General features: G+C 42.8%; 3 protein-coding genes, 1 long non-coding RNA gene, 1 other non-coding gene and 1 pseudogene across 5 annotated transcripts; 5 read left to right on the top strand and 1 right to left on the bottom strand.

The window, feature by feature from the left end:
- Positions 1 to 15,941: 15,941 nt before the first annotated feature.
- LOC136493726 (multiple organellar RNA editing factor 3, mitochondrial-like) lies at positions 15,942 to 18,724 on the top strand. The gene is made up of 4 exons (XM_066489860.1): positions 15,942 to 16,402; positions 17,847 to 17,944; positions 18,042 to 18,107; positions 18,297 to 18,724. The coding sequence occupies exons 1-4, from the start codon at positions 16,041 to 16,043 to the stop codon at positions 18,512 to 18,514; spliced, it is 744 nt and encodes a 247-aa protein (XP_066345957.1). The 5' UTR covers positions 15,942 to 16,040; the 3' UTR covers positions 18,515 to 18,724.
- Positions 18,725 to 20,087: 1,363 nt separating this feature from the next.
- LOC136493781 (uncharacterized) lies at positions 20,088 to 24,120 on the top strand. Its single transcript, XR_010768440.1, has 4 exons — positions 20,088 to 21,644; positions 23,031 to 23,100; positions 23,268 to 23,596; positions 23,670 to 24,120. It is a non-coding gene; the product is annotated as an uncharacterized lncRNA (long non-coding RNA).
- A 12,074-nt stretch (positions 24,121 to 36,194) lies between these two features.
- On the top strand, positions 36,195 to 44,649 carry LOC136491461 (probable LRR receptor-like serine/threonine-protein kinase At1g56130). Its single transcript, XM_066487769.1, has 24 exons — positions 36,195 to 36,441; positions 37,062 to 37,251; positions 37,529 to 37,600; positions 38,034 to 38,105; positions 38,191 to 38,262; positions 38,401 to 38,472; positions 38,901 to 38,972; positions 39,049 to 39,120; positions 39,370 to 39,441; positions 39,528 to 39,599; positions 39,703 to 39,777; positions 39,900 to 39,971; positions 40,061 to 40,126; positions 40,212 to 40,277; positions 40,868 to 40,900; positions 41,002 to 41,066; positions 41,168 to 41,553; positions 41,648 to 41,846; positions 42,112 to 42,273; positions 42,365 to 42,483; positions 42,825 to 43,035; positions 43,118 to 43,349; positions 43,436 to 43,586; positions 44,030 to 44,649. Exons 1-24 carry the CDS (start codon positions 36,303 to 36,305, stop codon positions 44,378 to 44,380), a joined length of 3,093 nt encoding a protein of 1,030 aa, XP_066343866.1. The 5' UTR covers positions 36,195 to 36,302; the 3' UTR covers positions 44,381 to 44,649.
- A 6,300-nt stretch (positions 44,650 to 50,949) lies between these two features.
- LOC136492348 (putative F-box protein At3g16210) lies at positions 50,950 to 53,543 on the top strand. The gene is made up of 5 exons (XM_066488399.1): positions 50,950 to 50,995; positions 51,112 to 51,235; positions 51,363 to 52,090; positions 52,468 to 52,513; positions 53,454 to 53,543. Exons 3-5 carry the CDS (start codon positions 51,378 to 51,380, stop codon positions 53,541 to 53,543), a joined length of 849 nt encoding a protein of 282 aa, XP_066344496.1. The 5' UTR covers positions 50,950 to 50,995; positions 51,112 to 51,235; positions 51,363 to 51,377.
- Positions 53,543 to 54,204, top strand: LOC136492347 (uncharacterized; annotated as a pseudogene).
- A 3,859-nt stretch (positions 54,205 to 58,063) lies between these two features.
- LOC136495104 (small nucleolar RNA R71) lies at positions 58,064 to 58,172 on the bottom strand. Its single transcript, XR_010768885.1, has one exon. It is a non-coding gene; the product is annotated as a small nucleolar RNA R71 (small nucleolar RNA).
- Positions 58,173 to 71,513: the final 13,341 nt, after the last annotated feature.

Here is a 71,513-nt window from a genome sequence, read left to right as displayed (position 1 = left end):
CTACCATTCAAGAGCTCATATAGTGTCTTCTCTTTCAATGGATGACAATAGAGGCGGTTGCTACAATAGCAAGCCATGTTGATAGCTTCGACCCAAAAAGATTGACTCACATTGTACTCACTAAGCATAGACCTTGCCATATCAATGAGTGTTCTATTCTTTCTCTCAATAAGGCCATTTGATTGAGGTGTGTACTTGGCCGAGAATTGATGTCTAATTCCAAATTCATCATATAACTCATCAATTCTAGTGTTCTTCAACTCACTACCATTGTCACTTCTAACTCTCTTGGTGGTTGTTTCAAACTCATTGTTAATGCCTTTGACAAATGATTTGAATGTTGTAAATACATCACTTTTGTCCACTAGAAAGAATACCTATGTGTATCTAGTGTAGTCATCCACTATCACAAAGCCATATTTGTTACCACCAATGCTAGTGTATTGTGTTGGCCCAAACAAATCCATGTGCAATAACTCAAATGCTTTGCTAGTGCTCATCATGCTTTTCTTAGGATGGGTGTTTCCAACTTGTTTACCGGATTGACAAGAGCTACAAAGTTTATCCTTCTCAAACACAACATCTTTCAAGCCTCTAACCAAGTCATGCTTAACCAATCTATTCAATTATTTCATTCCAACATGACCAAGCCTTCTATGCCATAACCAACCCATGCTAGACTTAGTGAACAAGCATATAGATAATTTAGCTTCACTAGCATTGAAATCAACCAAGTATAGATTCTCATATCTAAAACCTTTAAAGATCAAGTTAGAGCCATCTACACTTATGATCTCTATATCATCTGCCCCAAATATGCATTTGAACCCAAGATCACACAATTGAGCCACGGATAGCAAATTGAAGTTCAAGCTCTCTACTAGCAACACATTGGATATGCTCATGTCATTGGATATTGCAATCTTACCAAGCCCTTTGACCTTGCCTTTGCCATTGTTACCAAATGTGATACTATCATAACCATCATTGCCATTGGTGTTGATTGAGTTGAACATTCTTGCATCACCGGTCATGTATTGAGTGCACCCACTATCAAGAACTCAATGCCTTCCTTCAACTTTGTAATTGACCTACAAAAGAAGATCAATTCTTTTTAGGTACCCAAACTTGCTTGGGTCCTTGAATGTTAGTCACTAAGCTCTTTGGTACCCAAATGGCTTTCTTCTTTGAGCCCATCCATGGTTTACCAATAAACTTAGCCTTCACACCATTTGTACCCTTAGTAAGCATATAGCATGAATCAAGCTTTATGAAGGATACATTAGCATTTTTGCTCTTGTTTTTGCATTCATGCTCCTTATGATCCACTTGCTTGCAACTAGTGCAAAACCGACCATTGTTCTTCACAAAATTAGTCTTGTGAGGAGCAAAGGCTGCTTTGCCTTTCTTGGGGGTATAGCCCAATCCCTCTTTATAGAGAGAAGCTCTTTGGCTACCCAAGCACATAAGCAAGCGGTCCTCACCACCATAAGCTTTAGCCAAGGTGTGAGTGAGATTGTTGACCTCCTTCTTGAGGTTCTCATTCTCAACTACTAGTGAGGCATCACAAGTGAGACCATCACTACTAGATGAGGTAGAAGTGGAAGTGCTACAAGAAGGGTTAGTAGGAACAACAATGATAGACATAGATAGTGATTTATCAATTATATCACAAGTTAAACCTACATTGCAAGTTTCAACATGCTTCTTTTTATTTTGCTCATCAAGCAAAGAGGAATAAGCCTTTTCAAGCTTTTTGTGAGCTTTGCCAAGCTTCTTATTGGCTTCCACTAGCCTCTCATGAGATGCATTGAGCTCATTAAAGGCTTGCTTAAGGTCTTTTAGTTCCTTACGCAAGCTTTTGCATTCTCTTCTCTTGATGTCAAAGTGTTCCTTAGCATCATCTAGCATGTCAAATAGTTCATCCTTAGTAGGTTCATCATTATCACTATCACTATCATGGTCATTTTTATTTTCATTTTCATCATCATGCTCTTCATCACTTTCATCATCATAAGATTGTACCTTAGTGGCCTTAGCCATGAAGCATGATGAAGATTCGAAGAGAGAAGATTTCTCATTGATAGCAATGCTTGCAAGAACCTTCTTCTTGGTGGCCTTGTTATCATCACTATCATCATCATCACTTGAGGAAGCATCACTATCCCAAGTGACTACATATGAACCACCCTTCTTCTTCTTGAATGCCATCTTGTCCTTCTTCTCTTTCTTTTCCTTCTTGTTCTTCTTGTTGTCATCATCATTGTCGCTATTGTATGGGCATTGAGCAACAAGATGATCTTTGCTTCCACACTTGAAGCACCTTCTTGACTCTTCTTTGTTCTTGGATGAAGACTTCTTTCTTCTAGCCCGGTAGCCCTTTTTCATCATGAACTTGCCAAACTTCTTGACAAAGAGAGCCATCTTCTCATCATCATCATCATCCCAAGATTCATCTTCTTCACTTGATGTTTCTTGTTTAGCTTTGCCCTTGGATGAAGTGGCTTTGAATGCCATGCTCTTCTTCTTGTCATCCTTCTTCTCATCTTTCTTTTCCTTCTTTTCTTCCTTCTCATCTTCATCCCTATATGTGTCATTGGTCATAATGTCTCCCAACACTTGGTTTGGTGTCATGGTGTCCAAACCACTCCTTACTAGAATAGTGACCAATGTGCCAAATCTTGAAGATAAGCATCTCAAGCACTTATGGGAGAAGTCCTTGTCCTTCACCTCTTCTCCAAGTGCTTTGAGATCATTGATAAGCACTTGAAGCCTATGAAACATCTTTGGCACACTCTCATCCTCCTTCATCTTGAAGCTTGCAAACTTCTCTTTGAGGATGTATGCCTTAGCACCCTTTATGGCTTGAATGCCCTCAAATGATTCTTCCAACTTCTTCCAAGCTTCATGTGCCATCTCAATATTCTTGATTTGCTCAAATGTTCTTTCATCAATTGCATCATGAATAGCACTTAGAGCAATGTCATTGTTTTGGAGAAGCACTTCTTCAGCCGTGGTCATCTTTGGATCACCAATCTCAATTTTGGTTTCTATCACCTTCCACACCTTTCTATTGATTGACTTGATGTGTGTGGTCATCTTTGACTTCCAATAAGGATAATTTCTGCCATCAAATTGGGGTGGCTTCTTGGTGTTATTGATTTGAGCTATTTTTACACCGAAGGTTGTTAAGCCTCAAATCACGGTGACCTCGGCTCTGATACCACTTGAAAGGTCCTAATGGCTAGAGAGGGGGTGAATAGCCTAATAAAATTTCTACAACAACATTTAACAAAGTAGTTAGACAATTATGAGGTGAAGCAAGTATTGCGCTAGCCTACTCAAAATGCAAGCCACCTACCACAATTCTAATTTAGATAGTATCTATTCACACAATAGCTATGATACTACTCTATGTTAGTGTGCTCTCAAAGGCTAACTAAAGAGCCACACCAACCAACCAAGCAAGCTCTCACAACTAGCTATACTAAAGAGCTTGATAACTAGTTTGTGGTAATGTAATGAGAGTGATCAAGAAGGTTATACCACCATATAGATGAAGGAACCAATCAATCATAAGGATGAATAATAATAAAGACCGATCACCTTAGAATCAATGATGAACATAATGATTTTTACCGAGGTTCACTTGCTTGCCGGCAAGCTAGTCCTCGTTGTGGTGATTCACTCACTTGGAGGTTTACGCGCTAATTGGCTTCACACGCCAAACCCTCAATAGGGTGCCTCACAACCAACACAAGCTGAGGATCACACAAGCCATGAGCAATCCACTAGAGTACCTTTTGGCTCTCCACCGGGGAAAGGTCAAGAACCCCTCACAATCACCATGATCGGAGCCGGAGACAATCACCAACCTCTGCTCGATGATCTTCACTGCTCCAAGCCATCTAGGTGGTGGCAACCACCAAGAGTAACAAGCGAAACACAAACACCAAGTGCCTCTAGATGCAAACACTCAAGCAATGCACTTGGATTCTCTCCCAATCTCACAAAGATGATGAATCAGTGATGGAGATGAGTGGGAGGACTTTGGCTAAGCTCACAAGGTTACTATGTCAATGAAAATTGCCAAAGGTATGAGCTTCAACCAGCCATGGGGCTTAAATAGAAGTCCCCATGAAATAGAGCCGTTGTACCCCTTCACTGGGCACAACACGGGCTGACCGGACGCTCTGGTCATGTTGACCGGACGCTTCGGTCATGTTGACCGGACGACAGCCACGTGTCTCGACTTCAATGGTCACTTGAGTTGACCGAACGCTACGCTATAACTGACCGGATGCTGAGCCACCAGCGTCCGGTCGTTTCCAGTAAGGTTCCAGAAATGCAATTCGCCCACCGGACGCGTCCGGTCAAGCACGACCGAACCCTTCCATCGTTCGGTCAGAGACCCTAGCCTCTGAGCGCTGCCCGACAATAGGACCGGACACACCTCGCCAGCGTCCGGTCGTCTGACCGATGCCAGCATCTTCGCTGTAACAACTGACCAGACGCGTTGGTTCCTCTAGGACCAGCGTCCGGTCACCTTGTGACCAGCGAGACTAACTCATTTTCACTTCTAACTTCTTCATCCTTGCTCAAATGTGTCAACCACCAAGTGTATCACCTTGTGCACATATGTTAGCATATTTTCACAAACATTTTCAAGGGTGTTAGCATTCCACTAGATCCTAAATGCATATGCAATGAGTTAGAGCATCTAGTGGCACTTTGATAACCGCATTTCGATATGAGTTTCACCCCTCTTAATAGTACGGCTATTAAACCTAAATGTGATCACACTCTCTAAGTGTTTTGATCACCAAAAACAAAATAGCTCCTATGGTTTATACCTTTGCCTTGAGCTTTTTGTTTTTCCCTTTCTTCTTTCCAAGTCCAAGCACTTGATCATCACCATGGTATCATCATCATCATGCTATGATCTTCATTTGCTTCATTTCTTGGAATGTGCTACTTATCTCATGATCACTTGATAAACTAGGTTAGCACTTAGGGTTTCATCAATTCACCAAAACCAAACTAGAGCTTTCACCGGTTGGCTCAATTTGGACTTTTGGCTTCACCGCCATTGAGCCAACGCTATTTAGAGTAGTTGGGATGGATACATCTAGGCCTCAGCACTTTGACGGCACTAACTTCCCCTACTATAAAGCTAGAATGACTTATCACCTTGAGGTGGTAGATTTGGGTGTTTGGAGAGTCACTCATGACAGGATAAAACCCATTAAGAATCCCGATAAACCCACAAAGAGTGAAGAAAAAGAAATTCATTTCAATGCTATAGCTAAAAATTGCTTATTTGAATCTTTTAGCATGGATGTGTTTAACAAAGTGTTCACTTTAAATACAGCACATGAAATTTGGTTAAAACTCCAAGAGCTCCATGATGGCACAACTAATGTCCATGAGCAAAAACATTGTCTAGCTAAACAAAATTATGATTCCTTTAAAATAAATGATGATGAGCTTGTTCGTGATATGTATTCTCATTTGAATCTAATTATCAATGAGCTCCATTCAATAGGATTAACGAAGTTAGATGATGTGGACATCATGAGGAAGATCATCTCCGTGCTACCACAAGACAAATATGCAAGCATCATCACCATCCTTCACAGCATGAAGGACTTGAGCACCATGACCCTAGCCATAGTCATTGGCAAGATAGTGGCATTTGAAATGTCATGGAAGATGGGTTAAAAAGAAGCCTCTTCATCAAGCAAAGGCAAAGCTCTCACATGTAGTGAGAAAAAGAAGATGAAGCACAAGCAAGTTGAGACAAGCTCAAGCTCAAGCTCCTCAAGTGAAGATGAAGAAGAAGATGAGGATGATGATGATGATGAATCAAGTGATGATGATCAATCTTTCTCCTCCACCTCTGACCTTGATGAATAATCTATCAAGCTTATCAACAAGGTGGAGAAGATGATCCAAAAACTCAATGTCAAGGGTGTGCCCATCCAAATTCAAGATTTTATCTTCACCAATCAAAGAAATGAGTAAAGAAAGAAAGGATGCTATGGATGCGGCGAGTTGGTGCACTTTATGGAAGTTTGTCCAAACAAGACCATACCCAAGACAAAGAAGAAGGCGTGCAAGGACAAAGCCCTCACATCAATAAGGTCATGGGATGATTCTTCAAGTGAAGAAGAAGACCATCATAAGAGGCGAGGATACAAGCACTCATCATCAAGCACCTCACGTGTGTGCCTTATGGCACGAGGTAACAAAAAGCCTATGCCTAGTGATAGAGACAATAATAGTGATAGTGATGATGAACTACCTTCTTATGATGAAATTGTGTAAGAAAATCTTAACTTTGCTAAAGTTTGCACTAGTCAACAAAAGAAGCTTAAAAAATTAAAAGAAAAACTAGATAGCTCACAACAAGCTTATGCTAGTTTGCTTGAACAATATGAAACTTCTGCCAATCTTAATATGGACCTATCTACTAAAATTGAGCAACTTGAGACTAGTGCAAACAAAAATAATTGCACAATCAATGATGAGCAACTTGTAAAGAAAAATGAAAAATTAAAAAAAAGTTAGCTAACTCACAAGATGCTTATAAAAGTTTGCTTGCTAAAATGGAAACTATGAGCAAACATTGTGATGAGCTAACTAATAAAGTTGTTAATCTTGAAGCCATTGGTTCTACCCCATGGAGGCACCTAAAAAGAAAAGTTCTATCTTTGACATGCCTAAAGAATACCTCAACTTCTTGCAATGATTTATGTTTAGACTCATCCTTGTGCAACCAAGTTTGTGTTGAGAAAGTTGTTGTAGATACATGCACACAAGAGGTCGCAATGGAGAATGAGCAACTCAAGCAAGAAGTGGCTCGCCTTACCAAGGACTTGACTTAAGTAAAAGGCAAAATAGAGCAAGCCCAACTTCATCAAGATAACACCATCAAGGGAGTAAAGAAGCTTGATGAAGGACAAACCGTGGTTTGCTACGTATGCCACAAGGAAGGCCACAAGTCCTATGAGTGCAAGGTGAAGAATGGGGGAGGAGCTAAGAAGAAAGAGAAAAACAAAAAGGAAACAAGTAAGCCCTCCAACACCTACACCAACAAGGTGGACAAAAAAGCCTCCATGCCTTATCTCTTGAAGAAGAAGAAAAATGACAAGGTGGTGGCCATCAAGGTGAACAAGCAAGCCAACAATGGGGACAAACGCATTTGGGTGCCAAAGGAGATCATTTCCAGCATGAAGAGCACCAAGAAGGTTTGGATCCCAAAAGGGAAGTGAGAAGTCCGATGGACTTCGGGGAATTTGGAGACTTGGTATAGTTTTGGGTGCATTTCATGGGGTGCATCACATTGGATCATGTCAATTGTCAAGTGTGTTAGTGAACACTATGGACCCAAATTCCCCTCCTCATGTTAGGTAACTAGATTTAATTTCTTGTAATCTCAATTAGCATCTAGTTTCTTTTCATGCCTAGGTTTACATTTGCATGCTTAAATATTTTGTCTTGCATACACTAGGTATATCTTATGGTAGGCTTGCTCGGTTTCACTCTTAACCCTTAGAGCAAACCTACATTGTTTTAAATTATTTAGGAGCATGACACATAGCTTGTTTTATAATTGTTCATCTAATATGTGCCAAAGTCTAAATTATAGATAATTTCTTCCGAATATCACTTTCTAAAATGATTCTCACATTCATGTGATGTCATCTTTCAAGTGGTATTTTTTATTCTAAAATCAATGTGCATGTCTTCTACAAGTATTCCATACTTGTGTGCATAAATTTAGGGGGAGGTTACTTTACAAGTTGGATGCTTTGAGACTAACACCTTTAAAGCTTATCATGTGTGTAGTAGTCTCATAGCAAGGAAAATGCAGTCCTCGGAGTTAAGCATCATACTTCAAATATCCACCATTTATTGCAAGTGGTATAAATCAAATTAGTTTCCACATGTGGTATTTCTAAACCGATATCATCATGTTGATTTCACTTTGGTATTTATATGCTTTCTCCATGTATTATATAGATTAAACTCCCTTGAGCATTAATTTACCAATTATGCATAAACTACATTCTCCATCATATGTATGCATATATTTAGGGGGAGCTTAGTCTATGTAATGTGAAAGTCAAATTTTGTGACCTATTCCACTCCACATACAAAGGATCACAAAGTTACCTTTGTGCTACTAATGTCTTCCTTTTTGGTGTTTCATTCCAAAGGGGGAGAATTTATAGGACCAAAAGCAAGCCCAATCATAATAATTTACAAGTGGTAATGGTAATAATTTACAAGTGGTAATGGTCCAAGAAAGGGAGGATGGTGGATTATTGTAACACCCTAAAATTAGCTACTTTCTAAAAAGAGTAAAACGATTTCTGTTAATTGTTTTGTGCTCATAAAAACATAGGTAAAAGAAAACTTTCTTTAAATTAAATCCAACATAAGGGTAGCAACTTGTTTGCGCATACATGCAGTTGCATTGGTACTTTTGTGATGAGTGGTTTGGATGCCGTTGCATTGGTACTTTTGTGATGAGTGATTTGGAAAATAAATTCAAATCTCAATCTTCAAAATATTATTTTCAAGTAGTGGTTTAAAAAGAAATTGAAAACTTGCAAAAACAAAAGTTAGATAAGATGTTTTGTTTTCAAAATCCACAGGCTTGGAAAAAGTTTTGAGACGCGTTAGAACGATGCCTCTCTTTTCGAGAATCTTTCCGACCTTTTTCGGGATTAAATTCCTATTTCTTGGAGCTTTATCTTTTTCCTTGATCAATGCAAAAGTCTTTTCTAGGAGCTAAACTAGTTTGGTTGTGTTTCTTATCCTTCCATCTATCCCTAGGAATTTTTCTAGAATTTTTTGGAGCTCAGAGATATTTTTCGTAGCCTAAATAGTAATCCCAGATTTTCTGTAATTATTTTAATTCCGAAAATCAATAATTAATAAATATCTTCACTTTCCAAAATCTCCAAACCCTACGTATATATATATATATGCTGGCGTAGGCCTCGACACGAGGATTCCAGAAGTACACCCTGTTTTTTGAGCTGCCACTCATAGCCCCGCAGATCGGACGCCGAAGTTCGGCACAGCTAGGTTTCCGGTGAACTCTTCGGCGAGCTTTTCCGGCCTAACCATCGCGTTCCGGTGAAAACCACCACCACCACAAGGTAGATCTCGTCGTCCTCTACACCGTCATGCTTTTCGTTTTGCGAATCCATCACCGTTTAACTGTTTCCCGTTCGTTTTTCTTTCTCCGACAAGCTTCACCATGGCTTTCTCTGTTTCAGGCCATCTCCGGCCATGGCCACGGCCCTCCTCGCCTAGGGCCTAGCACCGCCGCCCTTGGCCCTCACCCGCGCGCCTCCAATCGACTCGGTCAGGCGAGCCGCTCCCCTTCCCCGCACCCCCAGCCCTTTCGGTCGCGTGCTCCAGCGTGTAGGGAGCAGGCTGTGCCTGCAGTGGCCGGCAGCCACCGTCTGAAGCCGGCCCCGTTCCAGCCGCGTGGGCCCCTGCACCGTGCGGTCCTGTGCCGCCGCTGGCCAGCTAGGTCCGGCCGTCCCCGGTCCCTTCCTCCTGTGCGCTGTGCAATAGCAGTCAGCCATTGCCACGTTCGTGAGTAAGAAGAAGGCAAGGAAGAAGATGATGCAAATTACAGAATTGCCACTGGTTCGTTTAATCTCCGTCGTTTCTTCGTTTTAATTCCGTTTCAGTTCGTTCCAGTTGCGTTAGTTTTGTGTCGTCGAGATCTACGTAGTAGAGTTACTAGTTTATATGTCACATGTTTATGAAATTATTTTATTAAAATATTAATTATGTCTATAATTAATTAATCGCTGATTAATTAAAGTCGATTTAGGTTTTTGATTTCGATTCGATTGCGCGAGTTTCATCACAATGTGTGGTACATGTTAGCAGCGATGTTTAACATGTCTCACGTCTTGGAATTTTATAAGTTAAATATTAATTTGATTGAGGATTATTCAATAACTTTTTAATTAAAAAGCAATTTAAGTTCTAATTCTGTTTTACACCGTTCAAGTTGCGTTTGGTTCGTGCTGACGTGAACTATATGTTAGGGGCAATGTTTTTCATGTCACATGTTTTCCATATATAGCTAAATTTTAAATTGATTAGTATATTTGCACACTAGTTTGGAATTAAAAGCAATATAGGTGCTTAACTTTGATGATTTATACCTAAAAGTTAATATGATTATTTGTTAACTTAAAAGTGTTTCTAGAATATAATTTGATTAGCTGAACAAGATACATATGTGATAAGTACGAGTAGATGCAGTCACATGCTTAATTCCTTTGCGAAGATAAAGTTTAATTGTTATGTGATAACATTTATAAATAATACATGATTAGCTTTAACTCGACTTTTAAAACTAAATATGTTGTGATTAATCTAAATCAATATTGCTCATATAGTTTTTCTTAGCTAATCTAAAACAAGCTCGTAGTTGTTTCTTTTATAATATAATATAAATCTTTTGATAGTGGTTTTCTTTTAACCGTAGCTCCTTCTTAGTGTCTCTTGTGTTCTCATAACCGTAGCATCGAGCCATTCTTGTTATGTCACTTTTGTTTTGGCGTGTTCTATACCGTGGCGTTAGTGGTTCTCATGTTACTCAAATATGTTTTGGCAGTTAAAAAGTTAATTGTATTAATACTATCACTTGCATCGTTTTCGGAATATAAAGTCAATATAGGTTTTATACTATGCTCTTTCTTAAGCAATGAATCAAGTTGATTAATGAAAATATTCACATGTGTTTCTACAGTTAAAATAAGTTAAATTGATAGGTTTTATTTTCCATTGCACTGAAAATCCTTCGATAGTCGCTTTTTCGTTGAATCGCATATAGCGTGTCTTTTGCGTTTGTGTGTTCGTAGCGATACGCCGTTTTCCTTATTTTATTGGTTGGTGTACTGTTCTCATATATTCTTGTTTATATGCCATGTATGGATGTTTGTGTGGTGATATATGGTTCAATCAATCGGTGAGGTTTACGTGGTGATTAAGAAGCAGTTCTCTGAAGACTAGAAGCTGAGAATTGGAAACAGAAGATTGAAAGTGGAATACTGAAGGCTTTTAAGCATATTGCTTTGGGGGAAAAGCAAGTTAAGGCAAGTATAGCATGGGACATCCTTGTTACCTATTCACATTTAAACACTTAATTCATATTGCATGTGTCTACCTTGTTGCCAAATAGGATATCCTAGATATTTGATAACTTGTACCTTGATACCCTTGGGATATTGCATGGGATAGTTTTTGCTAGTGCTTAATCAAAACCATGATCTTGTAACTTGATTAATGATATATGCAATAAACATTAAAACATGACTTTTTAGTAACATGGAAACATGGGGCTGGAGTGTTTATATGCTTCAGATTCCTCTCCCTAAGGACTTATCTGTAAGCGATCATCCGGGACTTACAATACAGCTATGAGGGCCATATGGCTCTGGCTTTAGCTCAGTATGAGGATCTTTTCTAGCTTGTTAGTGGTTACCTTTAAGGCGTAGGGTATGTTTCCTTTGCTGCTGGGAAGTGTGTACCGTGCTGCGATGCCCACGCGTGCTACTCCTAGAGATGGGCCACATACGCCTAGAGGCCCTAACTTGTTAGACGAATTCTTTGAAAGGCTTCATAGTGAACCCTGCCGACCTTCCTTGAAAGTGGGTCAAGAGATTAGCTACCTCGGGCGAAAGAGTAAATCACGACTCACAGTGAACATGTACAACCTCTGCAGAGTGTAAAACTGTTATAATAGCCGTGCTCACGGACACGAGCGGCCTTAGACCCTTATGGAATAGAGATGATCACAAATGGATAATTATACTAATGATCAATTGTTTATGCTATACATTATCATGATTACCTGATCATGTGTTTATGGGAATGATAAATCCTTTGCTATTCAATTGCTTAAAAAGATGACCTATTAAAGCTAATCGCAGTTAAACCAGTGTCAGCCCTTTTGAGCCTCATGAACCCCATGATATAATTGTTAAGTACAACATGTACTTACGCTTGTTTTATTTTTCTATACATTGGATAAAAATCCTGGATGGGTACCAGATTGCTGGTTTGGAGGAGTTAGGCTTATGGTCAACCAGTCAGTCGTCCCTGTGGATTTAGAGTCTTCGCCAGAAGATCAGAGTCAACTTTCCACTGTCTTTACTCTGAGGTTATTTTTCTTTTACTAATACGTTATGTAATAAGTATTGTCTCTTGATATTACCCTGATTTGTGGCTATATGTGAGATTTGACTTCCTAGGCTCACATATAGTGTGTATCTGGTTTTGTCTTTAAAACCGGGTGCTACAATTATGGAGTTAGGGGGAGGCTTAAATCCATAATGCCACATAGAGACATTTGCAAGGGCAAGATAAGTTTCTAAAGATGTTTACATGTGGTATATTTTAGCATCTTACAACCTTGCCCTTTGCAATGCATCCTAGCAAGTCAATAGTTTTTAAATTCCAAAATAAGCAAGACCCTAGAAGCACAAGAGAAGACCCAAGATATCCAGCAAAGTCTAAGCATAAAGATAGAAACCAAGTCTGATGCAAGATCGTGAAGAAATGAGCTTCACAGGGGTGACCGGACGTGGCCCTTATAGCGACCGGACGCGTCCGATCAAGATGCTCGGCAAGGGCAGGTGTCAGCAGCAGTGACCGAACGCTAAGGATTCAAGTGACCGGACGCGACGATGACACTGTTCACTGTCGCGACAATAGCTCAGCACTGACGTAGGTCAGCGTGCCTTGCAAGACTGCATAAAGATCCTCGGTGATCTAGGAAATCTGCTCAGATATGCTAGATTACAATGATATTTGTACCTTCCTATCTTATAAACCGATCATGATAGAAACAACCGATCTGTAACCCTACCCCTCAGGCTATATAAGGCGGGTAGGAACCCCTTTGTTTTCATTGAATCATACGCAATACAATTCACAAAGACACAAGACGTAGGGTATTACGTCAAGCCGATGGCCCGAACCTGTCTAATCGTTGTCTCTTTGCGTTCTGTGTCATGATCTGGTTTCCTCACGCACACCTCCACCGACTCATCTACTACCGTGGGCATACTACTCGGTAGACTGTCGATCAGATTTCGACGATAGGCTTAGACACCTAAAAGACGTACAAAATGACAATGATCAAGTAGAGGAAGAATTATAATGGCAAATTTTAGAATAAGTGAATTGTAATGGTAGATCTTTAAAGTTGAAGAATTATAATGGCAAAGATCAAAAAACCCTTTTCTAATTTAGAATATAAGTCAGTTATATGTAAATTTTTAAAAAATAAAACATTTTTATTATTAAAAAACAAATTCAGCTTTGAAACAAATCAATTTGGTGAATCATTCTGATATTGATAGTTTTTTATGGTAAAATATTTCGTGTAACCGAAATAGTATAAAAGTTCGATGTCCAAAAATTAAATAAACCTTTTGAAATAGAAAATAATAGACTTGTCGCATTCATACAGTGTACTGAACCAATATGGGTGTGTTTGTTCCCTGGCCTACGCTCTAGCCAGACTTCCATAATACAACTTGGGCTTGTTTGGTTCCCTGTTTGGCCTGATAGCCAAGCTTCCACAAGCCCATTTCGTACGGATTTAGTGGCTTGCTGGAAACACGCGAATCGGGCGTTCTCGCGGAGCTTGGCTTGGCCAGGGGTGAGTGGCTGTTCCCATCACCTTCGGTCTTCTTCCCTCCCTCCAGCTTTGGTCCTCCTCCTCTAGAAAATCTGGCCGGCGAGCCCTCCTCCCCCTCCTCCTCCTTTACCCCATCGGCTAGCGAGCCTCCTCCTCCTCATCCTCCTCCACTGCACTGGGCGGCGAGCATGCTCCTCATCCTCCAGATATGGCCGAACGTGCCCTGTTGCTGCTCCTCCACTCCACCCCACCGGCCGGTGGCGCCATGCGCGCGCACCAACTTCCTATCGACGTCGACCCGTCCGCCGCCGCCTCCCAATCGTTCCTCTCCACGGCGCTCGTCGAGAAGCTACACTGGTTCGACCTGGTGTCTGTGCAGGCCACACAGCTACAGAGGGAGGCGGTGGCGGAATTCACGGCAGCCACCTCGGCCGCGATGCCGCCGTCGGGCGCGCAGTGGGGCGACGCAACCTGCCTAGCGCCCCTGTCACCGCGCTCTGCGTAGTAGAGCTCGTAGCTCAGGTGTGTAGTAGCCCAGGTGGTGTTGCCATGCTTGTTCATTGACGGAGGTGGTGTCGTGCGGCCGCCAGCTCGTGCGGAGGAGATCCCGTGGTAGCCGGTGGAGGAGGACGAATCGTCGCTTGTTACCTTGCTCGCTGAGGTGCCTTGCTTTGTGTAGATGCCCACCACCTGTTCGACCTAAGTCCTCGGAGAGGTAAACTTACCGGTTGGTAGAAGAGGTGATGCTATGCAAACTAAACTAAACAAGCAAATACATTGATTCCTAGCTAGGCTTAGGTACTACAGTCTACAGGCAACCAAACATTTGGTGCTTGCATTGGCTAAAGCTAGATAGAACTAGCATGTCTTAGTTTTGGTAGCCAGACTTATCGAGGAAGTGAGCCAAACACACCTAGGGCTGGATATTGAGCTAGTTCGGCTCGGTCCAGCTCAAGTTGGCTCGTTAGGCTAACGAACCAGCTCGGCTCGGCTCTTTAATATTACGAGCTAGAGGGACAGCTCGGCTCGGCTCGTTACCGAGCTCGAGCTGGCTCGTTTAGCTCGCGAGCTACTATAAAAAAAATAGGACACACATGTTTATAATGTTTTGCTACATTAATTACAGAAGGTGATGTCCATCATTATGCAACCATACATAATTGATACATGCTACATAGTTGGTCCATCTATGATTATATAGTTCCAGCATACTAACTAGTTGCTTGCCACCACAAACTTAGAAAAGTCCATAGATTCAATATCAGCAGCATCATCTTCTCCCTGTAAAACAATCCATAAAATCAACATTTAAGTACCACAACCATTATAAAATTAAAATTCACGTGAAACAGCTGAAAATAAGAATTATGTACCAATAGAATAGGTGTACGCTTCTAGGCCAGTATCATTATTTTCTGAATTCATGGTCGTGGGGTGATAGGCCCCAACTCGTTTCAGCTCGTAAACAGTTCGCGAGCTGGCTCATTAAAATAGCGATTTAGATTTTCAGCTCCACTCGTGAAAAAATTAAAATAAGCCGAGTCAAGCCAAACTGAGCCGACCACAAATCGAGCGAGTTGACGAGCCACGAGTATTTTGGCCGACCCTAAACACACACTATACCTCTTCAAGGACCTGGGCAATGAAGCCACCATCTGCGAACTTCGCAACTGGAAATACTACACGACGTAACATGCGAATAGTACTGCCACCTGGAAGGTGGAAATGAAAACTGAGCGCAATCAACAAACAGCAAAAGTATTTGGCATCCCTCAGGACGATGGGGAGCACATTGACTGCTTTTGACTGAGCAGAGCGGCAGTCGGCACACGTCATTGAACTCCGGAATCTGGGCCTTACGGTTACGAGTTGCCAGTCCGTGAACGCGGAAGCGGAACGCCTGATGTGTACCGATCACAGTTCACAATTCACAATTCACAAACTTGCATTGCCCCGAATGTTACAACTTCAGTTAGAAAACCTATAGATGGAGGTTGAGGGATACAGTGGACGGACCAACAAGGCCTCGGAGAGTGCGCGAACGGAGGAGACATGATGTCATGGTCTGGAGCGCGCCATTGATCACGCCGCGCCGAGAGAGACACGGACACGGCTGCTACGTGCGCTCTGCTGCTGCTGCGGGCTGCCTGCGGGAACCGCTACTTCAGGAGGCCACTCAAAGGGAAAGACCGGCCCAACTGTTTTGTTGGCCCAGCCCATCCAGCCCACCTGGTATTTTATCGCTCCATTCCTTCCGCATCCCACTCCGGGTCTCTCTCACGCCCCCGCCGCCTCCTCCCAGTGCCCCGCCGCCGTCTCCATCGGAGCTCCCTACCGAGTGCCCCGAACCATGGCGGCTGCATCAGCCACCCGCCGCGGCCTCTCCGCGCTCCTCCTCTCCTCCTCCCGCGCGCTCCCCCGCCGCCTGGGCCCCCTCGCCGCCGCGGCTGCTTCAGCCCACATCGCCCCGTGGCCGTGGGCCCTTCTCGCGTCGCGCGGAGCCAGGACCGCGTCGTCCGGCGGGTCCGGGTACTCGCCGCTGAACGACCCGTCCCCGAACTGGAGCAACCGCCCGCCCAAGGAGACGATCCTTCTCGACGGCTGTGACTACGAGCACTGGCTCATCGTCATGGAGTTCCCCACCGACCCCAAGCCCTCCGAGGAGGAGATGGTCGCGGCCTACGTCAAGACCCTCGCGGCCGTCCTCGGAAGGTATGCGCCGCGCGTGTGTGTATGCGCATTTGTTGCGTGTTGTTGGAGCAATCACGTTGAGCTAATTGAATCGTAAATGTGCACTTTGTTGCAACTGTTCGTGACCTGACCAACACATTAGGCCGGTAAAAACCCAACACATTAGGCCGGTAAAAAACCCAGTACAATTGAACGTGCTACTACTAATTGAATGTTCTAGTAGTTCGTTTACATTGGTAGGGACTCGGAGCTTATCGGTTAGTTTCTTCTCGGTTTCTCCATCCTATATACTATCATGATGTGAGGTTCGTGCCTGCAACCTTACAGGAACACCTTGTGCCTTGCTGTTAAAAGCATTTGACTCGCCTTTTGGGCTAGGCACACCGCCTCGTCAACTTTGTAGCTTCGTGCCCTTACCTGCATGCCTACATGCCACATTGGGGCCCAGGCATGCGGGCTCATGTGCATTTGTCTGCACAGGATGCCCCTAGGAATGGTGCCTTATGCGCATTTGACTGAAATGGATGGCCCTAGGCCATATGCCAGCTCATGTGCATTTGACTGCACTGGATGGCCCTAGGCATGCCGGCTTATGCACATTTGACTGAAAGGGATGGCCCTAGACATTTGATTGCACTGTTCGACATAGTAGACTATAGACCATTGTCAAGGCAGGTTCCATCTTCACTGGGCTATAAGTTCTTCAACGCGTTGAATGGCACAAAGAGTATAATGAGGATCATTTTCTATGTTGGCTTCTATTAATAGAAATTCAGTAAAAATTCCATATTATCGATTTACCTGGCATTGACATCTGAGTTATTTAAGATGCAGTGAATTTAAATTATCACGTTTTATCCCGGAACTGTATCTGAATTGTCTGATTCATACTTGATCTGTTATCACCTCTGGTCTTTTGCATGACTTTATTGTAATTACTCAAGAATGGATCACGTTGTGGTCTTGACTTACCCATACACCTTAAGATGCATCCTAATTCCTAATTGAATAGAGTGTGCAATTGTAAATTATTTCTCTTATGGCCCTGTTTTGCTGCCTGATTGCAGCTGATTTGCCACCTGGCGGCCGCAGCACAGCCAAAAACCCACTAGGTTCTGGAGGTCCAGTTCTTTTTGGTGATGTGCCGGGTTGTCGGAGCCCAGCTTTGGGGACTTTCTGGCATATAGGCTGTCGAATATGCGTTCTTTTTTATGTGAATTCTTCTTTATTAAATTATGATTAGTTGTCATTTGCATGGCAGTAAGTGGTATTTAATATGGTTGCAAGAGTATATTCTGACTCACTCTTTCTTCGTAGTTTATGTACAATTCTTGTCAACATACTACCATGCTCTGATATAACAAACCAAAGCTTGTAAACACACATGTACCCAGAAGATGTATATGTTTAACCCCTAATCTTGTCATCTGAGAATTGAAATTTTGATTGTGATTCTGTCATGCAGTGAGGAGGAAGCAAAGAAGAAAATCTACTCAGTGTGCACTTCAACATACACAGGGTTTGGTGCATTGATTTCAGAGGAGTTATCGTACAAAGTTAAAGGTGGAATTTCCATTGGTCTAATGTTTTAGCTAAGGTTCTTTTGCACCATGAAATTTTAACTGAATTTTATTTATAATGCTGCCTTCACTTCTTGAAGGATTGCCGGGAGTCCTTTGGGTTTTACCTGATTCATATCTGGATGTTCCTAACAAGGACTACGGAGGTAGGTAATTGTTGTTTGTTACTTCAGTGAAATTTCACTGGTCAGTCTGGATCCCGCCGGACCATAATTCTCTATGCTTTTACTTTCTTGCTCAATACTCATCTAAGTGAGGTGTCAGTCCTGTCTCGTAGTCCCATATCGTATGGGTTGTTATTTGCTTGCACTAAGATTACGTGTACCACTTGGCAGGCGATCTGTTCGTAGATGGCAAAGTCATACACAGACCTCAGTTCCGATTCAATGAGAGACAGCAGGTAAGGAGTAAGCCTCGTCCTCGCTACGACAGACGCCGTGAGGTTGTCCAAGTGGAGCGGAGGGAGACAATGCAAAGAGGCCCTTCGACGCAGCAGCAGAGGCCGCCATTTCCACAGCAGGCTACACAGAATCAAGAGCAGAGCCAGGAGTAGGAAAGTAGCATCAGTATCGGAGACTTGTACGCTTGAAGCCGTCGTTGTTTATAAACTAAATTAGCGCCAGAACTATTTGAGCTAAATCTCGTGACTATACCTATTGTCCTTGTGACTTTTGACTGGAACCTGTATGTGAGTTCCATGTAAGCTGTGCTTCAGAATTTCTGACTGAACCATTATTGCTGTCCTGAAATTTTTGGTGCTGTCTGGAAATTCCTCTTGATGGCTCGGTCTTATTGTTGCTGGCCTAGTCCAGAACAGAGCACATTCTCCTCAGCTGGCGTTCGAGGTTGCTACTACACCTGGCTAGGCCTTTTGCTCTCCTGGGTTTTCCCGTACGAGCTTGGCGCGTGCTGGCTTCAGCGTTCCTCGGACGGAAGATAAGCCTGCATAGGAGCCGTCGACGACGTGAACATTGGGACCAAAACGGTAACAAAGCATATACACCTGCTATGCTATCTGGGAATAATCTTGTTGTGACGGAGGTTAAGCCCTCTCAGCTGGTTGTATATATAAAAGCCTAATAACGTCTTGGAGATGAGAGATAAGTGCAGTGCTTCGTCGTACTAGTGCAGACTGACACATAGTGATCGTACTGCACGTAGCTGCAAACTGCAAGCATGGCCTCCGTCAACTTGTCGCTCACAGTCGTCGTCGCCCTCTTCTCCGGTACGATTACTCCACATGGCTTCTTCTTTTTCGTTGTTTTCATTAGTAATAGCAGACAGAAGGTTATCATTTACAAATGATCATCTAAGGTTTTCCCTTCTTTGTGTAACTTATATTTAAATGATTAGGATTTCTGATACTGGGGGTGCCCGACGTGGACGAATGCGGTTTCTTGTGCGTGGAAGGATCGTACGTGACGTGCGCCAACTATCCGGGCCAGCAGTTCCCCGGCTGCAACTGCGTGTGCGGGCCGTCCGACGGCCAGGGCTGCGTCGTCCACGGCCCCGCCGGCCCCGACGAGCCCTGCACAAAATGAACCATCCGATCCATGCAACCTGCTGCTCATGTTAAATTAATGCAGTAACTAGTTGTTGGTCCAATTGGAAATTTGTTTTCGATCACTACATTTCAAGCTTGTTTGTTTAGCGACTAAGCTTTGTCAACACTAATGCTAAGCCAAGTGTTGGTTCGGCTGATCCCAACAAAAGCATCGGTCAGCCTGTTCGTTTGGTCATGAACGATCGTAAATTTTCAGCCAGAACAATATTTTTCTCTCACACCAAACCAGCCAACAGTAATATAATCCACGATCGTTTACGGTCTGCCGAACAAGCCGAGTAAAAATAAAAAATGGGTCCACACAGCATTGGACTCCAAGTTTTCTTTTTGTTATCTGAGTCGTTTGTTGATGAGGGAGTAGCTATTTTGCTACATGCTGCAAGTAATCGTCGAGATTCCTCTTTCTCGGGATTGGATGAGTCCGAAACTTTTCTATCTCTATCTCTGCAACTAAAAAAGCCAAATGTTATCGTCTCCGCAAAACTAATCGGCATGCCTCCCTAATTGCGTCGCTCGGGAAAAAAAAAAGTCGACTCCCGTGGTCAAGCCGCGGTAAAAAAAAAGTCGCTCGAAAAAAAAAGTTTCTCCCACGCCGCCTCCCCTCTCCGTAAGGAACCGCAGCCCCTGCCCCGCTTGTCTCGCTCGAGAGAACCGCCGCCCGCGCACGACGCCCAGCTCCCACCTCGTCTCACTCCATGGAACCGCCGCCGGACGACCTCGCCAAGCCGCCGGACGCTGCAGGACGCGACGCTGCACCTGTGACCCCTGCGCCCGCGACCGCGAAGCTGCCGGGCGACCTCGCCAAGCCGCTGCCACCGTCGGACGGGCCGTTGCCGAACGCGACAAGGCGCCTACGACCCCTGCGCCCGTGACCGCGAAGCCGTCGGACGACCACGCAAAGCCGTTGCCGCTGTCGGACGGGCCGCTGCCAGACGCGACGCGGCGCCTGCGGCCCCTGCGCCCGCGACCGCAAAGCCGTCGGACGACCTCGCCCAGCCGCCGCCACCGCGACGCCCCGACGCCATTCCTGCCACGTCGCCGCACCTCAGTTCCTCAGCCACAACCAGCGGGCACCAGCGCACCAGCTGAAGTTAACCTGAAACTAAGAACTGAAGTTACTGTGGTTGTCTGATCTGTATCCACGTCATTGCAAGTTTTTTTTAATTTTTTATTTACTGATTTCCCAAATTTTTATATTGCAACATGTTCAAAGCTTGTATTTTTTGGAAGGTTTTGTGTTTGTGAGTAAATCTGCTAATGTACCTAACCATACACCCAAAATGGAAAAAGGACATGATTTTAAAATATTTGTTTTAGTGAAAACCATATATCAAATTCAATTAGCACATAGGGCAAATAACCTATTTACAGCTCACCATAGTTCAACCATGCTGCTCCAAATTTCTATCTGTATGTGTTCAGATCTGCTCTAAAATCAGGTATTGTGATCCAGCCAATGCAGTTGCTGTTTTGAGCACCATAATATAAGCATATAGGAGTAATGTATGTTAACTAATTTTTTCTAGTGTAATTCAGTGCTTTAATGTTTTATGACAAGTACTCATATTAATGATTCTTTAGAGAATTACCGGTGCATACTTGTAAGTTAATGGAAAAATGGTATTCCTTTCTGGCTTTCTCTAGACTACGTCTTACTGTTGCAGGAAATGAGAGAAGGTAGTGAAGTGAGGCAAGCTGAACTTTTCTACTGATAAAATACGACTCAGTGAACTATTTACAACTTGATGAGGTTGAGCCATATACAATAAAAATGAGGTTTTCTTGTTTGATTGTAACAGTTTCTTCCTCGTTTTTTAGGGTGCAACATTTTCAGTAAGCTACCATATATCAAAAATATGTAGACTTCAAACTAATTTATGAATAATTTCTTTGTTGTTGTATTGAAACCTTGTTCTGCGCATGAGCATTATATGTACCATATGCTAATCCTGGCAATAATTTTCTATTTTTCCATAGGCTTGCATCTATACATGAGACATCAATACTGAAAACTGCTACCTTCTTTTTGACCCTACTAATTTCCTATGCATGGATTTCCTTATGGCGTTACTGGAGACTTGATCTCCTGCAGGCAACCACTCCTCACTGTAAATAACAGGTACATACTCCACTTTGTTTCGGTTCCTGTTGAAATTGGCCTAGTGCTGCATCTTGTTCCTCTGTTTTTTATGAAATCTTGTGTTGAGTTTAATAGGCTGGTTCAATGGGGATCATCTAAGTTTCTAAGTCTCTTTGTATCAAATAACTAAACTGACAGCTACGACCTTTAAATTGAGATCGGAAATATATATCCCTGTAAGCTTAAATAAATATCCTTTCCTTTTACCTAAAATAGGCATTGATGCTACTCTGTTTGACAGTAAAGCTACAAACCGCTCATTATAAGGTTTTTTATGTTGGCCAATTCCTTTGCTGATTTGACACTTGGCATTTTCCTATCTTGTGACAAATTGATGTTTTAGTGTTTCTCCCCCTTAGACTTATGTAGTACTAATAATTGGCTTCAATAAATAGTATGGTGAAATACACTTGAAAACTTCAAATGCCATGATCTCCTCCTTTGTTCAAATATGCTCTGCAACGTTTACAACTGATAGGCTTCTAATGACTGATTGGATTTCATTAACATTAAAAGGCGTACCCAGTGCAGAGAGCTCCCGCTCTGTACAGGGTCTGGGGAAGGGTGTCAGGGATTTCATTAACATTGTTAAAATTAAATTCAATTGAGCACCAATCTTGATGTATACTCTTGTCATTCAGCATTTATGATAGTTTTTTAGCGAAAACTGAATTTTGGCCTCTCAGTCATAACAAACTATATTCAGTTTCCATTATGTGTCTGTCTGTACAGAAAATATAATTTGTGATGATGAAAATTCATTCATAAGTATTATTTAGGCTCCAATGAATTTTATAACCTCACTGCCAATTACAGAGGTTTAGTTTCAGTCCTAATTTGTTCATAAGTTGAGTTATTTAGGGGGGTGTTTGGTTCTTTAATCGCTCCTAAAATTCATGTCACATCGAATGTTTAAATACTAATAAGGAGCATTAAATATAGATTAATTACAAAACTAATTACATAGATGGGGGCTAATTTGCGAGATGATTTTTTAAGCCTAATTAATCTATCATTAGCGCATATTTACTGTAGCACAATGTTGTCAAATCATGGACTAATTAGGCTTAAAAGATTCATCTCGCAAATTAGTCGCAAGTTGTGCAATTAGTTTCGTAATTAGTTTATATTTAATACTCCATGCATGTGTCCAAACATTCGATGTGACAGGAATTTTAGGAGGCACTGCAGAAACCAAACAGGCTCTTAGTATTGGCTATCTCCGTCATTATGCATGGGAGTTCTCATTTATGATATTGCTTGCTAACCTATGTCAGGCACCTAGAAAGAAAAAATTTGACAGCCAGTAGCTACAGCCACAAGATATGAACTACTCTGAAATTTTCAGTTGCCTTTGTTGTTCAGGTTAGGCACCTCCCGCGTTGACCTCTCAAGATATCATTCTATAAAATCAAGCACATCCATCCATTTGCAGGTACACATCCTAATTATGTTCAATGCCATACTTTTTGCTGTCTATCAATAGGTCGTTACTCAGTGATTTTGATTTTTCAACTCTGATGGCAAGTTTGTGTGCTTAGAAAGAATTTGCATTCTAAGGTATATGAAGAGTATAAAATATCTGCACCCCTGGGTTTTCAGCGATGACAGCAGCTGTGTGGAGCTTCTTAGGATGAAGAGAGCTCCTTTCTTCCGGCTGTGCGACTTGTTTCGCAATAGGGGCCTCCTCATGGATAGTATTAACTGCCAGATTGAAGAACAGGTTGCCATGTTCCTTCTAGTGGTTGGCCATAACACAAGATTTAGGGTCATCAAACACACTTTCAAGAGGGCTACTGAAACCATCAGTAGATATTTCCAGGAAGTGCTTTTATGCAGTTGGTGAATTAAGAAATGAAATGATAGTGGCTCCTCCTACTTCTGTCCATCCCAAAATCCAGAATAGCAGGAAATGGAATCCTTTCTTCAAGGTTGGAGTTTCTTACTTCACCTATTCCATTTTCACTACTAGGACTTAGATGTTGATGTATCTTTTTTGTTTAGGACTGTGTTGATGCCATTGATGGTACTCATGTTCTTGCTCGAGTTCCTGAGAAGCACATAGCTACTTTCATGGGCAGGAAGCACACAACCACCCAAAATGTCTTGGCTGCGGTTGATTTTGACCTAAGGTTCACTTATGTTGTGTTGCTGGAGCCAGGCCTGCACTACCCATGCTCCAATCCTAGCCAGGTCAGGATTTAGCTAGGAAACCAAATAGGTCCATAGTTCTGGCGATTTGGTTGTGTTCATTATACGCGGGTGCCAGATTGCGCACATACATACACCAAGTTGTCATGGATGCAGCGGTATTTGATGAAAGTGCTCTCGCAATTGGAGAATAATAAGAAGTTGATGATTTTGGCAGCTTGGCCTGCGTATGGCGAGAACTTGGTAATTTAATTTGGCAAATGAGTGTACGTACAGTATTGATATATGATTAAGCTGATTATTGGCCGAGAATCCCTTGTTTGCTCGGCAAGTTGTGTACGTTGGAGTTCAATTACAAGGTTTTTTTTTTGAAACTGTCAATTACAAGGTTGGAGTCAAATGCAATCAGCTTATTCATTCAACATACAGGTATGGCAGCGACGGGCCGTAACCGCCAGCTACGGCGTATGGCACCCGGCCCGCCCACCTGCAATACTCAAGATTTTCCTAATTATCAGTTAATTGATCCTCGGAGCTTGTCTTCCTAATAATCAGTTAATTGATCCTCAAACAGATTGTCAACCAACCAGCACATTGATCCTCAGAGCTTGCTAACCAACCAGACACGCCTGCTGAAATTCAGCGGCACGCGCAAGTTTGCCGCCTATTTTAGCTACTGCCTGTAGCAAGTATTGTTACTCTGTGGAGGGAGCACTTTTGCTACTCTATGGACAATGATGTGACTAATCCAAGTAAACAGTGCAAAAAACAACACATAATAAAGATCAAAACAATGCACGAATCTACAAAGCGTCTGAAGCCATACATTGATATGGAAACACTAATTCAACATGTCTGTACAACTGCAATCTCTCTACTACTCTCTAGTCTCCACTCATAGACAACGTCTCCACTAGTAGGATAACTTAGCCCACTTGCAAGTAGTCCACAGCCCACCGTCTAGTGGTGGCATAAGTTTAAAAGCATGCTTCCTGCCTTTTCGCCAGTAGAATCGGTCGAAACTAGTAGTTACCTTCCGAATTCCCGTTGCCTTTGTCAGTATGGATTGAATGAACTGGAATTCGCAATCAGTTCCCATCAATTCCTTGAACTCTACTTTCTCGAGATGATCTAGAGAAAACTCATGGGATCTCCAATGGCATGAGTTATTATCACATAAGAGATCCAATTCTGATTGGTTCTTCTGCAGTAAAGACCATGGAAGGATATATGCATTATTATTCCACGAATGAATAGAAAGGGGTTAAAATTTAAGAAACAAAACTCTAACAATTAGTATATATGGACTAATGGAAGAACAGGGGTTAAAATTTAAGAAACAAAACTCTAACCAATTAGTATATATGGACTAATGAAGAACATTTTTCTCACCTTTTTAATGATGTAGCATAGCTGTAGCCTGAGATATTTAATATTGCTGCATTGTGCAAGGAGACATGCTACGCCAGGTCTAGTGGAATGTCGCCCCCATAGTTTAATATCAACTGCCAAGTGTGTCACATGAGGAAGTAGCGGAATCCTGCCTTTGATTATGTCAACGGTTTGATACTTTGTCTGATCGAAAAGGATAAAGCAAACTCATAAATGAGAAACTGGAAAAGAAAATATTATCAACAGAAAAAAAATATTAGACTTTGTGGATGTTTATTTTATTCTTTTAACATTTTTTAGGCAAATTGAATCCATAGAACAGATTCAAGTGCATGAATTGAACAAATAAATGAAGACACTAGCAGGGGAGGGGAAAAATGGGGAGGGGGATTCTCTGCCATAAAAAAAAGAACGCAATGCCTTATATGCCTCTAGAAAAGTTCAGCGATCTTCAGCGACATTGTTTCATTTTTTTTTTGTCATCCATGTCACTGCCGTCAGTTTGGGCTCTAACGCCGTCAAACTGCAGGTGTGAAAAGTCGAAAATACCCTTATGTCTAAATATGTCATTAATTTTTTTGAGCATCTTAACGACTTCAAATGAAAAAACTCAAAACTAGAAAGTTGTAGATCTCGTCGAGATCTATAATTTTCATATAAAAATTATCTTCATTTAATTCAGCAAAAAAATATGATTTGATATGATTAATATATCTTAGAAAAATCATATCTTTTTTGTGGAATTTATCTTAGGTGTTACTAAACTTATAGAAAAATAGCATTGGCATTTATATATTTTCTAATAAATAGATTTGTTATTTTAAAATATCCCGTAAATGTCTTAATAATATTTACTAAACATTATAAATATTAATATATTTTATAAACATTCAGTGAAACTTATGAGCTCCAGATTGAGTAACTATTATTCGCAAAACAAATTTGTTTATTCTTTTTGGATTTGGATGTAGGGAGCAAGTTATAGGGTCACGTTGCGACTGGTCAGCCGTCTCAGTTGGTGGCTTCCTGTCGTTGCGTGCTCTGAATGCGGACAGCAGTGGCGCCACTTGCTGTGTCCTATGCATGGAGTAGAAAATTCATCCGAGCGTAGAAGCCGTTCGGCGAATCGCCCGTTCCGTTGATAGGATCATAAGCGATGAGCCTAGAACCACATCGCGAGTGCGAGCAAGTACAGCTCCCAACTCAGCATGTGCACGCTGCGTAGATCGACGTACGGAGTGCGTACGCACACACGCGTGACTGACACGTCGCCATAACCTCCTCCAGTCGTTGCCCATCGCTCGGTTGCTCATCACACACTGTTCGCTGGCCGCTGCTGGTGCTGGTTTGGGCTGGCTGGTGTTGGTTTTTTATGAGAGGAAAACACTGTTGGCTGGTTGAATAAGTCTGGCTGAAACCAACAAACGAATAGGGTGGTAAGCGCCACGGCAGCTTGCCGTGTAGATTTTTTTTTCTTTTCTTTTTGATTTTTATTGAATCTGCCCCAATATGAATTTGCCTCCTCATCCACCCGCGAATAGTTGCCCAGGATTAATTTGCCTTTGTCAACGTCAACCAAGGAGCACGAGGGCCGGGTAGTACGTGCTTTTCTAATCTTCTTAATCCTTCCGTTTACGAGTAAACGGTAATGCTACAAACAAAACGTCCCACGCCAACGACTTCTCTTTGAACGCGTGGCATAACGTGCAGCGTAACTTTGGGCAATGATAGTGCTCTCGCAATTGGAGAATAAGTTGTAGGTTTTAGCAGCTTGCGTGCATATGGCGAGAACTTGGTAAATTTTAATTTGGCAAATGAGTGTACGTATAGTATTATTGACCCGGTTCGCTTGAGCTTATTCAGAACTATTTTTGAATCATTAAACACTATTTTTCTCTCACAACATTTCAGCATAAGCACTAGCATAGATTAAATTTTAGCATCAGTCAACATGGTGATTATTAATATAATTAAGCTGATTATTGGCCGAGAAACCCTTGTTTGTTCGGCAAGTTCTGTACGTTGGAGTTCAATTACAAGGTTGGAGTTAAATGTAATCAGCTTATTTCATTCAATATATATGCTGCTTTGTTCAGATGATGATTAAAGGGGTACTGTACGTAGATAATGATCGCACCCAGCCCGCCAACCGCAATACTACAAGTTGCCCGGGATTTGTCTTGCTAATAATCAATTAATTATTTGATCCTCAGAACGAACTCGCCAACCAACCAGCACGATGGCTCATTGGCTCTGGTGCGTACTTTATCAGCCAGGAATAAACAAAATTCTTAGGCGCAGTCCACCTTTGAGCGGCCGCGCGCGCGCAAGTACACAATTGGCAATTCTTCACAAGTCACAACACAGGCCTTGTTTAGTTCCAATTTTTTTTCCCAAAAAGTGTTACAGTAATTATCACATCGAATCTTGCGATACGTGCATGAGCATTAAATGTAGACGAAAAAAAACTAATTGCACAGTTTGATTGAAAATCACGAGACGAACGTTTTGAGCTTAATTAGTCCATGATTGAATATTAATTGCCAAATAAAAACGAAAGTGCTATAGTAGCCAATTTCTCAAATTTCACCCAACTAAACACAGCCAGAAGCGCAAGTCGGCAAGCATCGACGTTCACGCTCACGCTCACGCCTCCGTGGTCCCCCGTACATGTACATGTATACGGCCAATACGGGTGCACATACGGGACGCGCGCCTGTTTCGGGAACACACACGTTTCTGTTTCACCTATTGCCTACTACACCATAATACAAATAGTAATTAATAATAATAAGAGTAGTATTTCCTGTTTTTTTTAAAAAAAAAACACTTTTGATAAGTCAATTTATCTTAGGTGTTACTAAACTTATAGAAAAATAGCATTGGTATTTATATATTTTCTAATAAATAGATTTGTTATTTTAAAATATCCCGTAAATGTCTTAATAATATTTACTAAACATTATAAATATTAATATATTTTATAAACATTCAGTGAAACTTATGAGTCCAGATTGAGTAACTATTATCTGCAAAACAAATTTGTTTATTCTTTTTGGATTTGGACAGCGGCAGACCCAGAAAATATTTCAGGGGAGGCTGAACAACACTGTTGTTCAATCTTAAGTCTCAACCCCTCTACACTATAGAACTTTAACTAAAAATTCACGTATGCTCCACAGGTATTCCAATGCTGCGATATAGGACCCCCTATGTCCGCCCCTGGATTTGGATGTAGGGAGCAAGTTATAGGGTCACGTTGCGACTGGTCAGCCGTCTCAGTTGGTGGCTTCCTGTTGTTGCGTGCTCTGAATGCGGACAGCAGTGGCGCCACTTGCTGTGTCCTATGCATGGAGTAGAAAATTCATCCGAGCGTGGAAGCCGTTCGGCGAATCGCCCGTTCCGTTGATAGGATCATAAGCGATGAGCCTAGGTCATGTTTAGTTCCCCAATTCCTAAATTTGGCACTATAAAAAAAAAAGATTCTCTATCACATCAAACTTGTGGTACATGCATGGAGTACTAAATGTTGACGAAATCAAAAATTAATTGCACAGTTTGGTTGTACTTTACGAGACGAACGTTTTGAGCCTAATTAGTCAACGACTGGACAATTATTACCAAATAAAAACAAAACGTGCTGTAGCTACAGTAGCACCCTGAAATCCGGCGGCGCCGATTCGGTGGCCAACTAACCATGGCCCTAGTACCACATCGCGAGTGCGAGCAAGTACAGCTCCCAACCCAGCACGTACGGACGTACCAGTACCACTGCACGCTGCGTAGATCGACGTACGGAGTGCGTACGCACACACGCGTGACTGACACGTCGCCATAACCTCCTCCGGTCGTCGCCCATCGCTCGCTTGCTCATCACACACGTAAGCGCCACGGCAGCTCGCCGTGTAGATTTTTTTTCTTTTCTTTTTGATTTTTATTGGATCTGCCCCAATATGAATTTGCCTCCTCATCCACCCGCGAATAGTTGCCCAGGATTAATTTGCCTTTGTCAACGTCAACCAAGGAGCACGAGGGCCGGGTAGCACGTGATTTTCTAATTTTCTTAATCCTTCCGTTTACGAGTAAACGGTAATACTACGAACAGTACGTTCGACTTGAACGACTTCCCTTCGAACGTGTGGTATGACGTGCACCATAACTTTACCTCACTGCTGCACGCGGCGCCGTCGAGCCAAGCCCAGTACTGGTGGCGGTGGTGTTGGTGCTCGCGCGCAGCCGCTCGCCGCCGTGTCCAACCCCGACGATCGGAATCCACCGGCCCATCATTTCTCTCTCCTATGTTGCATATTTATGTTTCAAGTGTTTCAGACGTTTTATATGTATGTTGCAGTTGTTTCATATGAATGTTTCAAAAGTAGATCGGGGGATGTTGCACATGTTGCAAGTGTTTCAGAGGCATGTTGCAAGCGTTTGATTAAAATGTTTCATCTGTTTTCAGATGTATGTTGCAATCGTTTTATCTAGATGTTGCATATGGTTGCACACATATGTTGCAACATTATGTTCCAAAATGTTTCATCTGTTTTAGTCTTATGTTGCAGCAAGTGTTTTCATGTGGTAAGTTGCAAGTATTCCACCTGGATGTTGCATATGTTTTCACACATATGTTGTAAGTGTATGTTCTAGATGTTTTATTTGTTTTTAGACGTATGATGCATTCAAGTGTTTCATTTTGCACGTGTTTGATGTTGTTCGGAGAGTCAGGGGGCGCAGCGAGCTGGTGGCCAGTGAACGTTGCACGCGGCGCCTTAGGGCTGGCGGTCAGGGGCACGACAAGGCAGAGGTGCGCCTGTGGGGACAGGGCGAACAAATGTGGATGGGGGTGGGTCAGGCGTCGGGGCGGGTGTGCGAGGTGTGCGGACGGGCATACGGATAAGTATGGTGAGATAGATGCGAGATTTTTTTATTCATATATTAACATTTCAGCGAAAATTTGCACCGTTCGATGCTAACCATCCGGATCAGACGTCCGTGCGCTAGCAACTAACTCCAAAGACTAAACGAAGCCTAGCGTGCGCCGCATCAGTACTCCATCCATCCGGGCCGGCTTTCTCAGCGGCCGCATGTCAAGTGTACACGACTAATCTTCGCATGCGCAACAGCCAACAGGGGACGAAGAAGTGCCCAAGGCGGCCAGGCTCCATGCCCGTTGACGACCGTGTCCGACATGGGGTGCACCGATCCCCGTCACCGGGCCGACACGCGCACGTTTTGCAACCACACAAGTTTGTTTCAGCTACGACTACTACTAGGTAGGATCGGGTCACCTGGCGAGTCGTCTCCGTTGGCTTTGCCTCCGTTCCGTTTAGTTCCATTCCATCGGCCTATTCGGCAGGCCTAAACGGCTGGCTGGGCTAGATGTGCTTGGGCTTATCAGCCCAGTCGTTCGGCAACCCAGCCCCAGCCGAACGGCTAGACTATAAGCCACGCCAACCGAGCGCATGCCTCTCTCTCCCTCCTCTTTTCCCCTTCGCGCGGCTAGGGTTCCGCCGCAGTCTTGCCGCTCGTCCCCATCTCTACGCACAAGTCTCGGTGGTCGTGACCGCCTCTGTACGCTGTCGCTGAGTCTTGCCGTCGATAGCCTCGGAGACCTTAAGCTGCGCCTCCCTCTCTGAACCCGCCTCCATCGACGCTGATTGCCTCCAGCAAGGTACCCCCCGGATCCCACGCCGCCGCAGTCTCACCCGATCGGATCTGAGCCCCACGACCTCATCTTGTAGGTTTCCCCGCGCCCCACCCCCCATACCCACCGTGACCCGGTCGCCGGCAGCTCCTTTCAGGTGTTTTCGATCCACCCACTGAGAAGGTTCGTATTTCAAATCTATGTTGAAGATAACTTTGTTGATCATACATAACTTATTGTTGACGTGTTCCGTCCTGTGTTGCCTCTGAATTGTACAGGATGATGAAGCTGGTGCAGTCCTAACTTGGTGATTAGTGTTGTAGTACATTCTTGTACAATTCCAAACAAGACAAGACTCTATTACTTGGTGTTCTAGGTTCAGCTCGACCTGCAGAAGGTTAGTAATGCATGCGTCCTTTAGTAAACTACTTATTGCCAGTTTGTGTTCTTGGTTCATGAGAACACTTGTACACATACATCACAAGATTTCCTTTGATTTGAGCTTTCTTTGAAATATGCTACCATTAGTGGTGAGTTTGGCTTACTCTCTTCTATAATTGTTATATTTGTTTAAACTTAGCTGTTGTAATTGCTTTCTTGAGTATGTACCCCATTTGTATGTTGATAACAACCTATTTCATATGTCCTTGTTGCCTAGTTTACAAATAATAATCTTGTATGATTTATAATGTTCATATGCACAACTTGGTACACGGTTTTAAGAGTACTATCGCTTGCTGTTCATGCATTATGTTTTGTTGAACCTAAGCATTATGCTCTATTCTTACGCTACAGAAAATTTAGGAACATTTCATCCGCTGGTGCTCAACGCTGCTCACACTGGCAGCATCGTCGACTTCGTTGTGCTCTCCACCTGTAGCCAGGCAATACAACCTCCGTTCAAAACGCCGAAACCGTTTTGGAAAGGCAAGTTCCCTTTCCTTCGCCCAAACCCTACTTTGCGTAATGCTAGGAACATCTTTTTTCCTTTTCCATAGCATCCATGACAATAATACATCGAAATGTCGCACATTGCATTAGATGAACCATGACCGTGCTAGCTAGGATGAAAGAACATGCTCATTATTTCTTGAGCTAATCACTCAGTAGAAAAAACTATGTCACTGAGGCAACAATACCCCAACCCCTATTGGGTGGACAAATGTCCATCATGCCTTTAACAAGGCCACAAGGCTCGGGTACAACAAGAAACAGCTCTAGAACAAGTACAACGAGCTAAAAAGGGCGTATTTCAATTGACGCGATGGACAAATCCATACTGGGCTTGGCCGTGACCCGCATACTGGAGAGGTGACAGTTGATCCCGGTTGGTATGCCACAGGCACTGGGGTACTACTACACCCTTTTTGTTGACTCTTTTTTAGCATTTAGGTTCGCACTAACTGACTACTAACATGGCCATCCCTAGATCACGTGCAGAAAAGTAGCCAAACCGCTCGTGAGAGGTTTAGACGTCCACCATGTTGTGGGCAACTGACCTTGATTTTGGGACGCACCCCACGTGACAGGGGCGAGTTGGACATCAACTTGACCGTACACCCAGTAGTGCCAGCCCTCAGACTCCTCAAGCCTTGTCCGACGAGCCCGTACAACCACGTAGTGTTGGTCAGCCCTCTAAGAGAGTCACTAGGGACCATTCCGTTAACAGTCCTTGCAGTAAGAAGAGTAGCAGGACTCCAACCCTTGATGACTGCCTTGATGACCTGAGCGATATTATCAGGGATGCTAGGGGGAATAAGACCCATCAAGCCACTGGTGCCGAGGAGATTGCCCAAGTCAATCAGATTCTGAAGCAAGATGGTTACAGTGAGAGTGATGTAGTCTTTGCCCAAGCCCTTAGTTGCAACAACAGGTTCTGTCGTCGGGCTTTTCTTGATTTGGAAACAAAAGAGGGTCGGTTGAACTAGGTGAATGTCTCGTGGGACTTCGTTTTCTCCAAGTCAAAGTGATCAGCATCATACTTCCTCATGTGGCTTTTTTAGTTGGTTTAGTTTTCCAGCATGAGCATGTTGAGTTGTTTATGTACCTTGTCAGCGTTATGTTCTTTGTATTCGTTGTAATAAAGATCGTTGTCAAGAACTATGTTCACTTAGATGTGTGGTGTACTGTGAGCATTCTAGTTGAAGCGCCATCTGCATTCTATTTAATGTCAATTTCTGATTTGAGCATGTTTAGTAAACTTTGGCAGCAGGAGATGGTGGGTCCTAGATATTTCGTTAATTGACTACATAAATTTCATTAATTGACTGGTTGTGCTTCCACATGTATTGAGGTAATTGAAAATGATTCTTTTTTATTATTTCTGGTATGATACCATGCCAATATATGATGTCACATCTTATTGGTTTGTGCCCTTTTCAATATTGCAGCATGAGCAGCAATGAGGAGTCGTCCAATAGCGACACTTCCAGTGAAGGACCGGGCATGGTGAACTTGGCAAAGGCAGTTATCATGCTAAGAAGGTTGAAAGGCCTGCTGGCGCAACAACGTCCTGCGGTAAATCCTCCTTGTCCCATACCCAAGCTCACCGAGGCGCAATGGATGAAACTTACTCTTGACGACCCCACAAAATGCATAGACAATTTGTGTATGTCCCGTGATGCCTTCATGCATTTGCATAACATGTTGCTTCCGTTTGGGCTACCATCTATAGACAAGTGTAGTTCTGTTGAAGCTTTAGGAATGTATGTCTAGACTTGTGCCCACCAGTCTGCTAGTAGAGAATGCAAATATAGATTTAAAAGATCGTTAGATACGGTTAGTAGGAAGGTAACTGCACTAGCAGAGGTTATGTATAGGTGGGCACAGACTATACTAGTTCCAGCAGATAGGAACTACCCACGAGTCAGCCAGAAACTTACTGAATATGCACCATGGTAGATGGTACCCCACATAAAGGTTGAGGTTAATCAGAAAGCCAAAGCTGACTTCTTCAATAGGAAAGGAGAAACTTCAATTAATGTTTGTGCCATTGTGGATATGGATGGCTGTTTCACCTATGTGGTTGCCGGGAAGGCGGGGTATGTCATGACATCGCGGTCCTAAAAGACTGTCAGGCCGATGAATGGTTCCCCCATCCACCTGTAGGTTCGTGATGACTTGTAAATATCTTTGATGCAGCATGCGTGTAGGTAGTTGGCAGGACATTGTTGGCACTAATTGTGGAATTATTTCAATTTTTGTAGGACGCTACTACCTGGCAGACGCGGGATACACAGAGAGTCAAGGATACATGACTCCTTTTCGGAATACAAGGTACCATATAAACGACTTTAGGGGCGTAGAGTTGGGATGTTAGAACGCGAGGAGAAATTTAACTACATTCACGCGAGGCTGCGCAATGTAATTGAAAGAAGATTTGGGGGGCTCAAAGAACGGTGGCATATTCTGGAACGGGTTCCTTACTTCACGAGGAAAAAGCAAGCGATGATTATCATATCATGCTTTGCAATGGATAATTATTTGTGGCCACGTAAGTATGGACATAATGCACCGTCGTATGAGCTGCCGGAGTGGGTGGTTCTAAATAGTGGAACCCAAACAACTGCAGTAAGGAAGTTGATATCAGCTGTAGTGTGGAGTGGAATATGATTGAGGGAAGGTGATGTAATGAACCTACTTCAGTACTTGAATTTAAGTTAGGTTAATCAATGCATTATGTGTGGGCCAAGATTTGTTAACCCTAGTGTATGTTGTAATCTTTTGTTGTATGGATTGAACAAATGGAGTGTCATTTGTTGGGTATTTGTAATGGACTATCATTTGGTAGCTACGAACTAGAAGCAGATCCTATTGAGTAACTGCATGTATCATCTGTACAAGGTAATTAACTGAATAGACCAAGATATTTCATCCTTTTCTAGGTCCTTAATTTAATCTTGTGTTATTTTATTAAATTTATACTGCAATCAATTATCCAATATAGTTCAAATTAGTATTTTACATTGTAAGTGATAATAAAAGACATTGTTGTTTGCTCATATGTGGTGTTCTTGATTTTGCAGCCACTTCCAGAGACTGTAGCCACTAGTGAAGGACATTGCTGCTGAATATGTCACTGGCCTGATAAGTTTATTTTGTGAAGTTATGTGTGAGAGTGGGAGAAAAATGACCCAGCACCCAGACCATTCATTCATGTAGCCTGTAGCTGTACATACATGTTTGCAATTTATATGCGAGATGTAGTAGCCCTCTTGAATGCTACTTGTTTTGCTTTAACTATGACAAAGTTGTGACATGCTTTTTGCACAAAGCGAGGCATATTGTATCTATTTAGATGCATCATACTGGGACAAGCATATCATGTCGTGCTTCCATTTTGGCAACTGGTGTTTGTAGATTGTCCTTACTTTAATTTGAGCACCTTCATTTGTACATCCATCTCCTTATGTTTTATTTGAGCTGTGAAATTCTATTTCTGGTGACTGCAGTCCATTATTCTTGTTTGAGGCATGCACATTATACTTTTACTTCTTTGTTATATTTGAGTTGTGAAGAACACTTAGGCGGACATAATTATTGGCCTACTGTTACTTCCTTTGTACAGGTTGTTGTTATGCCTGCTTAGAAGATGTATAGTAGGGGTCGAGAACTGGATGACACAACTTGGATGCCTTCTTTTGATTTTTGATTGTTTTGTATGTATCTGTTGCTCGGAATCAAAGAAAATTCTTCGCTCCTTGTTCATGGTAGTGTTATTGACTTTTGCCTTTGATTGGACCATTGCTCATGATTCTTTGTTCATTTGTTAAGAGTTCTTAGAAGGCAGGAAGATGTTCTCAGTTGAGGCTAAAGAACAAGCTGGATTTCAATGCAAGGAGGACTGAAATACCATGAGAAATGATTAATACAAGTGTAGTTCATCAGTTGACTCAACCATCTTTATAAGTATCTTACTACTGTCAGTGCACGTTGGAACCTAAGTTATAGTTTAAAATTCATGGCCATGGCTACATACTTTTTTTGTCAGTGTTTGGTAGTTTTGCTGGACTTAGAGAACTGAAATTGGTTGAGGGGAAGAGTTTAAATTTGAAATGGCTATTCAGCCAATTTAAATTAGCTGGAGGCTGGCTGGCAACTACTTGGCTGGCTGGTTCAGCACCCGCTCCAGCAAGCCAATTCAAGCCTGCCGAACAAGTTGCATGTGTGAGATGGAGGTAGTTGTTGGCCCGTCTTAGTTGCTGCAATGCATGTAGACAGCAGTGGCGCCACTTGCCAGTAGAAAAACGAAGTTGGTACCACCAGTGGCAACGTCCGGGCGTCGAGTGAGTACGTATATAACATCGTGTCTGCGCGCACCGAGCTGCGGGGTCCAACCGATCGAGTGAGACACGTCCCATTCCGAGGACGAGTCACCATATCTCTCCCTACCGCCTACCGGGCTCCGAGGGGGCAGCCAATCCAGGCTCCGCTGCTCGAGCAGAGAGACGATGAGGTCTGGATCGAGCTCCAGACCTTCTTCGTGCCTCCATGGCTCCGCACTCCCGACGCTGCTGCTTCTTCTTCTTCTAGCTGCATCAGCCGCGCAAGCTCAGCAAACGCCAACGATGAAGACCGATCCAGTCGAAGGTGAGTAGTTTCTCTCCAGTTCTTCCCGGGAATGGAATTGACCCAAGGCTTTCGAACCAGCTCGCATCATCGATCCATCCGCCGCCTCCTTGCATCTTCTCCTCATTACCCACCCTTCGTCGTCATGCTGGCTGCCTTCATTTGCACAAAGAACGTACAGTTCATCTCTGTTTTGGCTCTGTGTTGCCTTCTCGTGCTCCCAAGAAAAAGCTTCTGAATTTTCCTTGGCATGTGGATTTAGTTCCTGCCGGTTGCCGTGCAAGAAATTCTTTTCCCCCCGCTACGGTTGCAAACATGATCTCTTCCTCTGCTACCTCTGGCTGCCTAAGTGCCTAGTTGTTCCAGGCGATCACCACCTACTCTGTTCCAAATGTCTCGGTTAGAAGGTCAACCGCGGATGTCGTATTTTTGCCTTTTGACCTCGTGCACACACCAAAAATCCACACACCACCACCGCCCCCACACGGCCACACGTAGCTTGGTTTTGGCCGGTTCCGCGATGTCAGCGTGGGCGCTGATTCCTGGCCGTCCGATCGCCGCGGCGCCATCGGACGCCCGGGGAGCAGGGACCTCGCTCAGAGTCTATGTCTATTTCCGCTGCTGATGTGAATGGTTTGCAGCGGCGGCGGTGAACGCGGTGTTCGCCAAGCTCGGCCAGACGGCGTCGTCGGCATGGAACATCAGCGGCGACCCCTGCACCGGCACCGCCACGGACGGCACCGTCATCGACGACAACCCCAGCTTCAATCCGGCCATCAAGTGCGAGTGCTCCGTCCAGAACAACGTCACCGTCTGCCACGTCACCAAGCTGTAAGTGCTTGTGTTTCTATCTAGACGCCCGCGCGTCAGGTGCTCGATGGAATGCTCGCCTCAGCCTGGCCGCTCGTGCTGGGCCTGTCGCATGCCGTGAATGCGCATATCTTTGCACTTTGCTAACGAACACTGGTCCCTGCAAGAGCCAGATGCTTGGTGGAGGATTCAACGGTGTTTCGTGCACCTTGTTGTGTTTATGTCTGACAACAAACAGCGGTCATGGCTGACTTCAGATGGCATGAGCTGATAGGTACTTTTTGTTTTCCCAATGCAGGAAGATATACGCACTTAATGCAGTTGGCCCCATACCAGAGGAGCTGCAGAACCTCACGCGCTTGACCAATCTGTAGGTGCTCTCATCTTTCTTGCATGAAATTGTCTGGGAGCCAAAAACATCCTATCTCAAGCGTCATATTGCTAAAACTGTTCACTTGTGGTTAGTTGGGGGTTTATGTTATTTGCCTGATGCGTATCGCATAATTTTATCCTCCCATTTTCTTGTTTTCCATTATGGATTTCGCAGATTGTAGATCGATACTACCATCATATTTCTCTTGCATGAAATTGCTGGTACAGAACAGCACAGACTTCATTTGGCGATTGCCATTAACTGTCATTGTGGCTGATATTTCTCATAAACTTTGGCAGTAACTTAAGATGATATTTTTAACTTCACAGTGGTCCAATGTTACTCCCAAATTCAGATATGCTGTGAATAATACCTAATGAAATGATGATCTGATCTCTTTTCACTGATATCTGATCTGATGTTATTTCAGGGATTTAAGACAAAATTACTTAACAGGGCCTTTGCCATCTTTCCTCGGGAATTTGACTGCTATGCAGTACATGTGAGATTTATAACATAAAATATTACCCCGTAACATGTTTTTGCTTAACATCAAATCTGAAGCTTTCCCTCTTTCAAAATACAAGGAGTTTGGGCATCAATGCATTGTCTGGATCTGTTCCAAAGGAGCTTGGGAACCTTGCGAATCTTGTATCTCTGTGCGTAAACTATTTTGTTAATATCATGGCACTGCCATTAGAAATCACCTCCAAATTTTGAATCATAAAAACTAGAAATATATGTTTCAGTTGTCATTTTTTTTTATTAACATGGATTGTTTTGCTAATTTTTTTCAGAGGCTTTGGCTCGAACTACTTAAATGGCTCTCTTCCATCAGAGTTGGAAAACCTGGAAAAACTTGAGCAATTGTGCGTCTAGAATCTTCACTATTTTTGGGCATTCCATACATTTTCTTCTTTTCATTTTGAGAAAAGTCAATTTTACACCTGTCAGCAATGGGCTTAGTCTAGGATTGTTGCACTCCATGCATTTTTCTTTAGGAAAAAAAATTGCACATAAGATTGTTTAGAACCTAAATCAGTTTGATATGGAATGGAGTTTATTTTGATCGACATAGTGGAAAGTTTAGTTTAAATAATATTTGTTTTGTAGTACTATTACACTTTATTTTACTTATATAAAGTTATTTGGGTAATTTCAAAATTTTAAATCCATCCATAAGTTTTAAAACTCAAATACTATTTAGCTGTAAAATGGGCCTTTTTCTTTCATTCTTCGCTTGGACTAGTAGGCGCCATGACTTATGTTTGTTCATATGTATATCTCTTAATTGCAGGTATATTGATAGTGCCGGCCTAAGTGGTCCCCTACCGTCATCATTTTCTAGGCTAACAAGAATGAAGATACTGTATGCCTATAAAAGATGTTTTGTTACAATGTTGTTCCATGCGATTCAATCTTATATGTTATTTTCTGGTGTTTAGGTGGGCATCAGATAATGATTTTACTGGGCAAATACCAGATTTTATTGGGAGCTGGACCAATTTAACAGAACTGTAAGATTTTTTTTCCTTCTTGCATTATGGTATTGTAACTGATCCAGGTTTTCTTTCTTTCTTTAATACAAAGGCACACAGCTCTCCTGTGTTGTTTGAAAAAAAATTCAGATTTCTGGCTACACAGATTTATTTACTTTCGTTGTACTAAAGAAATGTCATCTTCCTTCTCTCTTGACTACATAGTCAGTAAATGCATCGGTAAAGAAATGATGCTTTAAAATAGCAACATGAATTACAATTTTGTAGGCGGTTTCAAGGCAATTCGTTTCAAGGTCCACTTCCAGCCACTCTTTCTAATCTCGTCCATCTAACAAGCTTGTAAGTATTGGTGAGAGTACTAAGTATTATCCTCTAATTGTAGTTTTACTGTCTGGAAGTATGAATTACCTATTTCTGTGCTGCAGAAGAATAGGTGACATAGTAAATGGAAGTTCTTCACTGACATTCATCAGTAACATGACATCTTTGAGCACATTGTATGGATAACTTTGTCATCACTTAAGGACAACTATGTCTTGATATTTGATATAGTGCAATCAAGGTATTAAAGCCAAATACTCTTGGCATGCTTCATTGCAGAATTTTGAGGAATTGCAGGATATCTGATAGCCTGGCATCAGTGAACTTTTCACAGTTTGCAAATCTAAACTTATTGTAAGGCATTTTGTTTCTTTCAAACTCCTGTCAAGTGTGATTTGTGCAAATATGCTTTAATGAATGGATTATGCTTTGTTTAATTACTTACTTCCCTCTTGTTCTCCGTTTTCCTGTTACAGGGATTTGAGTTTTAACAATATCACAGGCCAAGTTCCAGAAGCCCTTGTGAATCTGAATTCACTCAACTTCTTGTATAGTTTTTACTGTCTTCAACTTATTCCTTCATTTTGAAGATATTCATTGTTCATGTTGCTAATGCTAGCAAATTTGTTCCTACCAGATTTCTCGGTAATAATAGTCTTTCAGGAAGCCTGCCGAGCTCTATAGGAACTTTTCTTAAAAATTTGTATGTCATCGAAATTCAATTTTGTTTGTACAATAAAATCAGGGAGGCATTTATCTATAACATTTCTCTTTTATCTTTTCTGTAGAGATTTTTCTTACAACCAGCTGTCAGGCAACTTTCCTTCTTGGACTACTCAGAACAATTTGCAACTGTGAGTACTGAGTTCTGAAACTTCAAGTGACCACCTGAAGTCCTAAACCATATCCAACCCAATTAGGTCAATTCAACCCAACCTAGATTATTAGAGTAATTGTATATACATGCATCAAACAAGCATTTCTGGTACATTTGAAATTCTGTTTTTGTGCATCCATAATATATATATTTTTAAAAAATGTTACAATTGAAGGGCGGGCCTGGTGCAAGCGGTAGAGTCTTACCGCCGGGTTCGAGTCGCGGTCTCCTCGCATTGCACAGGCGAGGGTAAAGCTTGCCACTGACACCCTTCCCCAGACCCCGCACAGAGCGGAAGCTCTCTGCACTGGGTACGGCCTTTTTTTAAAAAAATGTTACAATTCTAATTGACATATGATTATGAATCTTTATTATAGAAACAAACGTTCTTAACCTTACAGACCAGCACAATAAACTGAATCAATTATTTGTCCCTACTTATCTTGATTTATGCTTAAACCAGACAAACCCTCAATATGCTATGGAAGTAACAGTGATGCCTTCTTATGCGGAAAAAAAAACAGTGATGCCTTCTAATTATTTTTATCTGTGTTCAATTCTACATAGGAACTTGGTGGCAAACAATTTCATGACGAATAGGTTAGCTCATATTCTGATATCACCTCAAGTTCTCAAGTACAATCATTATGTTCTCTCAGCATATAGATTGGATTCAAAATGCCAATGTTTTACATCTGCAGTGTATTACCTTCAGGGCTGTATTGCCTTCAGAGAGATACACCCTGTTTTCTTGGCTCTCCACAATGTGAGCTTACCACCTTTGCAATTTCAAGCATGGGCCTACTTGAGAAATACTAGACAGGTGTACTAAATTAACACAATGTTAAATAATTGACTTGCTTGCAGCTGCCTCTATTGCTGTGGACTGTGGGAGCAGTAGACATATATCTGGCTCTGACAACTCCATGTATCAACCTGATGATGCCAGTCTTGGAGCTTCATCCTATTATGTTACAGGAGCACCAACCTGGGGTGTGAGCAATGTCGGCAAGTTCATGGATACATCAAATGGAAGTGGAAGTTACATAATCTACAGCTCACGCCAATTTCAGAACACTCTAGATTCAGAACTATTCCAGACAGCAAGGATGTCGCCATCATCTTTGAGATACTATGGTATTGGACTCGAGAATGGAAACTATACAGTCACTCTTCAATTTGCAGAGTTTGACTTTGAAGATTCACGGACTTGGAAGAGTGTTGGGAGAAGGGTTTTCGATATCTATCTTCAGGTTGGTTCCTGTTGAGCTGATTACCTAAATTTTGGGGTTTTAGCTTATGAGCTGATTAAGACTTTGTATTATTTTTTTCTTGTGTTTGGCATAGGGTGAGCGTAAAGAGAAGAACTTTGACATAAGGAAGGCAGCAGGGGGGAAATCTTACACTGCTGTCAAGAAGCAGTATATTGTTCCTGTCACTAGAAACTTCCTTGAGATTCATCTTTTCTGGGCTGGCAAGGGAACTTGTTGCATTCCTAGTCAAGGCTACTACGGGCCTGCAATCTCAGCTTTGAGTGCAACTCCAAGTACTCCTCTTTGATACAATCACCGTTTAACATTTTTTAGATAATTTCCTTTTGGTGAATAATGCATATATAGTTTCTACTTTGAGAAGCGCTTATGGTTGAAACAGTACATGCACTTATAGTAGTAGTACATATCCATTTTGAACTGTTATAAATGTTCTCATGTGCACTTCCAGTAAAAACGAGTGGCAATTCAGAAAAATCTAGTAATCCAAACACTGCTACTATAACATCGTATTTTTCTAACAAGTGAACTTTCTCACAGATTTCACCCCTACAGTCCGTAATTCTGCACAGAAGAAGAGCAGTAGTAAAACAGGTGTAATTGCTGGAGTCGTGGTTGGTGCAGCAGTTTTGGGAGTACTAGCAATTGCTGGACTCCGTATGTGGAGGCACAAAAAGAGAAAACTATTATTGGAGCAACAAGGTAAATGAGATACCATGATTACAAGTTACAATGTATTATGAATCGAGCTAAGAGATTGTGTTTATAAACTTATATTTTGTGATGTTTTCAGAGCTTTACAGTATTGTTGGAAGACCCAATGTATTCGCTTATGGTGAACTAAGGACCGCTACTGAAAATTTTAGTTCCAATAATCTTCTTGGTGAAGGAGGATATGGGTCAGTTTATAAGGTTAGTTTAACTATAGTGCTCATGGATGTGAATTTTCTATGAAGCCTCTGAAAGTAATTTTCCTAAGTTATTCATAGCAAAAGGGGATACCCATTTTTTTATTATATGCACAATTAGTTTTTATGTTTTGTTCATCTCCATTTTTGGGTGATGTAAACGCTTTTGCTTCAATTATTTTCACGTATATCAATATATGCACACTAGCTACTTTCACTATTCTTTTCCTTCTCTATTGTTTCTAGTTGCGATTATAGCTTCTACACAGGTTTGGTAAAGTAAGAGTGCTACTTCTTCTTTTTTCTATTCAAACTTACGTTGTTGAAAATGGCACCTTCTTGCAGGGTAAATTAGCTGATGGAAGGGTGGTGGCTGTAAAACAGTTATCTGAAACATCTCATCAGGGAAAACAGCAATTTGCAGCTGAAATAGAAACTATTTCTCGAGTGCAACACCGTAGTCTTGTGAAGTTGTATGGTTGCTGTCTTGAGGGAAATAAACCACTACTGGTTTATGAGTACCTGGAGAATGGAAGCCTTGATAAAGCATTATTTGGTACAAGCTCATTTCAGTTTGATACAACAGTAATTCTAGGAGTTCAGGTTTCTTAAATAAAACTTAACATTTATATTTGCAGGAAGTGGGAAACTGAACCTAGACTGGCCAACGCGCTTTGAGATATGCTTAGGCATTGCAAGAGGCCTCGCTTATCTCCATGAAGAGTCTAGCATCCGTGTTGTGCATAGGGACATAAAGGCTAGCAATGTCTTACTTGATGCAAATCTCAACCCTAAGATCTCGGATTTCGGGCTTGCCAAACTTTATGATGACAAGAAGACCCATGTCAGCACAAAAGTTGCGGGTACATTGTAAGTACATTTCCATCTTGCCCCCTTTACACCTGCAGATAATTTTCACATGTGAGCTAATGTCAATTTCTCACTCTTCTGTGAAGTGGTTATCTTGCACCTGAGTACGCCATGAGAGGTCATATGACCGAGAAAGTTGATGTGTTTGCATTTGGTGTGGTCATATTGGAGACCTTAGCTGGAAGGCCAAATTTTGACAATACGCTGGATGAAGACAAGGTTTATATTTTAGAATGGGTATGTTAACTCTGAACTCTAGCCTCGAAGTTGGGCAGTGTTGCAGTCTGGTTTCTGTACTGTTAGTATGTGATCTTCAGCAAAATTTATGCTAGGGATTTATAATATCAAGCTCGCATGCCTTCATAAAAATTTCTTTTATGACTTAGTTTCATCTGATTTTCTTTTGTAATTGCCAAACTGTAAATATAGTTGTAGTGTTGCCTAGGTTTATGATTCTTGAACAAAGGGTGCCAAGTTTTACTATAATACTATACTATGGCAGCATGAATTGGGATCTTATTGCGGCATGGGAGGTTGATTGCATTTTTCTTCTTTTCATTTGATTTTGGCTAGCACAGCAAACATAACATAGATGTGAATTTGTACAGTGAAAATCACTAAAGACAAAGTCACTCTAGCGTGGCATCTTGTCATTTCTAGCTAATCTTCTGTGCTTTCAGGTTTGGCAGCTATACGAAGAAAACCACCCTCTGGACATGGTCGACCCCAAGCTCGCAGGATTCAACAGCGACGAGGTGCTCCGTGCCATCCATGTGGCCCTCCTCTGCACCCAGGGCTCGCCACACCAGCGTCCGGCCATGTCACGGGCGGTGTCGATGCTAGCAGGGGACGTGGAGGTGGGCGAGGTGGTGAACAAACCCAGCTACATCACCGAGTGGCAGATCAAGGGTGGCGACACCAGCAGCTTCATGAGCAGCAATGTCAGTGGGCAGTCGAGCGTGGCGCCAAGGTCATCAGCAGCGCACACCTCGTCGCCATTCCTGAGCTCTGTTATTGACGAAGGCCGGTGATGATTAGCAAGTTCTGTGAAGCGACGGACTGTTTCTTGTAAACGCGAACTACAAAATGCTCTCTGCTTTTGCACATATATATTGTGTTGGTTATATGTGCTGCGTTCGATGGCTGCTTCGAAGTAGATCTCTTTCGGTGCCTGTTTTCTTTCTTTGTTTGTTTGTTTTTTTGGGATATTTTTCTGTCGATTTCAACTTGTGCAGTTCCATTTTGTATGCAAATGATAGATATTCAGATGGTTAGGTCCATTTGGTTGTTTGAGATCAAATTGCAGACGGGGCGAGTTGTTAACTTAACCCGCCCCGCCCGCCCCCAAAATTTGCTTTTGAGGCTGTTGTGGTCCAGCTGTAATATTTTTGTGGCCCTACGTCTTTGAACCTGCTAAGTCCGTTGGACAACGGACAAGAGACAAAGCTAGCGAGACCCGCAAAGACCCGCTAGAATCGCAACAGCGACAGCGACAACTACGACCCGATGGCGCACCGCCACCTCTTGTCGTCGGACTCTAGCGACAGCGACAACGTGGCCGCCATGCACATCACCGCCGACCTCGCCCGCCTCCGCGAGCGCTACTCCCGCCTGGCTGAGTACCAGTCCACCTACGCCATGAAGCTAGCGTGCGAGAAGACCAAGGACCGCGTCGCTGAGACCGCCGCCGAGGAGATGTGCAAAATGGCTCGCCGTGGAGGCCGCCGCCAGGGAGGTGTTCGTGCCGGCGAAGGCAAAGGAGTTCCTCAAGGCCGTCGAGGACGTGTCGGGCAAGGTGGCGCGGCATGGCGCCCGGTGGCACACGCGCGCCGGGAAGCTCGCGGTGCCCGTCGAGGCGTTCGAGCGAGTGCGCACCAACGCCAGAACGGCTGCGGACGATGCCTGGTGAGGTGAGCTCTCTTCTGACGATGGCAGATTGAGCCATCTTCTTCTGCAGAATTCACCCTGTTCTGGTCGTGGGCACGTATGCGGGTTTTTTCACCAAGTCTGCCATGTCCACGAAGTATATGACAGCAACGAATGTAGGCTAGTGGCCAGCCGCAAACCCGCTTAATCAGTTTTGCGGCGAGCTTTGTGGGTTGGCGGCTGTCCACAACCCGCCCCGCTTGCAAGCTTAGTTTGAGATGTATATATGATTTGCAAGAGCTAAGTCATGTTAGATATAGATTTTTTTTTTCTTATATTATGTTAGCAGCAATCAGAGATGGGAAGGAGAAATTGGGGACAGGATTGTACAAATTCTTCGTAACCCCTCTGGTACACGGGCTCTCGGCCCCTCACTGGTAGACACGCAGGCACCCTCACGCCCACTCCGCTCCACTCACTCTGGTACTGGGCTTTCTGCTGCGGCCACTTCTCCGAGGCCCATTAGCTGGTATCTCTGGTGGGCTTCCAAGGAAAAAGTCTATTTTACCCCTGAACTATTCTCAAAGTTTAGTTTTTCTCCGTTAACTCTAAAACCGGGTAAACCACCTCCCTCAACTTTTAGAACCGTTCATTTTATCTCCCTGACCCGGTTATAAGTGGTTTTTAAAGGCGGTTTTGTCCTTTTTTTATTATTTTGGCTGAATTTTTAAAAAATCATAGAAAAATCATAAAATAGAAAATCCAATTTTCTTTACTCCACATGAGTAGATCTACACAGTGAATATATAATATGGTATGCTTTAGTACAAAGTTTTTATTGTAGCTTTAGATCTATGCTGAAGTGGTTAGGTCTCGCGATTGAAGGCTCCTGCAAGACGGAGCGCTGCCGTCGCCGCCGCCGCCCACCTCCACCACTGCTGGTCCCCTCCCTCCCCCTTCGGCATATTGCCAGAGGTCGGAGGGATTGGGGATCCATCGTTTTAATAAGTTTTCCCAGTAGATCGAGTCTTTAGGGTTATGGTCTCTCCATACAAGTTTCTTGGTTTTGGGGATTTATTTTCTCCTCCCCTCCAGTGATGGCGAAAGGGCAGGGTGGAATAATTTTGTCCATGACGGCTCTGTTGAAGATGAGGACGACAACTACGGCGTCAGCATCATCACCGGTTTGACAACATGGAGACTTTTATTTCCGGACGATGACATCAAGGTAGAAATGGTGTCGCCGCCATAGAATAATTTTCTCCGGTCTCTTCTCTGTTTTATTATGGTGAGATCTGGCCACGATGAAGGACTAGGGAGAATAGGTTTCAGATCAGTGTTCCTCATTCTTCGGTGCCTGCAAGAAGAAGAAGAAAAACAATAGAAAGAAGAAGTTTCTCAACTATGCCTATATGAATGTTGGTCGTCGTTCGTTGGGCGTCTGTTCTCAGACCTTTTGCCGAGTGTTTGCCTGTGCAGTCATCCATACTGTAAAGCGTTATACATGTTTGGTTTTGAGATCTGGGGCTATTTAAAGCGTGAGTGCTCCGCCTGTGCTCTCCAGCGTCGCAGCCGCCACACACCACGAAACTGAGGCCCCAGCACGCGGCGCACCTGCCCTTGCCACCAGGGGCGTGGAGCTTCGTGTTGCCGCCCGCGGCGCCCGCGCACATCGACACCAGCTGTGGCAGCAAGCACCTGCGCGGCGCCTCCGACGTCGCAGCCGCGCACGAAGAGCCGCGGGGGCACGGCCTTCTCCCAGGCCCCGGTCCATGGACACGTCGCGCTCCTGGAACGCCGCTCCCAGGTTCTCCAGCAGCGCGCGCACGCCGTTGCAGCCCTCGAACGTTTCCCCGCACGACGCGGAGCGTCGTCGTGGTGAGCACCACGGCGGCCTCCCCGCCCGGCGGGCACCTGGCGGGGAACCACAGGAGCGGGTCGGCAGGCTCCGCGGGCGCGGGCAACGCGCGGCCTTCCTGGTCCACTAGCAGACCAGCTCCCACGCGTCATTGCTCCAAGTCCAACAGGTATGTACTACTACATTGTAGTAGTAGTCCATCATCTGCAATTCCGCACGCTATCAGTGTGGGCGGCCAGCATCACGCTTATCGCGGCCGCGTCTCACAACTTCACCTTCGCCATCATCCAGCAGGCGCGCACCGTGGACCGCCACCTCACCCCGCAGATCCCGCCCGCCAAAAATGATCATCTTCACCACGCTCACGATGCTCTTCAGCGTCAGCCTCGCGCTCTACGACGGCGTCTTCGCCCCCGTCGCGCGCCGTTGCACCGTGCGGCGGTCGGGCATCACCTACTTCCAGCGCATGGGCGCCGGGTCGCCGGCTTCGTGGTCTCCGTCCTTAGCGTCATGGCGGGCGCGCTCGTGGAGGCAAGGCGGCGCCGCGTGGCCCCGAAGCACGGCGGCCCGCTCGACAGCCCGCAAAAGCCGTCATGCCCATCAGCGTATTCTGGCTGGTGCCGCAGTATGCGCTCCACGGCATGAGCGACGCGCTCTCGACGGTTGGGCACATGGAGTTGTTCCATTTTTACACCTTGAAAACGTTCGATGTGGACGCCGGCCGCGTTGATGGTGGTGAGGGGCAAGGTGGGCGGAGCCTTTGCCATGTCCAGGTTGGAAGCTTGTAGGCAAAGATTGCGATGGTGAGAACTTGTCGGGACTGCGGATTGCCGATCCAGTTGAGAATCATGGGCGTCTGTGGGCAGCATGTGTACCGTAAAGTACATTTGGCGTCCCGTTTCTGCACTCCTAAAGAAGTGTGAAGCCCTTGTTTAGTTCCCGATTCTGGACAACCAAAATCACTGTGCAGACACTGTAGCATAATGTAGCATTTTATTTGTATTTGGTAATAATTGTCCAATCGTTGACTAATTAGGCTCAAAACGTTCGTCTCGCAAAGTACGACCAAACTGTGCAATTAGTTTTTGATTTCGTCAACATTTAGTACTCCATGCATGTACCGCAAATTTGATATGATGGAGAATCTTCTTTTTGCATAGTGTCAAAGTTTGGATTCGGTGGGAACTAAACGCCCCCGAAGTCTCACTGTAATTCACACGCGGGGTCACCTGAGTCACTGACAGTGGGCAAAGTGGCAAATCTGTTGTCACTTATAGTTAAAGCCTAGTCGTATATAAGAATTGCCGATCTGTATCGATAAATAGTCTCATTCAATTTTGTTATGTATCTAGATATAATATATGTATACATACATAGCAAAATCTATGTAAAAAAAAAATCAAAAAAACTTATAATTTGAAACAGAGAAAGTAGTTACTAAATAATCCAACCAAGCAATGCAAGCCCAGCATGTGACATGCCACCAGGTACCAACAAAAATTTCAGCTACATTTGATCCACTGATTAATGGACATGAGAAAAAGGCGCGGTGAGGGAGGTAGACGACGTGTGAGATAATAAGTTCCACTGCAGGGATCAACGATCGAGAAAGGACTAATGAAATACCGTACCCAACAGTGGTGCCCGTTAATACCATCTCATCTCCCGTACAAACATAGTCACCATGTTCGCTTGTTGGTTTCAGTCAGACTTATTCAATCAGCCAATAGTATTTTTCTCTCACAACAAATCAGCACCAGCCAGTCCAAATCAGCCCAGAAACCAACCAGCGAACACGCCGAGTACCATATATGTAGGATTCATCATTGCGAAATTGCCATCGAAAATGTAATACAACGGCAAGTCTTTTTTGCTGTACTTCTCTCGTTCTAAACTATAGGTTATAGTTATGCTTACCTTTGCCACAAGTAAGACTTCTCTTAGCTTACTTTAACTCAGTTTATCACCAACATCTACGGTAACAAATTAGTTTCATTAGTTTTTTTCCACGAAATATGTGTTTACATTCATGTTAATATATTTTTGTTGACGCAAAGATCGGTAACACACCAGCTAAGGCTAGATTGTTCGGGTCGCCATGGACCGAAGAACGCAGCGAGGATCACAGTTACTGGTGAATAACGATTAGTTTTCGGGCAAACTAGCAAAGGAACTGTCCCCGGTAGGGACTCCGTCGAGGCAAGGACGTCGTCGGGTTGCCCTAGGTCAGCCAATAAGCCTAGAGCGCCATTCTTGTCGGATCAAGCGATGAACAACAACATGGGGTTGGGATAGAGATTAGGGCAAAAAAAGATAGTAGTGGATTGATTTTTAATCGATTGTATGTGTTAGGCACCTCAATCGGCCTCATATGATATGATATTCTTGACATTATTAAGCTATTACAATGGACTTAAAACCTCATCTATTGATAATAATAATAAGAAACCAAATAGTATGATATGATATTCTTGAAATTATTAAAACTAATACAATGGACTTAAATATTTTCTGGGCGAAGGAGGAAATCAACTAAGTCGAGAGCATCGCGAGGACCATTGACCAATCGCATCCCTCACGTTTCTTGCGCGATCGCCACCCCACGCGTAAGTTCGCTTCCAAATCACTAGAAGTGTTGAGAGCTTTCCCCAATGGACAACACGTTTTGCCTGTGTTTGGGTGATGAAGGTCTGCTGCTGCCACTTGTGAGATGAGCTGAATGTACCTCGGATCGCTGGAAACCGCGCGGCTTCTGCAATCATCACCACAAACCGGACCAGCGCTTGCTTGACTTGTGCTTCGGTGGTTGTGTCGAAGTGGTCGCAGCTTGCAAGTATCTTGACGGCTTCTATGGCAGACTGTTTCCCTAATGGAACTGTGGGAAGGTTCAGGTGACCGCCAACCAGATCGTAGTATGACTCCGTGAACGGCATTGTGATGGCTCCAGGTAATCCACCAAATCCACCACCAAGGATGTACCAATGTCCAGTGCTGTTCCTGAAGCCAAGAAGGTACAGATCATCATTGACTATCGCTAGCGTAGTCTTGTCTTCTGTTGCTGCCCCGGTGACATGGACCATAATCCATCCCAATGGCGTGCCGTAGAACTCGGGGCGCCGCGGCCCAAGAACATATCTGCCTTGCACATTTGGTGTCACATATTCCGGATTACTCGGCTGCCTCAGCTGCCTTCGTAGCTTCGTCCACAAATCATCATATGTTTGAGTAGATAGCTCAAAGTAAAGATGCACAGATGACGGAGCTGCTTGTGCTTGGGCCACCAGGTGCACAAAAAAGCAGGCTAGAGAAACAAGGAAAAAGGACTACGGATTCATGGTGCTGCTGATGAAACAATCCTTGATCGCATTGATTGTTTTGTGTATATTCGTTTTTCAAAAAAATGCTTTGTATGTAGTATTTATAGTAGTACAGAAGTATAGATCCAAGGACCATGATCTCTCGTAACGACATTCGTCGAGTCCATGTACGTTCCTGATATCTCGTAACGACATTCGTCGAGTCCTTGTACGGTACTCCTACTGTAACTCCTACATTTCCAACGAGATTCTACTCTATCTCCCACATTTTCTGGATCCGTACGCATGCGGCGAGTCGTTTTCTCCTTATTCCTCCTATATCTTTTCAAACCGACGATCAAGAATTGGTGGTGAAGGTTATCTATGCTGTTTGGATCTCGACAGGAATAATCTAAACTGCTTTTTCGTGATCGTGATATAATAAAACTCAGAGGCTGCTGCTCGATCTATGCCTCTCCGTTTTTTTCGCACCTGAATTGAAAGAGTCGCTCGTCCACGAGTCGCCGCTCGCGTTTCTGGTGATATAAATAGGGTCTGCGCCATCCGCTAGCGCCGCTTTCCCGACCGAGGACCGCCGCGCCGGCCGTCCGCCCGGCCAGATCTTGGTGAGCCCAGTTCCAGCCTCCTCCTCGGCTCCTTGCTAATTATCATGGAATTTCTCACCATAATCACCATCTTTGTTTTCCTAACATCTTTGCCCCCGAACAATCTATCCCTTCAGTACGTGGTTCTTCTATCCCGTCGTAGCAGGTATCGCAGGCCGGATCGCCGGGGAGCAGAGGCGGCGGAGTGTGGCACGCTACGTACAGCGGCAACTGCAGCCCAAGTGCACAGGTCCAATTAAGGTATATAAATCCGATCCTAATGATTGATGTAGAATGTAGGTGCAGGCAATAAATAAATAGGAATTAAGGGTTTATGACTCGATTATATATAGTATTATTCATGATGAATTATGTAATCTGGTAACAGATCAGATCGTGATTGATGGACCTGCTCCCAGACGGCGTGCTCACCGACATCTTGCGCCGCCTCGCGCCGTGCAGCCTTGCCGCGTCACGATGCGTCCGCAAGTCCTGGTGCACCATCATCGACACCATGCGCTTGCTGCGAACCGATCTCCTCCCTCTCCGGCTTGATGGCTTCTTCTGTCTCGACAATATCCTCATTCCTCCGCCATATTTCTTCTCACGCAACAGATCAACAGCAGGCCGCCACCGGCGGATCCGCGGCAGGCTCGACTTCCTGGGCACGCCCTTGGATCTGCACATCGTGGATCACTGCAATGGCCTGCTCCTGCTTGACCATGGGCGGGTGGTTAACCCTGCCACGCGACAGTGGGTGCGCCTGCCTCCCTCTCCAGACCCATCCGTTGTGATGGAGGACTTTTTCCAGGGCCATTGCCTTGTGTATGATCCCGTCGTGTCACCCCACTACGAGGTCGTGCTGATACACTTGCTTCCTCGAGTACTTGGCCCTAACAATGAATTTAGGGCGGACTCGGAATGGCCGTTGTCGCCGTACACGACGCACGTCTTCTCGTCAAGGAGCTGGAGGTGGGAAGAGAGGTCCTTCGTCCGCCAAGGGGTGGCGGCAGGGACCATTGCCGACAAGCTCCCCGAAAGCCAACTGTTCGAACGCCACTCTGTCTATCTCCGGGGAAAACTCTACGTTCACTGCGAAAACCATACTGTCATGAGGTATCCATCCCATTCGCTCTGTTATTTTTATTTCCTACTGAATGTAATCTTGATACACCATTTACATATACTTCCTCCATACTAAAAAATGAAGTCGTTTTGGACAAGGCTTGGGTCAAACATTAGGAATATAAATCATGAATAACTTTTAAGTTGTTGAGTTAGGAAATATGAAAACCATATGTATAGATTTGTCTTGAAAAATACTTTCACAAATATTTACATATATCACTTTTTGATAAATATATTTATAAAAATAAGTATATGTTTTGGAGACCGTGTCGCTGTCCAAAACGACTTCATTTTTTAAGTATAGAGGGAGTACTAAACAGTCACATTCCATGTTCCCTTTTCCTTGATCCCATCTTATTTTGCAGGATAACCTTGTCGAATGACAAGTTCCGGGTGATTAAATGCCCCACGGTGAGTGAAATGGCTGGTGTTGGTGTTCTTTCCTTAAATCAGAGAAAGGGGTGTACTCTGGACTATCTTGGAACGATGGTTGCCCACGATTTCGAGTGTGGTTTCTTAACGAACCATGTGAGCAGATGGAGTGGGTGTTGAAGAGCGACATCAGCCTTCAAGCAGTGGCACAAAATTTCCCCTTCAGCAATCACAACATTTACAGCAGTTGGGCCGTCACCTCTAAATCTAGTGAGCATGCGGAGGGAGCGGGGGCACGAGCGGAATTTGAATGGGACTCGGACGATGGTGTTGTTCTTGAAACCAAAGATGGTGATGATGATGGAACATACTACCACCGACAAACATCTTTCCTCGGATTTCATCCTTACAAAGAGATTGCCTTCTTTTGGGTATCACACTCGAGAGTGGTATCTTATCACTTGAACAACTCAAACGTTCAAGACCTAGGCATATTAAACACACATTCCGTATGTAAGTCATTTCCATACACATCCTGCTGGGTGGGGGAGTTACGTGAAAACAATTAGCTTTTGGAATTTGTATTGTTTGGAACAATGTGTCATATATATGATCCGCTATATTCATTCGTTCTTCCGTATAAATATTGATTCCTACCGTACTTGTGGTAATAATCAGAGTGTACCTACGCCTCCAGTTTGTATTCATTTTAATCTTATGGTAATCTTTGGCTTTCATCTACAATATTTATACAAAACTTATCTTCATTTGATTCCGCAAGAAAAATGTGATTTTTCTAAGACATATTAATCATGTAAAATCATATTTTTTGTACAGAAATAAATGAAGATAATTTTTATATAAATATTGTAGATCTCAACTTTCTAATTTTCAGTTTTTTCATTTGAAATCGTTAAGATGCTCAAAAAATAATTGTATATTTAGACCTGAGGGTATTTTCGACTTTTCACACACGTAGTTTGACGCCGTTAGAGCCAAATCTGACGAAAGTGGCGTGGAGGGCAAAAGAGTTCAGAGCAGTGGCACATGTGAGAACTTAAATTTTTAATGGCTTATAGGTAATTAATAACTTTTATAATGACACACGTGTAAAAGCCTTTTACATGTTTCCTTTTCCTTGACCCCATCTTATCATTTTGCAGGATAAACCTGTCAAATAACAGTTACCGAGTGATTAAATGCCCCATAGTGAGCCAAATGGCAGGTGTTGGTGTTCTTTTCTTGGGGAAATCAGAGAAAGGGGTGTACTCTGGAGTACCTTGGAACGATGGATGCCCCAATTTCGAGTGTGGTTTCTAAATGAATCATGCGAGCAGATGGAGTGGGTGTTGAAGAGCAACATCAGCTTTCAAGTAGTGGTACAAAATTTCCCCTTCAGTGATCACAACATTTACAGCAGTTGGGTCGTTAGCTCTAAATCTAATGAGCATGTGGAGCGATCAAGGCACAAGAGGAATTTGAACGATGATGTTGTTCTTAAAACCAAAGATGATGATGATGATAAAACATACTACCACCAACAAACATCTTTCCTCGGATTTCATCCTTACAAAGAGATTGCCTTCTTTTGGGTATCATGCTCGAGAGTGGTATCTTATCACTTGAACACCTCAAACATTCAAGACCTAGGCATATTAAATACACATTCTGTATCTAAGTCATTTCCATACACATCATGCTGGATGGGGGAGTTACGTGAAAAGAATTAATTAGCTTATGGAATTTGTATTGTTTGGAACAATGTCATATATGATCCCCTATTTTCATTCATTCGTATAAGGCCCTATTTGGATTCACTATCTATACTAGTTAGCTAAGCAACTCCAGCGGTTTGACTTAAACTATTAGCCAAATTTCATAGTTTAGTCATTTTGTAAAATAGAAAACTTCTAAAAAAAAAAAAGAAGAGGTCTGCAACAACATTGATATTTTTCATCTTCAGATAGCTAGCGTCCATGGTTGGCTTTATATGGGCAACTAAAATCAAGGAATAGCTAGCTTCTTATTTTACAAATCAGATAGTACATCTGTTGGAGCCTACTTTTTTGCTATACAAATTCTAAAATAGCTTCCAAAACAAGAATAGCCGAGCAATTGCAGTCGCTCATTATCTGATTTAATCTAGATAATTGTTCCTACTGTACTTGTGGTAATAATCAGAGTGTACCTACGCCTCCGGTTTGTATTCATTAATTTTCTGGTAGTAATCTTTTGCTTTCATTTTTATGAGATTATTAATTCATATAAATACATCACGTGTTCTACCTGAAGAACATGTACGAGTCTTGAAACTTCAGGATGTACTAGCAAGGCAGACGCGGCCCTTGATGCCGTGTGTCCAGGCCAGATTGAATCAGCCCAAGTGTTTTCCTAGTTATGTTCAAAAAAGTGTTTTCCTCGTTGTCATCATTACGATGATTAAGTCCTTGTTTAGTTCCACCCTAACTTCCAAAAAGTTGCTACAGTACCTGTCACATCGAATGTTTGCGGCTCGTGCATAGAGCATTAAATGTAGACGAAAAGAAAAACTAATTGCACAGTTTGGTGGGAAATTGCAAGACGAACGTTTTGAGCCTAATTAGTCCATGTTTGAACACTATTTGCCAAATAAAAACGAACGCACTATAGTAGCCCCAAAATTCAAATTCCTACAGCTAAACACAGCCTGAGATACACATCTTCATGCTACTACGCCAACACAGAACGTGCGTGAATAACCAGAAGCGGGCGCCGGCGTATAATGAAGAAAGGCGTATTACGCCGGTAGACTAAACTTACTTTAGATTCACCTATCTAAATAGGTGGACGAGAAGTAAAGTAATTTTTAGTTTGCAACGTAACTAACCATTAGTTCATTAGTTAGTAAACATGGACTAATATGGTTATATGGATTAAACCAATCAGTCTTTGTCCATTATTTTTTGTTCATTTTTAGTCTTCGTATCCAAACTACTAGACTTTAGCCGTCTAAATCTTTAGTCTAATTATTTATTCCATCTATTCAAAGTGATCCAAACAGGCCCGTATATAAGTTGTTAAATCAATTGCTTAGTCGCTAATGTAAAAATTGGGGCCACGGGCAGCAGGGAGAAGAGGGTAGGACAGATATATAGCCCTGTTGTTGACGGTAGTTAACAAATATTATAAACCGTCAATATAACTTGAATAAGGGTATGAAAGTAATCACCAATGTAGACTTAGGGGTTTAAACTAATAAATTCCATAAGTTTTGGTGAATCTGTGTTTACAACAGGGTTTATCCAGAAAACCGTCAAGTTGGACATATATGTCAGAGTTAATCACGCTTATCCGCAGCGAAACAGACACCAGAAGGATCTAGAAAACTCCAGAGGATACCACACCATGGCAGGGCCCGAGGCCCCACCTGTAGGCCGGCTGGCCTGTGGGCCCCGCTATCAGCCTCCTTCTTCAAATGTCGGTTCTCCACCGTCTTAGGGTTTGCATCTACGCTGTCCTTTCAAGTTGGTTTGATCCGAGGGCTCAGAATGGATGCTACTGCCTATATATACCAGCCCCTGCCACCCCCTGGCATATCAAACCCAGATCAAGTCAATCAAGAAGACAGAAACCCTAATACTCAAAGCTCCACCATATTCTAGGGCATAGCTAGTTAGGCTAGGTCTAGAGGAAGGCAAGCTTCGCTTGGATTCCAGATCTTATTAAGAGCGTGGCTCAGTATAGCCCCTTGTATCCTCTTTTGTATCTTTCATTATTCATATGTTTGCTACAATTGATTTGACATTGTTCTTAATATTATTCATGTTTCTAGTTATCATCGTTTACTTTGATCATGTGCTTAGTATAGTTAGACTATCATCATGGTCAAGCATAAGTTCATATAGCGCTCGCTCCAAGGTACCAGGAGTGAGTGGTCGATATAGTATAAGCGTGGTGCTTATACGTTGTTTACCTATGGATGCACCCTATATTCTGGGCCATGTGGTAGATCGCGGATGTGACACTCCCGTTGAGTCCTTTGTAGTCCACTCCCCGAATATAGGATAAGTAGAATCTAGTTACGAAGGAAGACAAACTATGTTCTTAATCTTCCTTAGTAATATCCCTTATGTGTAGATATAAAATTGATCTTAGCAATGTCTACTAAGGCCTTGTTTAGATTGCAAGTTTTTTCACTCTCTCTCCATCACATCAAATCTTTGGACACATGCATGGAGTATTAAATGTAGATAAAAAATAACTAATTATACAGTTTGATTGTAAATTATGAGACGAATCTTTTGAGCCTAGTTAGGCCATGATCGGATAATAATTGTCAAATACAAACGAAAGTGCTACAGTGCCAAATACTGATTCCTAGCAGCAATCTAAACAAGGCCTAGGTATAATTGTACTAATCAACGTATGCTTTGACTTGTAATTAAGAATGACTTAGGAATTATTCCTCTAATATTCTACTTAGCCATGCTATTGCCATAGAAAGAAGAACTCTGAGTGATCATTTATCAGGTATCATTTACCATTCATATACATTTATCTCATGACTTACCCCTGTTGTGAGTAGAAGTTTGGTTATGGTTTATTTCTCCATCATATGTATAAGTAATCAATATATTCCAACTGCTCGTCCTTCCCTGTGGTAAAAATATAAATTACGATACCTGGAATACTCCCGAGTGAAATGCTACAATGGTATAATTATCTGTGCGCTTACAGATCTCTTTCATATATATATATATATTCTCTCTAGTCACATAAAATACTTAAAGTACTTGTTAGTGTCATTCTAGAAGTGGCACTAGGTAGTACCAACAAGCATTTCTGACATCATAGCTAGGGATGACAACTTAGTAAAAGTGATGCTAAGAAATATCAACAAACATTAGGTGGCTACTTAAACAAGTGACAAATTAATAAATACCAACAAGCATTTCTGGCGCCATTGCCGAGGAAGATAGCTAGGCAATAATGGAATATTGATAAACTTGTACTTATTGATGTGATCGAGATAACCATTGACCTCTGCTCAAACATGCTTACCCTTGTTCTGCCTACTTTTTATATCTTATGCAGGGTAATGTATGATCGGTTTTGACCTTTCGACAAACTACGTTGAAGATCTAGAAGCATTAATCAGGAGAACTAGAGCTAAACTCAAGAAAGTGTCAGCTTTAGAATCGGAAGACAACCAGACCAGGCAAAGTTTAACACCAGTTTTTAAAGCCATGGCTGATAAGACACTTCGTAAGTTCTCTGCTCCAACTATGGCCAGCATCTGTACTGGACCGGCGGTCAATTTCGGAGATAATGGATTTGAACTCAAGCCAGCTCTCATCAACATGGTGCAAGCTAGTCAGTTTTGTGGAAAGACACATGAAGATGCAAGTGCTCATCTCTAATATTTCTTGGAGATCTGTAGTACTTTCACCATCAAAGGAGTTACCAGAGACGCCATATTACTTCGCCTCTTCCCATTCTCACTTTTGGGGAAGGCGAAGCAATGGTTCTACGCCAACAAAGATAGAAATACTATATGGGATAACTGCTCCACTGCCTTCCTAGCAAAGTTCATTTCCACGGGCAAAATCAATGCTCTGCGTGGGAGAATCTCGAGTTTTCAACAACAACATGATGAATATGTCCCTGAGGCATGGGAACGCTTCCAAGACTACATATCAGAATGTCCTCATCATGGGATGGAGAATTGGTTACTCATGCAGACTTTCTACCACGGGTTGACAAACAACACTCGTGATAATATGGATGCTGCTGCTGGAGGTGCTTTCTTATCGCTCATAATCCTAGGTGCAACAGCTCTCGTGGAGAAGATGGCCTCCAACCAAGGCTGGAATGAAGAACATCTTCAAACCCGCAAGAGAGGAGGAGGTATGCATCAACTTAAGGAGGTAGACATGTTGTCTGCCAAGATGGACCTGGTCATGAAGAAGCTCGAAGACCGAGCCAATGAGAAGCAAGAAGTCATGCACATTCACGATTCCCGCATGACGTGTGAAGAATGTGGCAACACTGGGCATTCAAGGAACAATTGTCCTAAAACCCACGAGTAGGGATGAAAACGGACCGCATATGGACGGATATCACTAATATTACATTTGTTTTCACATTTCTGTCTGGATTCGGATGCGAATACGGATAGTGTAAACCATACCGGATAGGATACAATTAGACATCATAAATATGCAATTTGAGTATTCAGATATGGATACGATATCGAATGTTGAATATTCAGACTCGGATACAGACATATCTAAACCCCTCTAAACGGATTTGATCTTAAATACGGTCGGAAAATATCCGTACCGTTTTCACTCCTACCCATGAGGATGTGAACTTCATCATCAAGAACAACTATCGTCCTCAACAAAATCAAGGATGGAAACAGCAACAAAGGCCAACCTACCAAGGTAATTACTAGGGTAACTATCAAGGTAATTATTTCAATAATTTTAATAATCAACCACCCTTGAGAGAATTAATTTCTGGTCAAGCTAAAATTATGGAGGGCTTATCTAAAAGACTAGCTTCTAATGATAAAATCTTAGAAAACATAAACAATAGAATGGATAGCTTCTCCTCTGCCATTAAAAACCAACATAGCTCTAATAAAATGATAGTATCACAAATAGCTCAGCTAGCGGCCATTGTTCCTCCGATCGACAAATGTAAGATTCTAGGGCAACCGGAAGATCTAAAAACTATAAATCTTATCGATATTCACAATGCAGCATACTACTACACGCAACCATCGACGGGAAGGTGGATAGACTATTCCTTGCCTGCAAAGAAAGGTGATTCAGGAAGACCTGTCATCCCCATAGCCATTGGACCTCACATTTTTCAAGAAGCTGTCTGTGACTTCGGAACAAATGTCAACATCATGCCTAAGGTAATTTATAATAAAATTAATGAAGATACTTTGTTGTACATAAACATGCGTTTGCAGCTTGCAGATCAGTCACTCTGCTACCCAAGGGAGTTCTTGAAGATGCCATTGTTCGAGTGGGACAATCATATGTTCCCATAGACTTTGTGGTTTTAAAAATAGGCGGAGATGTAAGGGCACCCATTATCCTAGGCCGACCCTTCCTAAGCACTGCAAAGGCCATCATCTACGTGGACAGTGCAAAGATCTACTTTACAATTAAGGATAAGAAGGAGAAATTCACTTTCAAGAATCATATCTTGCAATCTTCCTGGTCATCCACAAATGCCGTACTTGCCCAAAGAGACAATAGTAATCAAGAAGAAAAACAACCAAAGAAGGAAGAAAAGGTCAGGAAGCCACAAGAAGAATCAATCAACGTGATCAACACACTATGTTTAGAGTATGACGACCTACTTGCTTCACCATTCCTCGCCAAGAAGGATGATCTAGGAGTACCAACGATCAAGTGTACCATTGGACAGAGAATATTCCACAAGACCTTTTGCGACATTAGGTCAGGTGTCAACATAATGTCCAAGATAACGTATGAATACTTATTTGGTGATGAACCTTTGTTTCCTACATATATGCAATTGCAGATGGTAGACTAATCAATTTGATTTCCAAAGGGAATAGCAAAAGATGTCACAGTAAGAATACATGATCACTATGCCTCTATCGACTTCATGGTCCTAGACATGAGAGAAGAAGAAGAAGAATAAGATGTACCTATTATCCTTGGAAGACCATTCCTCAACGCTACCAATGCGATCATCTACGTCGGATATGGACAAGTCCACTTCCAATTCCCAGAAGAAAAGGTACACTGTTATTTTAATAGTTATACCACTTATGAATAGCCAAAGAAGACCCGCTCTAAGAGGAGACATTGATCAACTTGACGCCGGAGAAATCAATCCCCAAAGAATGAGAATGAAGAAGATGAAGAACCTATGAAGGATGAACCTGCTCCACCAAATTTGAGTCCACAAACCAAACAGGTATGGAAGGAAAATGTGGCGCCATCGTCAGACTCGCCATCACAAGACATGCAACCATCAAGGCCTCCATCTCCGAGACCGACTGATGCACCCGAAGAATAAAGGACTTCTCCAGTCAAGTCCTGTCCGGAGGACTTAAAAATCCGAACCCTCACCAGAAGGTAAAATTGGTAGTTATCCATATTTACTTTTCAGCATTACATAAATTATTTTACTTTAGCATATTTACTTTTCTGCATTTGCTTTGCATTTAGAAAAAAAATAAAAATTGTATCATTACATTATAAAAATCCTAAGCCCCATGTGAATAACTCCTCAGTGTATAAAACCCCGCAAGAATGTTTACTGTAGTGACATAAAAATAAAAATACCATGCATTCAATTATATCAGAAAAACCAAAAATACTAGATAGACATCCTGCTGAATTCTACCACTTCAAAATTATTTTGAACTTCAAGAACAACTAATCTTCGGACGGCTAACCGCTAACCCTTTATCCTAATCTGCTCCACGAGTTTTGGTGTTCTTGTTAGTACCTTGCAGGATGATATACATGATCAAGAGCAAGTTCACCCGGTCGTCTTCATCTCGCTCCACCCATAGACGAGAAGGACATCCCTTGGCAAGACTACTCTGAGAAGGATCACTCAACTTCAATATTCGACCATGACAACATCCAGCTTGGAGAAGAGCATCCTACATGTATCTAGATAAGTATTTCTTTCCTCTTGTTTTACTATTCTTAAGTTTACTATATAGTAGTTAAAATGCAAAACTAAAAATAAAATAAAAATTTATCTTAGCTAGTTATATATATGTAAGGCGTGATCTAAAAAATAAAAAAATATGTATGTCTAGATTTCTTTAAGTTTAATTTTTAAGAGCTAAATAAATAAAAGGACTCTGAGGATTAACTCTTGAATGGAAATGATGAATAATTATTCTATTGTAATTCCTTTCAAGTACCTAGTTTTCAGCTTTGAATTCTCCCGAGTTTTGGATAAGACTATTTTTGATATAAGAATTTACTCTGAACTTGAAACTCGTGGGTAGCATATGCTTGATCTAAGTCTAGGTAGTTGACGGATATAATATGAGAAGGTCTGAGCTACTATTTATCTTGTTCCAAGTGATACTAAAGTTATGTAGATTTCTTTTGAAAAACATAAAAATTCTACATGATGAGTTCCTGTATGACAAAGCTTGAATTTCTACCAGAGCCATATATGATACTTATACTAGAAAAACTTCCACTTACATGCTGCTTGTTTTGCATTGAGTTTTGTCGAGCTTTGTTGATCCTTATGAGAGGTTTGCCATACTCTTAAAATCAAGATCACGTACACACCACCCACAATACCCTTATGAGAGGTTTGCCATACTCCTACACTGGGGGTAGGCGCAAAACCATGCCATTTCATCTAGATCCGCCCAAAAAATGTTTTACACTTACAGTGGGAGTGAACACAAAAAATATGCTGGATAGGATATCCACCAAATAAATGCTCCAAGTTCTTGTTTCTATCTCTCAAAAGTTTTGTTGTAGAAAAGAAGCATTGGGCTATGCAAAAGTTATTCATGAAAAAAAAGAGAAGAAAAAGTTGAAAAAAATGGACAGGTGTCCGAGATATCGAAAACAATGGGTACTTAGATGCCAGTCTGAAAAAAAAGAAAGTAAAAAAGGGGGAGATGAATAAGATTGCCCATGTTTTCTTGCAAAGTTGTTTCTCAGTTCCAAAAGAGAGATAGGTTTTCAAGGAGCATAGTAGAATTAGGTTTGCCACCATATATATCCACCAAACATCCATACACATGCACATCTTGATTTGATTGTATGACTCAACTCTCTTTGGATCCGATGTTTGACTTTACAATATATATATTACAAGTATGCTCTTTCATGCTTTCTCCACTCCTATGAGCTCCATATAAGCCTTAGTTGTAGGAAGAGAAAGGCAAAACATTACTATTGCCTTGGTGAGAATCCACAAATACCACATATATTGAGAGACTTGAGAGTGTCATATAATGGAAGCTCTAAGTTCTATTTTGAAAACCTATAAAAACTCTAGAATAATGGTTGAGCAAAGAACTCGAGATATAGTGCTTGACTTGATCGTTCTGTCTTTCAATTGCTCAAGACCTAAGAGAAGGCTAAGAAGCCCTATGGTTGAAGGTAATATAGGTAAGTTTGAAAGTTAGATCAGTTTATTCTAATCCAGAGGAGAATTTTTGTATGAATGCATGTGTACTTTTGAGGAGTGAAAACATTTAAGCAACTCCTGATCCATTTGGTAAGTTTAGCATTGCTCAAGGACGAGCAAAGGTTAAGCTTGGGGAAGTTTGTTAATGGTAGTTAACAAACATTATAAATCATCAATACAACTTGAATAAGGGCGTGAAAGTAATCGCCAATGTTGACTTAGGGGTTTAAACTAACAAATTCCACAAGTTTTGGTGAATCTATGTTTACAGCAGGGTTTATCCAGAAAACTGTCAAGGTGGACCTATATGTCAGAGTAAATCACGCTTATCCATAGCGAAACAGACACCAGAAGGATCTAGAAGACTCTAGAGGATACCACACCGCGGCAGGCCTTGAGTGGCTACCAGGTGGTGCCGACCGGTCGGCCTATGGGCCCAGCTGTTAGCCTCCTCTTCAAACGTCGGTTCTCCACCATCTTAGGATTTGCGTCTACACAGTCCTTTCAAGTCGGTTTGTTCCAAGGGCTCAGAATGATTGCTACGGCCTATATATACTAGCCCCTGCCACCCCTGGCATATCAAACCCTGATCAAGTCAATCAAGAAGACAGAAACCCTAATCCTCAGAGCTCCACCATACTTTAGGGCATAGCTAGCTAGGCTAGGTCTAGAGGAAGGCAAGCTTCACTTGGATTCCAGATCTTGTCAAGAGTGTGGCTCGGTATAGCCCCTTGTATCCTCTTTTGTATCTTTCATTATTCATATATTTGCTACAATTGATTCGACATTGTTCTTAATATTATTCATATTCCTAGTTATCATGTTCATCGTCTACTTTGATTATATGCTTAGTATAGTTAGATTATCATCATGTTCAAGCATACGTTCGTATAGCGCTCGCTCCAAGGTACCAGGGGTGAGTGGTCGACATTGTGTAAGCGTGGTGCTTATACGTTGTTTACCTATGGATGCACCCTATATTCTAGGCCATGTGGTAGATCGCGGATGTGACACTCCCATTGAGTCCTTTGTAATCCACTCTCCGAATACAGGACAAGTAGGATATAGTTACGAAGGATGACAAGCTCTGTTCTTAATCTTCTTTAGTAATATCCCTTATGTGTAGATATGAAGTTGATCTTAGCAATGACTACTAAGTATAATTGCACTAATCAACATATGCTTTGACTTGTAATTAAGAATGACTTAGGAATTATTCCTCTAATATTCTACTTAGCCATGCTAATGCCATAGAAAGGAGTACTCTGAGTGATCATTTATCAGTTATTATTTACTATTCATATATATTTATCTCTTGACTTACCCCTGTTGTGAGTAGAAGTTTGGTTATGGTTTATTTCTCCATCATATGTATAAGTTATCAATATATTCCAATTGCCCGTCCTTCCCTAGTAAAAATATAAATTACGATACCTGGAATACTCCCAAGTGAAATGCTACAATTGTATAATTATCTGTGCGCTTGCGGATCTCTTTCATATATATATATATATATACATTCTCTCTAGTCACATAAAATACTTAATGTACTTCTTAGTGTTATTCTAGAAGTGGCACTAGGTAGTACCAACAAGTATTTCTGGCATCATAGCTAGGAATGACAACTTAGTAAAAGTGATGCTAAGAAATGTCAACAAACATTAGGTGGCTACTTAAATAAGTGACAAGTTAATTAATACCAACACCTGTGAACTATGTGAGAGTAAGACTATTCTGATTGTGATATATGATATTCATTGCAAATCATATCTTTGGTGGATTATAAAAAGCTTCTAGAAATATTCTTAGAAGTTCTCAAATTTTTTAAAAAAATACCACATCCACAATGCATCTATTGATATATATTGTCACAAAATTCAAATTCATTTTGTAGAAATTCATACGAAAATAACAAATTTTAAGTGAAACTTTGTCTTCTAATGCATATGTACTAAATTTGTTACTTTTGTATGAATTTTTCTAGATTGATTTTGAATTTCAAGTGGAGGTGTATCTTTTTTTAGAAAAAAATTGAAAATTTCATCATAAGTTTTTCTAATGAGTTCTCTTGATTCCCTAAAAAAGAAGTTTGCACTAAATATTTTTCTTTTTTTTTGACGCGAAATACCGTGGGGGAGGTCCCCACGGTTTAAAAAGACTTTTATAAATTAAAGGAACAAAAGAGTACAGAGGGACTTACAAATGATAAGAGGAGGAGAGGGGGGATACAAGCACCCGGGAGGTACATAAATATGGAAATAAAGTTACAAGGCATCAAGCCAAAGCAAAACAGGTGCTCTATCAGCTTCTTTGATTCTGCAGGACTGGAGAGTAGCTTCCTCCTTGAAATTATTCAGCCACCTTGCAAAGCTGGCTTGTACACCATCGAAGATGAGCCTGTTCCTGACCTTCCAAAGTTCCCACGCTGCAATTAGGAACACTTCCATGAAGAGACACCTGCTGCTCCTTTGCTTACTTCTCTGGATTCTTCTTATTCGGCTACTGTCCTGGGTCCAGTTGATACCTACCTTTGCCCAACACTGTTTGGCGAATGAGCAGTCAAAGAACAGGTGATCAATGGTCTCAACACAATTGTCACTGCAGAGTACATAGAGATTATTTGGCTGTACGTTGAAGTTTCTCCTTGCCAGCATGTCCCTAGTGTTAAGCCTGTCCACTAGAATGAGCCAGGCAAAGAATTTTACCCTTGGTGTGACTTTACATTTCCACACCCAACTGAAGACCACTGGAACCTGATGTTCTGAGAATGCTAATTTGTAGAGCTTTGGAGCCTTATACTGAGCACCCCAACTGAACAACCTCTGGTCCCCATTGTCAGTCAGAGAAAAATTCTGGATGAGTTGACTTACTTGATCAAGTTGGTCGGAAGCTTGTTGGCTGATGGGAATATTAAACAGTTCATCAAGACTGGCTGCCTCAGACATCTCTCTGATGGAGATATTATCATTCTTGGAGTATCCGGCAATGGCAGGAAAGAGGTCCTCCAAAACCCCCCCTGCCCAATTATCTTTCCAGAAAAGAGTGGACGTTCCATCTCCCAGCTGAACCTTGGTGATTTCAATATAGAGATCTTTGAGTTTAAACACATCCTTCCACCAAAAGGAGCCCCTTGCTCTTTGGGAGTGGGGAACTTTATTGTCATAGTACTTGAACCATATCTGCTGTACCCAAGGGGTCTTGTCTTTTGAGTAAAATTTATGGAGCTGCTTCATGAGGAGGCTGTCATTTTGCAAATACAAATTTTTTATACCAAGACCCCCTTTTTCTTTGGTCTCTGAACCAGTGGCCAGGCAGCCAAATTCCCACCTCTTTTACTTTCAGTATTGCCTCTCCATAAGCATTGTTTTCTGATTCTATCAATCCCCTCGATTACACCTTTTTGAAGCTTGAAGGTGCACATAGCATAGTTGACAGTAGGGGTTAGGACTGAGTTAATATACTCAACTCTCCCAGAATATGATAACAGGGTAGAACAAGCAGATAGCTTCCTCTCTACTCTATCCAACAGAGGGGCAAACTCCTCAATCTTTGGTTTAGAAGTCCCTAGAGGAAGCCCCAGATAAGTGAATGGGAAGGAGCCCACCTGACACCCCAGGGTAGCAGCAAGAATGGCAATTTTCTCACTGGAAACATTAATAGGCACCATGAAGGATTTGGAGAAGTTTACTGCAAGGCCAGTCGATGATGCAAAGGTGTTTAGAATGGCTTTTAGGCAAAAAATCTGTCTGGCATCAGCTTGCATGATGAGCAATGTGTCGTCGGCATACTGTACTATAGGAAAGTCATTAGAGGGCTGTGGGATGGGGAGCTTCAAAATTCCTTGGTCCTTCAAGCCATTGATCACATATTGCAAGATCTCTGCAGCTAGTACAAATAGCAGAGGGGACAGAGGGTCCCCTTGCCTCACTCCCCTCCTGCAACAAAAGTTTTTCCCAGGGGCACCATTCAGTAGAACCGAGGTCGAACCCGAAGAGAGTATGGCATTAATCCAGCTAATCCATCTTTCAGGGAAACCAAGAGCTACAAGCATCTCAATGATGGTGGAGTGCTCCATAGTGTCAAATGCCTTAGCAAAATCCAGCTTAATGATGACTATTTCTCTTTTAGACTGGTGGCACTGATGAATGTACTCAAAACTCCAAGCCAGACAATCTTGGATGGTCCTTTGCCTGATAAAACCATATTGATTACTATGAATCAGCTGAAGAATGATCCCTTGTAACCTATCAGCAAGTAGTTTGGTGAGAAGTTTGACACAACAGTTTAATAGGGAAATAGGCCGAAAATCAGAAGCAGTCATAGGACTAGTGATTTTGGGGACCAGCACAATGTAAGACCCATTAATTGGAGCCAAATTCACCCTGTTCTCATAGAAGTCTGAGAAAAGCTGGTAGATATCACCCTTGATAATGTTCCAACATTTCTTAATAAAAACTCCATTAAATCCATCAGGCCCTGGGGCCTTATCAGCAGGCATGCTTCTGACAATGTTGTCAATTTCTGAATGAAGGAAAGGTTCCACTAAGTAGTTGAGGTCAACATTGTCTGGGGATTGGATCAGAGAGCTTAAGTCAAAGGCCATGGTAACATTTCCCGACTGACCCATTCTGTTCCTGTATGTTAGCCAGAGATGATTGGCTTTGTCTTCATGCTGAATCAGAGTAACACCATAATCATCCTGAATCTGAGAGATTAAGTTTCTTCTATAAGAGACCGTGGCCATTGAGTGAAAGTACTTAGTACATTCATCCCCATGTCTGATCCTGTTGATGGTATTCCTCTGCCTCCAGTATGTATTCTGTTGGTTCAGCAAACTGCACAACTGGTGTTTTATGATCCTTCTGGTATTCCATTCAGGGTTAAAAAGGGGTCTGAACTCTTCTATTGTGTCCAAGTAGTGGATGACTTTGTTGCAGTTATCAATGAGAATCTTGGAACTTGATATGGATCTGCTCCATTGCTTTAAGTCATGTTGAAGCTTTTTGAATTTGGCCGATAAGATTGAGACAATATTATTCAAACCATTTCTGTTTTGTTGATTCCATGAATTTTGAATAGTACTGAGAAATGAACTATGGGACACCCAGAAGTTCTCAAACCTGAAAATGCTAGCCCGAGGGATTTTAGTCTCAATAGAAACCCTGCATGGAACATGATCAGATGTGGGCCTAGCCAAAGGAGTGACCATGGAGTTTGGGAAATCACTGGTCCAATTAACTGAAGTGAAGAACCAGTCTAACTGTTCTAGTAAGGGCTCTTCCTGCATATTGCTCCAAGTGTAAGATCTGCCTTTTAAGGGCAACTCCACCAAGCCCAAATGATCAATGGCCTCATTAAATATTTGAGTGTCCTAAAAATTTCCCCCATTTCTGTTCCTATTCTCAAGAGATCTGTAGAAGTTGAAATCACCCATCAAAATCCAATTACAGACATCCTGTATGTCTAGGTTCTTGAACCAATTGAAAAAGATTGATCTAGCTGGTTCCAAGCAGGGGCCATAGACAGTGGAGAGGTACCAAACGTTAGAATCCATCCTGGAGGAGAAACAAACAGTGATGGCGAAGGGATGGACTTCCACCACAGTACCATGAAACAAGCTGCCATTCCATCCTACTATAATGCCACCTGAAGCGCCAACAGATGGGGAGAAGATGAATTGGTCGAATTTCCTAGGAGCAAACTTCTTTACAAAGGCCAAGTCAAAATTCTCCTTTTTCGTTTCTTGGAAGCAGAAAATATCACAATTACTTTCATCAATTTTGTTTCTAATTAAAGGCCATTTTTCAGATCTGTTGATCCCCCTTACGTTCCAGCATAAGATATTCCACGTTCTATTCATTGATAACCATATCATCAGCGTGCCCCTCCAGCAGGGCGTCCTCCGAGAGCTCCATAGGAGACACTCCACAGCTAGTTGCCCACCCCTGGAGGATGTTGAGCGGGGTGGGATCAGCAGCTTCATCAGCGTTGGCTGGTGGCGCGTCCAGGTTGATCATGTACTTCTTCCTGCGTTTGGATGCAGGCACTTTCATCTTGATAACCTGAACCCCTCCCACGGCACAAGGGTTCAGGCGAGTGCTGCGGCGTACGAGGGTGTTCACCAGGGGGGTCTTGGAGCCCGGCCTAGTCGAAGTCGCAGACAGGAAGGAGAGACCTGCATTATCCACCTGGGCTTCAGGAACAGGAGCAACTTGCCCAAACAGAGCAGCCCAGAGTCTAACGAGCAGAGGATCCAGGAAGGTCAGGACTGGCGCTATGGCCTTGCTGGTGTCTTCTTTCCATTCAGGAGCAGGGGTCTTAGCTTGCATTATCTGCACAGGCAGCATGTACTTGCACCCAGTAGGGAGTTTCTGACAAGCCTTGAGGATGAAAGGAGGGACAAGCACCATGTTGATTTGAAGTGCAGATTGCACTCTAGGACTGTCTGAACCGTCAGAGGAGGTACTATTCTGAATATCGGCCATCACTTCTTCCACTGTCAGGTGAATATCCGGACCGGTTGTCCGCAGATAGTTCATTGTACTTCTAGACTGATTGAAGGAGATTGTATCTTGCGGCTGATCAGGATGGTGGGGAATCGCCTCTTCATCAATGTTCATCAGCATTGGCATTTCCATCAGCAACAGCGTTGTCCCCGGGCTGGAGCTCCATGTTGATGTCCTGCATCATACCCACATTGACTCCAGCGTCCTGCTGCACCGAAGAGTCTAGCGGCGCTTGAGTTATCACTTTGGGCCTCCAGAACAACGACGGACCAGCCATAGTGGCAATGGGCTTGGATAACTTGGGTCTCCACTGACGGACAAATTTGGGCCGAGCCCAACAGGATTTAGCCCGATGACCATAGTTGAAGCAGGAGAGGCATCTGACTGGGAATTTGCACCTCCGATTAGAATGACCCCAGCGCATGCATCTCGAGCATTGGTCCGAATTAAATTTGACCATCTCATTATGCCTTGTGTGACCGGTGCCCTTCTCTGGCATATCACAGGAGCGGCTCAAATTTGAATTTGAATTAGCCACCGCCTTAATTAATGATGATCTTGGAGAACGAGGCTGCTCCTTGAAACTTGGGACGTTAATGTGACTTTGGTCACTCACCAGAAAACCAGCCCCAAGACCAGGAACCTCATCGAGGGCACACTTCTTCAGAATCGGGATAGGCTGAGAGGTATGGACTGATGGCCGCTGCGTCTGAACTGAATAATCTGAATGAGCTGAATGAACTGAACAATCTGAACTGCCTGCATGAGCTATGGGAATAGAATCTGAACGATCCCCAATAAGCTGATCACACTCAAACTGCTTGGAAGAAGAAGGATCAGACGTAGCATGCACATTCTGAATCAAAGAACTATTAGAAAACCCCACTGTAAAAGATTGAGTAAGCCCAGCAGACTCATCAATCGGCGTCACAATAGAACCAAAGTTGACAGTCGAGCTACCAATCCTCCTTGGGGAATCAGAGATGAGTTTAGACGAAAACCTGACAGATTTTTTGACAGAAACTTTTGCCTTGGCCTTCTCAGCTCGTTTCTGACTCATGCGCAGGACATCAGACCACTTCTTAGCTTCTTCTTCTTCCCATAGATGCTTTTCCCTTTCCCAGTGGGGGGCACCATTGCTCCAGAGGTGAAAGTATACATCAAAAGAGGATCCAATAACTCTGTGCAAGGCGTAAATAGCAAATCCCACAGCTTTGCAAGAGACCGAGAATCGAAAGTGGTTTCGGCTCACTTCCACCACATGGAAGAATGGGGCATGACCACCCAGGCAAGATTGTAAAACCAGAGCCACACTTTCCTCCGTGAGTCTGAAGAGAAATCTCCGAAACGTAGCGAGCAGAAAAAATGAGCCCCGCGAAGAAGGGGATTCATGATGCACTAGAGAACCAAAGCGCCTGCGAATATCAATCTCAAACTCCTTACCGATTGGGAAGTCCATCCATGGAGGGTTTTCAGCAGGAGAAGCTGAGCTCACATTCTGCATCTCTCGCGGTGGTCCAAGGCCCAATTTTCGACGAGGAAAGATATTAGATGGCATCACGATTGATTTAGCCAGCGATCTTACTCTTCAATGTTGTAATCCTTGGCAGTTTTGTCATCAGCAAGCTGCTTCCCAGCATAAATGAGCCTCTGCTGAACAGGGGGTTTCCTTCTTTCTCCTCAACACGCTCCTTGATCCTATCGATTGTGTCAGTGGGCTCAATGTCAATCTCGATTTCCTTCCCAGTCAGTGTCTTCACCTTGATCATAGTTCCACCCCTGAGCCTCAGGACCAAATGGAGTGTCGACTCCTTCTGAATGTTGTAATCAGCTAATGTTCTCCCATCCTCCAATTGCTTACCAGCAAAAATCAGCCTCTGCTGGTCAGGCGGAATGCCCTCCTTGTCCTAGATCTTGGCCTTGACATTGTCGATGGTGTCGCTGCTCTCGACCTCAAGCGTGATTGAAAAGGGGATCGAGATTCTCCTGCCTTCCGTTATTGCTATCACTTGCTTGTTGTGTCCGATCATGTCGTTGATGGTGGCCAACATGGCCACAGGCCATATCAGAAACATATAAAAATGAGGTTCCGTTTGGTATGGCTTCACTTCACCAGTGAAGTTGTATTTTTTGCTTTAGCTCTATGAACGGCTCCATCGATGGAGCTAGAGCCATTTTGGTAAACCATTTGGCAAAACAACTCCACATGTAGAGCTTCTTAAAACATGCTATCATAGAACCCCATGCAGTGCCCACCAGGGTAAGGTGAAGCCACTATTTTTGGCTTCACCCTCCACGTATCCTTTGCGAGAGCGCGATTTAAGGGGCTCCTCAGGTAAAGTCATTTGGTTTTATCGTGTTTGGCATAAAATGGCTCCAAA

This window comes from Miscanthus floridulus, chromosome 11 (genome assembly GCF_019320115.1).
Source record: "Miscanthus floridulus cultivar M001 chromosome 11, ASM1932011v1, whole genome shotgun sequence".
Classification (NCBI taxonomy): Eukaryota; Viridiplantae; Streptophyta; class Magnoliopsida; order Poales; family Poaceae; genus Miscanthus; species Miscanthus floridulus.
This window is presented reverse-complemented; position numbering and strand designations above follow the sequence as displayed.

Excerpts from the sequence above, each read along its gene's own strand:
- LOC136493726 (XM_066489860.1), top strand. The coding sequence starts at position 16,041 with ATGGCGGCTGCATCAGCCACCCGCCGCGGCCTCTCCGCGCTCCTCCTC. Across the intron at positions 16,403-17,846 it reads CTCGCGGCCGTCCTCGGAAG|TGAGGAGGAAGCAAAGAAGA; the intron begins GTATGCGCCGCG and ends TCTGTCATGCAG. Across the intron at positions 17,945-18,041 it reads GTTATCGTACAAAGTTAAAG|GATTGCCGGGAGTCCTTTGG; the intron begins GTGGAATTTCCA and ends CACTTCTTGAAG.
- LOC136491461 (XM_066487769.1), top strand. The coding sequence starts at position 36,303 with ATGAGGTCTGGATCGAGCTCCAGACCTTCTTCGTGCCTCCATGGCTCC. Across the intron at positions 38,106-38,190 it reads TTGACTGCTATGCAGTACAT|GAGTTTGGGCATCAATGCAT; the intron begins GTGAGATTTATA and ends TCAAAATACAAG. Across the intron at positions 39,121-39,369 it reads TGGACCAATTTAACAGAACT|GCGGTTTCAAGGCAATTCGT; the intron begins GTAAGATTTTTT and ends ACAATTTTGTAG.
- LOC136492348 (XM_066488399.1), top strand. The coding sequence starts at position 51,378 with ATGGACCTGCTCCCAGACGGCGTGCTCACCGACATCTTGCGCCGCCTC. Across the intron at positions 52,091-52,467 it reads GAAAACCATACTGTCATGAG|GATAACCTTGTCGAATGACA; the intron begins GTATCCATCCCA and ends CTTATTTTGCAG. Across the intron at positions 52,514-53,453 it reads GGGTGATTAAATGCCCCACG|TTTGACGCCGTTAGAGCCAA; the intron begins GTGAGTGAAATG and ends TCACACACGTAG.